Below are 72,089 nucleotides of genomic sequence, written 5' to 3'. Positions count from 1 at the left end.
CTTTGGTAACTTGAGTTCCTAAACTTTTTTTCCTTTTTCCTTCTTTCCTTCTTCTTCTTTTTGACCCACTTAAATGTAACTGTAAACCCCCAGTACAGTAGAGGGGAATTTTCTGTCTGTAAACAAGGTTGTTTTTCATCCATGCACATGTTCCGGCTGCATGAGCTGAGCAGCACCACACATACTCTAGTAAGGAGATGTCCATCCATCCATCCATCCATCCATTGTCTACCGCCCTATCCATTTAAGGGTCGCGGAGGGGCTGGAGCCAATCCCAGCTGACATTGGGCGAGAGGCGGGGTTCACCCTGGACAGGTCGCCAGCCTATCGCAGGGCCACATACAGAGACGGACAACCATTCACTCTTACACTCACACCTACGGTCAATCTAGAGTCTCCAATGAACCTGACCCCATTCTGCATGTCTCTGGACTGTGGGAGGAAGCCGGAGAACCCGGAGAGAATCCACGCACACACGGGGAGAACATGCAAACTCACAAGGCGAAAGTGTTAACCACTACACCACCATGCAGATGGTGATGTATTTTCTATAAATAAAAACCTTGCCAGGTGATTGGAGGATTCTGCTATCTGTATTTCACCACCTGTTACTGGGGGCGACAGGTGGTGATAGGTGGTCGCCAGAAGAGCGGAAAAAAATGTTTTCCATTGAATAAATACTCCAGTGCCATTTTCTCTTTTGCTCTTCTTTCAATGGAGCAACGTCCTGCTCTGATTAGACTGATGCTGTAGCAAGATCTCCACTGACCTCTTAGCTACAGTAATATTTAGAAGAACGTATTCACAGAAATGTAATATATTGTCCATAATTGTGTGTTCATATTTGAACTTTGAATGAGTTAAATACAGTAACATGAGGTGGACCCGACCTCCGTGTGAGTCGCCACGCTTGCTACGTCGCGTTGTGCTCCGTTCCGGTTCCACTGCGACTCGGGGGGTCAGAAAAAAATCAACACTCCGAGTTCCAAGCAGTTCCGAGTTATAATGGAACTTGGAATAAAAATACGCTTGCAGGAAGCGTTCCAGAACGTGGCGCATTCGCATTTAATTTCCAGCGCTGCTGGGAACCGGAAATGGAATTAGCGGTGCGCCACCATAAAACGTCCCCCGTCTGCTGCTCGGTTGGTTTGCGGTTTGCAACTATGCGGCCAGAAAAGTACAAAAAGTACACACCGGCGGTTTAAGGAACAGCCGCTCCTCGCTGTCGACGCACCAATAAGCCGCGCCCCCAGCCGCCAGTAGTCCCCGCCCCTCCATGGGAGTCTGGCAAGATGGATTCTCATTGGGGAGAAATCCAGATGCCTCACGTTATTTTTACTGTTCAATTTGAAATACAAGGTCGGACTGCCACAAAGATTAATTCGAAAGTCCTTAAGATGGCAGTAAGTGTATATATATATATATATATATATATGATATTCATTCATTTCTGAAAATGGCTCACTTGTTTCGCTGACTACAGGTAAAACCCTAACACCCACCTAGCTGTGCGTATTTTGAGTGTGTGTGTGTGTGGAAGGAATCCAGTGGGGCCTCCAAATGAGATCTGAAGGTCAGGGGAGTCCTGCGAACAGGGAGGCTGTTCCTAAGCCATACCCTTGGCACATCTCATGGGCCCGCCGGAAAAAAGTGCCCATACTGCATAACCGATCAGTTGACCCTGTCAGCTGTGCCTCGCAGTGACTGACACTGCACTCTGCGAAAAGCTGCAGACTTTTAACAGTGCTGACAAGACAAGGTTTTCCCCCCTCTCACTCAAGTTCCCCCCCCCCCCCCCCCTTTACCTCACTTAGCCTGGAGACCTCTCAGTCTTTCATGTTGTGATCGAGTGCAGGAGATATTAGTGCAGCCTGATGGATAAGGCCCCTTCAAACGAAGCCAACGCGGCAGCACGAAATAAACAGCAATTTTGATTAGCAGATAATAGAAATCTGACACGCGTTTTTCGCCGCCCGCGTAATAAAGAACCCCCTCCGGCGCCGTAGAAGCCACTTTACACAGATCCAATTCGAGGCAAGCACATGTACGGACACAGCAGGTTGGGCTGATTTGACATAATTTACTGTGTTGCGGGGCTGCGTACCTCCAAAGCCAGAGAATGGTTTTCCCTCTGTGTCTCTCCAGAGTCCCCCTTTTGTCTTTCTGCATCATGCCTCTGGGTCCCAACTGTATTCCTTTGAAAGAAACGCTGCTCACGGGTACATTTTTCTATTCATAAAAGGCTCAGAGATTCTCAGCGGAAAGAGATGAAATGCAACATGATGCATGAAAACAAATCTGTTTTTTTTTTCCCTTCAATTTTTTTGGATGCCATGAGAAATTTCAATGTGCGCCCGCTCCCCGCCCGCGTGCCAAAAACCATTACGTCCAGTTTCCTCTCGCCGTCCCTCTTGAGCGCAGCGGCACGAGGCCGCCCTGTGAGTGAGCGACTCCTCGAGTTTCACACTTACCCGTTAAATCACATCTTCTTGCTCGGAGCTTAGTACACTCATCTCTTGAACGTCAGCCATTTTCAACATTATATATCCTTATCTCGGTCGGCGGAGCCCACCAGGAAAAAGCTGGAGACTTCCTCTGCGGTCGGATGTACACTTCTCATTCACGCGGGCCGGATCATCTTTTAGCCCCCAAAAAAGTGATTGCATAATTTTATTTTATTTTGCAGTGTTACACAAAATACCAGCCCCCCCCTGTCCCTTCCCACAATTTGGGGCCTTACATCCCTTCAGCGTTTTGTTCCCTCAGCTCTTATAGCTTCAGTAATAAATTGTTCCAATATGGTGTCAGCGTGTGTCCCCGTGGTACATGAAAGGCACAAAAATACAGAATTTGACTGACAAACACGGCTGCGAGCAGAGAGTCCCTGTGTAGCGAAGCTGCCGCCTTCGTATCACATTCATATCTCATAATTGTTTTACTTTAACGGAGCAAATCAGAGGGCAGCAGCATTTGCTTCTTTAATTTTTTTTTTTTTTGTTATGCCTGAAGGAAGTGTCAAATGGAGGATTATCTGTGTTGTCATCCCAAATATTTAAAATAATTGTCCTGTAGCCATTATGCACAATGTTAACCATCTAACTTTTTGGGAAATTATATAAGAGCAATAGACTATATGTAGAGTTTGCATGTACTATGCATCCAGCTATATAAGTCATCCTCTCTTCTTATTGTGCTGCTCAGACTTTATTCAAATGATCATGCCGTATGACGATACATTTAAAGGGGCAGTAAGTGATTTTGGAGAAAGCTTGTTTCTCTCTCTTTGTTGTTGTTGTGATTTTACTTCCTGGGCCGGGCCACGAACCTGCGAGGCACTAACCACTAGGCCAAAAGGGTGGAGTCGCAGCTCCACCCGCTAGCACGCTTCTTCACGTGTCGGCAGGTGATGATTACAAACTGCCCTCGCATTGTTGTGTGGTGTGGTCCGCACCATTTATTTGACTTTGATTTACAGAGCCTGGCCTGCGCCAACAACCCGAACGGTAACTCAAGTGATCTGTCGAAGCATTTGGTGAAAGTGAAAGTGAAAGTTCCCTCTACTTCTGCTGGTCCGAGTCAAAGACCGGATCTGTTATTTTTAAAATACGTGTTGTTATTATTTGTCTTTTTCTGACATGAGAAAATCACCTTGCTCACTTGTTGTTTTTTGGGGGGGATAGTCTAGATGGTGAGAAAAAAAATCGTGATTCAGATCGTGGATTATGATTTTATCCCAAATGATCGCAGTATGATCGGACGGTCAGGAAATACTCCCTGATGTCTTTTTACAAAACCTGTTTTGCAGGAATCGCCTAGTGCTCCTTCAACTCTTAAAGTATGTTGTGATTCGGCGCCATACAAACTCCCAAAAAATGGTGTTGCTAAAAACCAAGGAGGAGGACAGGGAGCATAATGTCGGTCCTCCTCTTCGTGGCATTGGCAGCCCAAGTCCTAACAAACAGCAAGGTAAGATATCTGGGTCACATCATCAAGAAACAAGTAAACTGCACGCACAAGGCAACATGCAGGCACGCAAATGTCAAATGCATACAGATGATGATGATGATGATGATGATGATGATAAAATATCCCTCTTTAGATCAGACTGAACTGTACACAGCCCACTTGTGGTGTAGTCACACCAAAGTGATAATCTTTCAGGTGGCACATAATGATGCTTGTTGCAGTCATGCTCAGGCTTCCGGGGCGGAACGGGCAATTGGACGACCCTGAGCTCTCCATCATGAGGAGAACATGGCCTGCTGCAGTTCGTTTTGAGTCACCGCCGCGGATTCCTTCCTGTTGCTCTGAATTCTCCGAAGTGTGCCACGTGTGTGTTTATCCGGGGCTAAAAATAGACGAGGAGAAATGCAGTATTTACTCCTTATTTGAGGAACATTTGCTAAAAGCTACAGTGCCCAGCTGTTTAAGGAAATTATTTAACGTTTTAAAAATAAACTGGAGGCTGCGCTCCACGCGGAGCGCTGTGAAGTGGTATTAGACGGAATAATGCGGTTGGTTTCAGTCTTTTTTTAGTTCCTTTGCTGGTGATGAGAAGACTCTTAAAATTCAGACATGCTCTCTAGGACAATAGTACATTATGTTCTATGTGTTCATGTGTTGCCTGTCTGCTTATTCTAATTGCAATATATTTATAAAATGTATCTCCAGTTGTCAGCACATACAAATCTCCACATAGTCGAGCATAGACATGAAGAACAACACTGCACATTGGTCTTCTGGTCCAAAAGAGATAGAATATGCTTTATTACAACGTGGCAATAAAAAAAAAATTTAAAAATCGGACAGAGAAATGTTTATCCTAAAAGTAAATGCAGGTACATCAAGGTGAAGTGGCCGGAAGCATTGGGGCGCATGCAAGAACATTTTCGTACTCCCATCCTAATCGTTTCTGTTATGTTTGTCCGTAACGTGAGTTGGTACGAACATGCCACGTCGGATTCCTCCAACGCTTGTGTGCAAGTGTATAAATTACCTCCGTGAACATCATGCACGGGCAGCAAATTAGCGCCACTAATAACACCACATGAGGCCACGCTTCCTTCCCGCTCCGAGTGCTCATTCATGCAAACGACATCAAAGAGCGAAAAACAGGGAACTTTACGAGATCGGAGTCCCGCGTTCAGACATCCAGATATAAGAAGTCCTTTTTTAAACAGCGTCAGCAGTGGAATAAAGTGACGGACCGAAGTCAGTGCAGGAAAAAATGTGAGTCGCAACTGAAATAAATAAAAAAAAAAAAATTGCTCGTTATGAAAATTGCGTTGAAAAGTGGTCCTGCGGTGAAAGCGTCCGTCACTGACACGGACGGAGGAAAATACGAGCCATACCCGGTGCTATGTTGCACCGGCATGTTTTCATCAGCACACCTTCGCCCATTGCAATATCATACAATGCGCAGCACGGCAAAAAGTATTCGACGTGTCTTCTCTGGCGTGCGGAGCAGTTTTTACCTACCTCGCCTTCACGACGCCAACTGGGCCCGTGAGCCACGGCACCGTCCCGTCTGCGGGTCGACCACGGGTGTTTCGGCATAACCTCAATCGGTTGGACAGGTCCCGCCGGCCACCTCCGCCAGCGCCCTGCGCAGGGGCGCCTGCCAGCCGCAGTGTTTGTCCATCGCGCGGCGACGTGCCAACATGACTACATTTGGAGTTATCTTATAATTCCAATCGCAGAGTTAATCGGAAAAGTGTCAACTCGATCATGCGTTTTTTTGTTTATACAAGTCTGCTCTTATTCAAATTGAGCTTTTCACGAAGGCATTGGTAAACTGAATCTCTTTGAAGCAATTCTGAATAAATATTTCACGGCACTCCCGCGACAGGTCCGGGCCGCGCGCGGAATTTCTCGTTCACACCTGAAGGAAAAACTCAAAGCTCCGATCACCCCTGGGTCGACCAGTTCAGAGCAGCGCGAGCGCGGTTCCTACTCACGACATCACCGTCAGTTTAGTTATTTTAGAACCTCCGGTCGCAGTCTAACCACCCGGGACTTTGCTCACTCACTCCTGATCTCCGACGTATTGTTTTCTCGTGCTCTTTTCAAGGTGCCCATTAAACATACATTAGGTACACTGCACACCTTTGAATCTTTAATGAACAATCTGCTTCACACATTTTTTTTTTTTAATCTTTGTGCAAGCACGCTGTTTTTTTTTTTTTTCGCTGTCAATATCATTCCAGCAAACTTTTTCTCATCTACGCTCAATGTTCCCGTCCGCACACGTGAATGGCTACATCCACATACTCAGAGAATGAGGAACAGAGTAAAAGGTACACAACTATAATACAAAATAATTTTAAAAAACGCATGTGCCATCTGCATTTGCGTCGTAAAGGCCCGATGACGTTTGCATCATCGACTTTACAATCAAAACAAAAACACCCAGATAGTTTTTTAAGGGCATTTCAGTTTTTTTGTTTGACATTTTTGTTGCTCTTATGTTTTGTTTTTTGATTCATAGACTGTAAGACATCAGGTACTACAGAGCTGCAACAGTTATTCCATTAATTCATGAATGAATGGCCAACTATTTAGTAGTTTTTATGAAAAAGTTGAAGTCAGAATTGTCCGACTTTCAGCTTCTTAAATGCGAATATTTTCTGGTTTCTTTGTTCCTCTGTGACAGTGAACTGAATATCTTTGGCGTGTGGACAAAACAAAACATCATGTTGGGTTTTGGGAAACACGATCGACATTTTTCGTCACTCTACGGATCGAACAACTAATCGACTAATGGAGAAAATAATCAACGGATTAATTGAAAATGAGAATAATGGTTGGTTGCAGCCCTATGGTACTATAATTATGTATTATTGCTTAATTACAATACAACTATAATGATCGTCTTCCAGAACAAGTTGAACTACTGTACGCTATTCATTTTTTTAGTGGAGGGAGAAGTCACAGATTTTCCTCCCACGTTATGATGCACTGCACTCGGCCGCAGGATTTGGCAGCGGCAGTGGGGGGAACCAGGCCGTTAGGAATGGGGGTGGTGATTGATTGTGTTGTATCGGCCGCGTTGAATTACACCGCCATATAATAAACCTCGGCAAAAACAGTAGGGTTCCACCCCTCCAGAGTTGGAAGACTAAATACCCCTGACGAGGGGTGGGACTCAGTTCATGTTGGAGAACGTGTACAGTAAATCTACTGCACGGTCTCCCTGCTCAAGGGTGAACTACTAGAGAATTTCATATTCCCATGTTTGTTTTCACCGTAGTCTACACACTTATTAAATTGAAATGCCTGCGCCACAACGCCTCCTAGTCCTAATCCAGGTTGCAAACTTCAGATCAAGTCGATACAATTAATTGACACGTTCAAAAAGGGAGAGACGCTGACCAAAAAAGGTCAGCGGCGAGAACAAATTATGAGGGTGTTTGATTGATGCTGAAAGTCAAATAGAAAAACAACAGGCATGATCAAATAAAAACACCGAAAAATGAGAGAACACTTTCGTTGACGTGCGTTTCGCACCCTGAGCTCGTACGAACTGGCCTCGTCGGATTCCTCCGTGAACATGATGCATGGGCAGCAAATTAGCGCCCCAATAATACCATATAAGGCCACGCTTCCTGCCCCCCCCCCCCCGTCAGGAAAGTGTTCCTTCATGGAAACGACATCAAAGCGGGAAAAGAGGAACTTTACGAGATCGGAGATCGAAGTTCCTGCTTTCACACATCCAGAGATAAGTCATTCATAGCAGCATCAGCAGTGAAATGAAGTGATCTGTTTGGTGTCGTTCGCAAAACCTCAGATCAAGTCGAGACAATTTATTGACGTATTCAGAAAACGACAACACCAAAAAAGTCTTTAGAGAGAATTTAATTGATGATGAAAATCAAATAAAAAAAACAAAAGGCATGATCGAATACAAACACAGAAAAATATAAGAGGATAAAAGTAAATTAGGAAATAAAATGGCTTTATTAAATCATATAGTACACAAAAAGAAACTCCAAACTAAATTGCACAAACGACAAATACAATTGCAAAAGCCAGATGGCGGTCAGGTGTGATTTTGCCAAAGCATTCCACAATTTAGGGTCAAACTGAAAATGCTCAGTAACCTTTGTTTTATTTTCAACTATATGCGTCGAGTGTATAGAGCCTCTGTCTGGAGGTGGAATATGGGACGAGCAGTTCAGAGATGAAGCGCTTTTAAAAAAAACAACTAATAAAAGAATTGAAGAGAGGAGCGGCCAGCGGGGGGGGAGGGGGGGGGGTCCTCTCTGCTCGGAGTCTGGCATTTTCTGAACCACCTGCGGGCGAGACGGGCCTGAGTGACGGATTCTTACGCAGTGAGAATTGCAATAGTCCAGCTGAGAGGAAATAAAAATAAAAAAAAGAGTGATCTGCAGTCTCCAGATCTTTAACGGGCGGGAGCGCATTTGAGTGATCTGAGAGGGAAGAAGCCGGTGCGGACAGCTTGAGTGGATTTTGCTCATGAAATTTTTAAACCAGAATCAGAGATAGCGCAGAGTGGGGCCGAGGCCCCCCGGGGGGGGGGGCATTGATTGCGGTTTGCGGAGGTTGTCGATAGGGGCCGAAGATTAGGACCTCGGGGACCTCAACTGATTAGGACGTGGCTGAAGGACTCTCAGAAACCCTTTGAGAGAGGAGTATGAAATTATTGGTTTTAGGCTCCTTGGCGTTACAGACGCGTGCGCTGTTTTGAGTGTAACAGCCTGTAAAACGACGGAGAATAAAGCTGTGGTTCATTGGAGCGCTGCTCTTTCTGAATGTTACGTTGTGGAACTGTTGTGTCTCTAAATTACAATGCGAGCATCCAGTCGCTCTACTGGTGGGTAAGAAGATGTGCGAAAATGTGCCAATGCGTCCAACGTAACGTTCATTTTCACTTGGAAGTTTTACTTCCCTGGCCCCGGCAGCCAAAAGGAAAGAATAAACTGCCTGTTTTGTTTGGAGAAAAAAAGAAAAAAACCCAAACCTTGACACTTTGAAACATGAGTATTTGTGCTAGAATCGACTGCCTGCTACAAACCCACAGCAACTCACGCAGACAAATGCTGGGTTATTTTATCCACCCGGAGTTGAACCCGTCGGGCCTCTATTCAGGGTTATTTATAGGGAGGTGGGTAGTTGTTCTATAACCGAGCTGCTGGTTTTACAGTTGGATCTTCCCCGGTGACATATGACACATCACAGAGCGGTGCAGCCCCTCCCTTAAAATCCTCGTATCTACAAACCCGCCGTGTCCACTCGTCGGCCTTCGCTTTTGGGTTCTCTTCGACTTGAGGGGGCGTCGACTTCTCCGAAAAAATTCCCACTTTGTTCAAAAGTGCGTCGTTTTTATCGCAGGTATGATTGGCGCAAAAAAATCCTGGGTGCATTTTGTAATACATCAGTTCATCTAAGAGAAATAGTCATTCGTGTGTAGATGACCACATTGCTCAAGGCCCAGACTTATCTCTGACATGCTTCTGACATATGAACCTTTGATGGTAGACAAGGCCAGACTCTGACCACTTTCAAGTAAAAGCAAAAATCAGTTTTCCTTAATTTTTTAAAATATTCTATTGCTCCGTAAAGCACTTTGAACGGCCCTGGTGTATGAGATGTGTTATACAAATAAAGCTGCCTCGCCTTCTAATATATATTAGTGTGGCCTTAAAATGGCCGCCTGTGGCTCAGGAGGTAAAGCGGGTCGCCCACTTTACTGTATCAAACCATGAAATTTAGAATAACCTGTCAATGAGGTAGACATTAGTTAGTAGTCGCCAACATTTGGATAGAATATTAAACCCATCTTTCTTTTTAGAGTGTTGACGTTAGATGGTCAACCACAGTAAAAGTGGATGTTCGCTTTACATTAGCGCTAGCTCGGTACGGTCACTGAGCAGTGAGCATCTGAAACAGAGAGGTCTCTGCTGGGCACAAGCACATGTGGAACCGGTGATAAGCCATTCTTTAAGCAGCGTGTCTGTTGCGTTGACCGAAAAACATGAGCCGATGTGTTTTCTGGCCGAACTCCGTCAGATTCCAGTACGACAAACGGGTCTTACAGGCCCTGGGCTCACACGTATGTCCCACTGTGGCCAAACACCCTGAACTCCCTCGGAGAAAAAAACGAAGGAGACACACGGGTTCAACTTTAAAAACCCAGGAACTTCAAGCCTGGACCGTAGCATCAAGCGGACATGAGAGGAAGTCGAGAAAAACAGCTCGGCTTTCCTGGACTGTGCTGTGCAAAGCTGAAAGAGGCCGGAGCCTCCACATCGGAGCATCCAGGAAAACCCACACATGCAGACTAATGCTTACTGTTTGACCCTCACCACCCACTGGAACATGAGCTGGGAGCTATCAGAACCCCGCAACGCGGAGCTGATGATGTGCCAACAACAGGCGTCCGGGCCCGAGAGAAGCAGCACAAACGCGCGGAGGATGCACTCGAAGCTTGCGGGAAACCCACAACTGGACCTTTCCTTGGCGACGGAACAAGAATTAAAAAAACAACAGCACTGCTGTTACAAAATCGTGTTTGCAGAATCTGAGAAGCTCTGCACATGCAAACACAAGTACAGCAGTGTACTGTGTGCAAACCAATGCGTGGATGCGCACTGAATTAACACAGGGGGACGAAATCCTCAGGTCAAGGGTGCCGTGGAATTGTCCCACCTATCTACCTTTGCTTGGCCTCAGCGGAAGACGTCATGAGGTCAAGGAAAGGCGTAAAGGAAAGAACTCATAGGACCTAGGAAGAGCCGTCAGCGCTGCTCAGAGAATCCGACTCGACTTTCACTGAACTACGTCATCACGCGGCGGCGGATGTTGCCGATGCGTCTGCCGTGGTGAAACGACCAATTTCCGAAGATGGACTGCATAAAAACCCAGCGGCTCCATCAGCATTTATCAGTGCTTTACCACCATCAGATGTTTAATGCGTCATAGGCAACAGTAACTTAAATGATGACGCGCCTCTCTTCCGGGTCATATTCATAGTCTTCTACTTCAGATTGAATCGTTTGCGTTCGTGCACGGCGCGTCACGCTGCCGCAATGAACTGTAGGGCGTCTATAGCTCCTTTTCTTTCGCATAGGAAGGTCGAGTGCACCCTATGCTAAAGGAGATAGGAAAGGAAGCATTGAAGCTCCTTTCCTACGCGTTTAGAGAATCCGAACAAGCTCTTACCGTGGTTGCCGATGAAATACTTCCGGGGGAATTCAAGAGTCGGGAAACTTCCTAAGACTCGGTCGCTTCCTCACACCCGAAGGATGAAGTGACATTCCTCTGAGGACAACGGTGTGCATACATGGACGATATAGGACGGATGAGGAGGTCAACAGTATCGCTCCTCCCCGACCTACTGTGCCATGCCGTCCCTTTCGTCCCGTCACAGGAGATTTAACAGCCACGCACGCTTGGCCCTTATGTGCCAGGAGCACTAATGAACCGAGCGACATCCACGGCCTTGATAATACCTGCGACTCCTCGCCAGTCAGTCAGTCAGCCGAAGAGGCCGCTCTCGGATAGAGAGGTGAAACGTCTTCGAGTAAGTCCTGTCGCCCTCGATTTCAATTCTTCTTCTCAGAAAAGCCGCGACCTGGATGTCGGAGAATCTTAACAGGCATCTCTGCACAGTCATATTTGACCTTTTTTCGGATTACAAGGGGCTGCGGTGTTGAGCGTAATATTCCTCAAGATTTTTGGAGGGATTAACTACTGCCTCTTTATTCTCAAATTCTTCGTAAAGTTTTTTGTCTTTTGCCTTATTTTACCTTTCAGAAATCTGCATGACAGAAAACTATCCTGATCAGTTCAAGTGTTTCGAGTGTACTTGACAGTCACATGCAGGAAAGTAGAGCTGCAACAGTAAATAGATTAATCGAATAGTAATCAATTAATTGATTATTCGCCAACTTTTTCTATTAACGATTATACTAACTAACATTTGTTTTCATAATCTCAAAACCTGTTGATTATTTTCTTGATTAATCGATTAGTTGTTTGGTCCATAAGATGTCGTAAAATGGTGAAAAATGACAACCGTGCTTTCGTCAAACCCTGAGATGATGCCTGACTGTCACATGGGGGGAAAGAAACCAGAACATATTCACATTTAAGAAGCTGCAATCAGAGAATTTTGACTCTTTTTTTTCATAAAGACTACTTGAACCGATTAATCGATTATCAAAATAGTTGGCGATTAATTTAGTAGTCGATTACTAATCGATTAACTGATGCAGCTCTCATTTCAGCTTCTAAATATCTTTGGTGTGTGAAAAACTACACATCATCTTGGGGGTTTGGGAATCACCATCGACATTTTTCACCATTTTATGACATTTTATGGACCGAACAACTAATCGATTAATTAAGGAAAAAAAAAAAAAGACAGATTAATCGATAATAAAAAAATCTTTGCAGCCCTCCAGGAAAGTCCATGCTGTACAAAGGCAGCACCTTTTAATGTAATGCTTAAATGCTCTTGTCTTTCAATTGCTCTTTTGCCAAAGTTTGCATCCGTTCTACATAAAAAACCAACCTCGAAATTAATATCGCAAAGTATGGCGATCACTGTTGCATGGTTTTAATTATGTTCTTGCTTCAGGCCTTCATTACGACTTGAATTAGTTCACAGTGTAACGTAGGAGACGGGAAGTGATGAAGACCTTTATGGCCGCGTTACAGCTGTTGCACTTATTACAGCGCAGGCTCCGTGTTCAGCGTCAAGTCAAGTGCTCGTTAACTGGCTCAGACTGGTTGTATTAATGTAATATGTGGAGAAAAATGTCTGTTTAATTACCTCTATTCATATCCTGCACTTTAAGTCTGTAGAGGAAAGAGAGAAAATACCTTTATGAATGGAAATAACTGGTCACAGTGACAAAAAAAAAGAGACTAAGAATTGTCAGGGCTGAAAACAAACAAACAATCAGTTTTTGATAGATACCATTAAACAGCGTTAAACACATGAAATATGATCGAAATGCATGAAGATGTCAAATATAAAACAGCGTCTTATTGCTGAGCAGTAAAAACAGTGTGTCAGGTTGTTGTAGTTACACTGTGTGTGTGTGTGTGTGTGTGTGTGTGTGTGTGTGTGTGTGTGTGTGTGTGTGTTTTGTTGGAAGATAAATGTCTCATCAACGATTCCTTCCGACCTCATGATTTTCACCATATTTGATTTAATCTTTTGGTAAAATGGAAGAAACTGGACAAAGAACAAAGCCTCAGGAGATTTGTCTGTGTGCTGCTGTCGCAGATGTGGAGACGCGCTCGGCCGAGAACAGGAACAACTAACCTTTCCGACCACAGAGGAATTAAATATGAATTCCATTCTGTGCCTGTAGAAACCCGCGTGTCACCCACACTGGCTTCTCACAGGCCGAATCACGGGCGCCCGGTGCAAATGATGAAAATTGATTTTTACAAAAGTGGTTTCAGAGAATGATGTACAGTAACTATTTTAAACTTTTGTTCTCAAATGCGGCAGTACATGGTTGGTTGCGTTACCCCCATTTTTTTCTTTGTCTATCAAGATTCTGCTTCTTACAGCATCTCTGCAGTATCTATAGCAATTTAATCATTATCATTGTATTTTCCTGAAATGAACTGAGCCTTGAAAAGAAACAGTCAAACACTTGACTGAGTAAGTCATCTTAATTCATATAGCACCTTCCACCGACACCGGTCACGAGGTGCATCACAAGGGTAAGACATGATTCAATTCAAAACGTTGCCTACAATATCGAAAAGGCACTTTACCGAGTAACGTTACGGAGAAGACCAACCGTTCCCACAACAGTGGGGGAGAGAAAACCCCCCGTTTAACAGGAAGAAATCTCTAACAGAACCGGACTCGGTTGTGGGCGGAACGTCTGCCGCGACCGGTCTGGGTGAGAGGAGCGAGGTGGGCAGAAAGAGGGGGATAGAAGAAAGAGAGAGAAGGGAAGAGAGAGGGGTGTACAATGCACCAGTGTGTGAGTGTGTGTGTGTGTGTGTGGACCAATGGAGATGAACAAGGCACGCCTTTCAATAACGCCCCCACACACACACACACACTCGCTTCTCATGACTCAAGCATAAGTGGCGGAAATGAGCCGAGTATGTGCCAGTGACCAGCTGGCTAAGTGATATAGAATATTAAAGAAATTAGTAGCTCAATTAATATAGGTGGCTGTAAATAAAAGATGGACGATGCATCTCCACTTCCTCCCATTGTACAAAAAAAAAAAAAAACACGAAGCCAAAACATCCAGGATACGGGTGCAGCCTTCTTACGCCGGTGACGTCATTTGGAGCCCGAGTCGACACGTTAGCGATCGTGGTGTGGAGGGTTGCGAGACAGGTGTTCCGGCCGATTCACGCACCCGACCAATCGTGGGCCACGTCTCGGCTGTCGATCGTAATGTTCCGACCCGTTAGCAACAAATATCTGGGAAAATGCGCAAAGTACACATCGCTGTTGTAAGAACAACCTGGAATGACATCAACCATCTTTGGGGAAATAAAATAACTATACTTAGTTTTTGTCATTGTGGCCCATGTCCCATCTGCCAACATGGAGGTGGTTTATGACCTTTACTGCCACCAGGGGGCGAATTACATGTTTTGGTATTAGTTTTAAAAGCAATACAGCGTTTTGTACGCAGGCATGTAAAGCCAATGATTGTCACATGTACATTTGGGTACAATTGCAAAGCTTCTGTCAAAAAAAAAGAAAAAATGTCCGTGCCCCACAAAAATTCAAGCAAACAAATATGGACTATTAGTTTTTGAACAGGGGGGCGGCACAGTTTTTCCCCCCAAGGTGAATCAGCCTGACGCTCAGCTTTGCATGTGCACCTGGCAGGGAGCAAGAGCACTAAGAAGGAAAAGGGAGATGTAATTTGTATGTATACAAATGTCAAAAAGTCAAGGCATGTAATCCTTTCAAGAGGTGACGGGGTCTTCGGTTGGAGCCTGGCGTGACTCCAGACGCCCGACGCAAGAAAAGTGCTTACTCCAAATCCTGGAGGTGAGTTCTGATCCCATTTACCACTTCGCTCGCGCTCCCTCTCCTGTGCACTCTCTTCCTCCCCCTAGACGTCTCTCCGGCGTTGAAGGCACTGTTTTGGATATCAGTACATATGGATTTACAGTAGTAGTGTACATGTATCCTGAGTGCCATTGTTCCATTGTTCCCCAATGCCTGCAGGATACTTTTTATAAGCATGTTTTCCACAGATGCATGGGGACTAGGGAGGCGTAAGACGATGTCTGACGGAGGAGTCATATCAATACAAATCCCCTCACCATTTCCCCAATGATGCATTTCCTACTAGCCTGTGTCGGAGCGTTTTAAAAAGCATGAAGCTGTCAGAGGAGAAAAAAACCCCACCTCAGGGTTAATACCAGCCCTGTTAAACATTAACAGCCTACAGTATGTTCATTGTCACAAGCAATTAATTTGTAATTATCTACTGTTAAGTACAATGTAGTGAGTGAACTTCCTTTGTGTTCGGGCTGACCCCATTCGGGACAGGCGAGTTGGGGGTGGGCGTGGTCAAGGTGGCAATGAACGGGGAAATACAAAGACCAGCGTTCAAATCGTTTTTCATCCATTGATTCAGCTGCCTGTCATCGGGGAACCAAACGAGTGGCTGTGTTGTATGCGTAGGCCAGTTCATGAATTTTCATCACAACCTCGACGTTAAAATACTCGAAATGCAATTTCTCTGTTTTCATTAACTGTCACAAAAATCAACAATAAAACGACTGCGCTTTAACCGTCTCAGTCGTCTGATTCATTGAGCCTGTCCATAGCGTCCAACGCCAAATACTGAATTCTGAAATGATTTTCTATGAAAGTAATGAAAGGTGTGATTGACGTGTGTCAATCATTATCCATAACATCAGTAGAGCTGCAACAGTCGATTGATGAATCGATTAGTAATCGACGACTAAATTAATCGCCAACTATTTTGATAATCGATTAATCGGTTCAAGTAGTTTCATGGGGAAAAAAAGTCCAAATTCTATAATTTCAGGTTCTTTAATGTGAATATTTCCTGGCTTCTTTGTTCCTCTATGACACTTAACTGAATATATAACATTTTATGGACCACAACACTAATCGATTAATCGAGAAAATAATCGCCAGATTAATTTTTTGTGAAATGAATCGTTGCAGCCCTAAACATCTGTAACAAAAAACATTTTCATTATCCCGTCTTTTCTTTCATTTCATGCGCCCATATCTGTCCCTGTCCCTGCGACTGCAACTCCCGCCATCCCCACTAGGAAACAAAAAATGGTTTAATCTCCCTTCGTTAGTTTTTCAAATTCAACATTTGCCCTCGCAGTAGCTGTTCATTAATTCTTGGCAACGACTGTACTTTTCTTTTCTCTTTTTTTTTTCTTGAAAACAACAGCCATAATTCGTGTAGGGTGTGGATCGCCGTGACCGAAGGCAGCGCTGGCTGCGAGGTGACACCCAAAAGTGTTTTCACGACGGTCGAGATTAAAAGGCTCCAACCAATCCACATTCTGGTTTAGTCTGATTTGCGGGACAATCGTGACGGGGATCGGTAATTGCTGCTTGTAATTCGAGACTGTCCCGGGTTTTTTCAGGACGTCCGGTCGCCTTCCATGTGTTGTGCACTCTACAACTCTTAAACATAATTCATAATTTGTGTGCAATCAGCAGAAATTGTGATTATACACCAATTTTGTGTTTTCCCCGATTCCAGAAGGAGCCCGACATGTTGTATCATCATGTCTCTTCAGTAGACGATGGCTTTTTTCCGTGTGTTTTTTTTTTGTTTTTTTTTAATGTTCCCTGAAAGTCCTCCTACACGCCCGGATGGGAAGGCACGGGGTGAGGGAAGGGGCAGCCAGTCGATTTTAATATGCAACCTCTCTGCCAGGTGCCATTAAATCCCACGCGCTCGTCCTTCAAGCTGAGAGATCACAAAAAAATGATGAATTATTTAAGTTCGACTCGAGTTAGCCCCACTTACGAATCTCTCATGAATCTCTGTCAAAACGAAGAGCGCAGGGATGTGGCACTCTCTGCTTTATGGATACGAGAAGACACGTGCTTTCCATGTGTTTTTAGATTAACCAAGTTGAATCGAGGAACATTTAATTCACTGCTCAGAATCGCCGCGGTGTCCGTCGTCGTGCTCAAATTGTAGTTTGAAAGAAAAAGTGCTTTTTATTCCTCAACTCAAAATATTTGTAAAAGAGGTCAAAGTGGCCCTCTTTTTTTATTAGTCGTTCACAATTTGGATTTCTTCTTTTTAAAACCTTTTAACCTTTTGGCAGTTTCCCTCATATTTGTAAAGCATTTTCAACGTCATGTTTTTGGTCAAACATCCTTGATGATAACTGTACAAACGGTTGAAAACTTCTGTCAGACATCGATCCCCGGAACCACTCGTCTGTCCTCTTCCACTTATGGCAACTGTTGCTAGGCAACAACCCATGGCAACATTAGAAAAACTACTATTTTCATCAGAATCTGGATCAGAAAAAACCTTTGTTGACCCGCGCAGGGAAGTTTGGTTTTGTCTTACAATTGCTCAACAGTTAGTTAGGAAAAAGGAGCAAACGAGAATTGGATGCAAAATGGGAACGTGCCCCAGGAGAGGGGCCAGTCTGTCGGTTTCAGCCGCGTAAAATGTTTAATAGTGAGCGAACAGGTTATTAGATATAAGTTTTACTCCGGAATAAAGTTGGATTTCAATTGGAAGTCCAGGCGAGAACATTTGTAACTCCAATGTAACCGTAACAGTAATCTATTACACTGCGGGAAATGTACGGTAATCTTTATCTTCCAATGTATTATTGTGTTCATCTGACAGTTACTGTACAGTTACTGTACAGGAGAACAATGCTACTGTACAAGGGACAGCGGATAAAAACCCTTTGACGCAGCACCCGGAGCTCATGCTTAAATTTGACACGAGCCGTTTGAAGTTATCAACGTAATTAACCTGAATGACTGATTCAATGCGTGACTCTGGATAAAAGCTGACTTAGCCACGTTCCTTAACAAACCCAGGAACCCTGCGAAGATATATATATATATATACTTTTCATATCATCTCGTCTCGACTTCTGTGATCCCCCCCCAGTTGCCCGTCCCCGTCCGCTGGGACATGGCTGCAGATCGCGACGCGTCACGCGATCCAGACTGTCACACACTATCCGGCGGATTCCCCTTTTAACGATCAACGCGGCTGGACCATTTCTCAAATGTTGAGTGCGCTCTGACATTCTCACACCGCGGCCCTCCTGGACATTTCTTTTGAAATTCCTGGCGTAGGTCCATATTCAGCAAAGGTGACTGGGCTTTTTTTTTTTCTATCAGACCGACTCTGAAAAGTCCTGCCAGAGGAGCTGAGAAAAACACGTTTAAAAATCCGCCCTCGTCTTTTTTTAATCATTTCTTTCTTTGTTAGCTTTTATTTTTTCTTCCTTTCCTTTCTTCAGTCCTTGCCCTCTTTTAATTTTTAATCCCACTCCTTTTTTAAAAGTAAATTTGTTTTGTGCAGTTTCTCCGTTGAGTGACACAGTGTGGATAACATTGAACAGTGCCTCCAGCAAGTGTTCGTCCCGCCTGAACGCAGACCACTGTTGCCGTTGAATGGTCTTCTATGCCCAAGAAGGGTTTTTTCTATTGGAGTGAAATGAAGTGGAAGTGTCAAAGTGATAAGACCTGGTCCATTTCACTAAATGCTATGGAAAGGAGCTTCAGAGCTTCTTTTCTAATCTCCTTGAGCTGGACCGTCCTTTACCGAAGAGGTGATGCTTTCCCACAATCCCTTGGGGCTGCAGCATTTTCGTTTCACCAGGGCAGAGCGACGTAAATGTAGAAACAACCACAGCCTCTTTTTGACTACATGATTAAAAACTTACACCACAGGCTGAACTCCAAATCCATGAATATAGAGCTCCTCTCTTTCAAATTTATTCAGTTTGAAAGGGATCATGAAAACCTACTAAATTAAAATGGAGGTCTTCGTAAATGTATTAAAAAACAAAAAAGTCAAAAGTGGCCATGCCACGGAACTCCATTCCTATGTCTGAATATAATTTTCTCGGGCCCATGCGAATTAAATCATATTTTGATATAATAGTTATTTTATTGCCTTATCATTCTCTGCATGCATATTCAGTTTTTTATTTTTAACAGTATATATTTATTTTTTACTTCATATGGGACATTGTCGTTCAAAGGGGCAGTGAGCGATTTCAAACCAATACACCTTTTGTAAAAATCAACCAGCATTTCCTCGCGGTCCGCTAGCTGTCGGTTCTGTGTGCGCATCGAAAATAAAATCCGGGTTTTCGGCTGAGCCGTGGCTCTTTGAATCTAAAACCAAATAAATGCTGCGGACCGCACCACACAACACGGCCAGTGCAGTTTGTTAACATCGCTCGTCGACACCATAGGAGACGTGCTGGCCAGTGGCGCTGCTACTCCGCGGTTTGGGCCTGTTGGTTAGTTTGTCCGGCCTTCCATACCAGATATTGCGTACTGCCCCTTTAAGAGACGTGCTCGCGACAGATGCTACAACTCAGGGATTTTAGCCCTGTGGTCAGCGTATCGGTCTCCCATACCCGAGCCCGACAAGTACAGTCAAAAACATCAAGAAGAGCGGCGAGAGAAACAAGCTTTCTCTACACTCGCGTACTGCCCCTTTAAATGTTCCCATTGTACGAACTGAAAAAAAGAACCCCAGTGTTAAGTCAGTCAGATTCTCTTTGCACTGCGGTTTTCTTTCCCCAAGTCCTCATGAGTACACGTTTCCGTGACCCCATGACGTCTTTGGTTAGAAAAGTTATTATAATTTTATTTTTTTTAATCAATCGAGATGGTGATTCATTTATTCGTTGACCGCAGCCCTCGTCTGTGGTCAGGGAGGACTGTAGGTCAACCTTCTCTATCGTTCTGTCGCCAACCCATTGGTTTGCAGGTTACCAGACTCATTGTCTGGAATTCATTCAAGCATGCATGATTATACTGTACGTATGATTATGTACGCCAAATTCATACATAATGACATTGACAGTCGGGAGGATCTGGGTGGGGGCCGCCGCCGCTCCACTCGAGGCTCGCAGCGGTGCCAGAGTGATGCAGCAGTCTGTCATTTGAGCGGCGGAACAGTCGGCCGCCAGCTCATCAAAGCAGAGGGAAAGGGCAGCGAACATCGTTGCCACTGCCAACCGTCTGTGCCAGCGCAGGTAACCACCTGTTTGGCATGAGACACTTGTGGTGCGTCTGAGCTCGCAGCAGCAGCAGCAGCAGCAGCAGTCTCACTCCTCCGTCAGCTGTGTGACACCACGACCATGAAGCATTTACGCTGCAAACAACGATCATCATGTTCATCGTTCACATTACTGGTTAATCGTCGAGTAAACCAAATGTCAGACTTGCTCGTAAATGCGCCGCCACAACTCACCAGGGCCCCAAAAGTGATGACCTCAGATCGGGTTTGATTTGTCCGACGGCTCCGGGCCAAAACTCCCAAAAATACGAAGTTCAAAATTGATATCAAACGCACAAAAAAAAAAAAAAAAAAGCTGCAAAGTCACAGTTAAGCGTCTCGGGCCAGAGGATATGTTGACGTTCCTTTTTGGCTGATGGTCAATCGCGCAGCCATCTCGGCGCTAACACCTACGTACACAGCTGTTAAATCTGCTCCCTCCTCTGCAGCTTTTTTTTCCCCCCAATACGTCAAACTAGCACTTTTATGGCTGTGTCATTGCCGCTTGAACCGGCGCCAGGGCTGCAACACCAGCACAATGAGACTTACCAAAGTCATAAAATATAAAAGGGCTACTCGACGCGTTGTGTTGTCTGCCGCTCGACAGTCTGACTCGTCTGCAAAACTCGCGAGGTCCCGTCAGCGTTTGTCCTCCGCCGAATGAGTCGGACTTGTTTCGTGCTACGCGCTTCCTCGCGCCCAAAAGAAGAAGAGTGATAGCTCAGTGTCACATCTTGAAGTCAAATTTAGAATAGACCGAACGGCAGTGATATCAGGAAAAGGCAACAAGGAACGAAGATGGATGTGGAGAGTACACGCATAGAACAATATATATGTATGTTATGAAATAGAATAATATTTCCTTCCCTGTCTTTGGCATTGAATTTGTGCTTTAAAAAAAGTCCTAAATAAATGTGTTTTTCCGTTTCTAGTAAATAAAGTACAACACCTCGTATGACACTGATGACGCCAACGTGATCAAATCACGTGACTGGTTCATGGCGTCGCAGCATAAAAACGAAGCTGCTGTAGGGAAGACTAGGGCCGCAACTAACGATTATTTTCATTATCGATGAATCTGTCGATTATTTTACTCGATTAATCGATTCGTTGTTTGGTCCATAAAATGGTAAAAATTACCATTGTTTCCCAAAACCCCAAGATGATGTTTTGTTCTGTCCACACACCAAAGATACTTAGTTTAACTGTCACAGAGGAGCAAAGAAACCAGAAGATATTCACATCTAAGAAGCTGAAATCAGAGTAGTATTTAATCTCTTAAATACTACTGCAACAGTTAATCGATCACTAATCGATTACTAATCGATTAACTGTTGCAGCTCTAGTGTAGACAACTTTAGTCAAATTAGCTGGCTGGAAACTCTATGCTAGATTTTGCTTATGGCCATACCCGATTTTTATTGTAAATTTATTCCAATTTGGGAACTTTCCACACCCTGGAAATTCAAATCTACCAAAAAATCTCTTTCTCTAATTACGCACATCAAGTTTTTGGATACTTTACACCTGGTTTTCATTTTTAAAAAGGTACATATGACTTGATTCAATTTCTGTTTTACACCGGTATGTTCACGTTTGCAAACAGTTTTTTCGTTTTCAACCTTGAAAATACTACTTTGAGCATGTTGGTATTTTCTATTTTTCTTTTTTTTATTGTGTCGTAAAAGCAAACACATCTCATTGGATTTTGCGTTTAGAGGGGTTAAGGTCTGAAATGTTGTGCTGAAGGAAAAAAAGATGCCAGAAATTGGCATGTTTTTCATAAGCAAAATCAAAAGCAGTCAAAAACGAGCCTGTCTGCTGGTGGTTTTTGTAATAACAACCAAACAGACTACCAGAGATTAAGCAAATCAGATGTCTTCTTCCGCCCCAGAGGGCAACGTTGGCTGACATCTCTCTCACTCTCTCTCGCTCTCATATATAAACATATTTAAGATTTTCTGCCCACATGAGTCGAACAGGCACGCTGAGCGAGTATCACTTTCAGGCAGCAACCGCATGCCTCCGCCGCCGCCGCTGCTGCCAGTTTGCTCAAATCCACTTTTGGCTCATTTTGCCGCAGCGCCGCTTCATCTTGCTGTACAGTAGGTGGGACTCGAGCACTTGATTGACAGCGCTCGCTGTCAAGACGCCATGCCGCCATTTGTTCTGCACCATAATTTGCCGTTCCAAAGTGGGCAACTGTCATATCACCCCATCATATCTGCGATCATAGACCACACATATGCATTATTGAGGTCTCTGGGTTGACTCTATATCCTTCAGCAGCATGTGTGATAGCAGAAAAACATCCAGCTCCTATTCAGCAAGACTATTAAAATGTAGCTTAAAAAAACTGTACCTGTCAGAAATTTTTTGCAGCAACCATTTGCTTCTATCTGATATTGTTATGAATTATCCATTAACCAGCACATGAATCAAGCAAAATAAAACAAGCATCTGGTAAAACACTCACACACACACACACACTTTTCTATCTTTGTGAGGACACACATTACCTCAAGCTGCCTCCACACAGACGCAGTGACGTCAGCCTCCTGCTGTTCTACCCAGACAGCACAGAATTTTTCCTGTTGGTGTGAACGCGTCTGACTCGGACAATCTACTGCTGCGTTCTTCAAATGTAGAAGGCAGACTCTGGAAAATGTCCATAGTACATATCTGAAAATTGCTTTAATGAATTCCCTCAGGCCCTTACCCCAACCTTTAGCATCACAACATCATACTTAACCCCTGTCCTTACCTTCACATCAACCGTTAACTAATTCAAAACCTCAAAACCAAACCATTAACCCTTGAACAGCCCTTAGAAGGTGTCAGAAAGGGATCAAAAGCCGATATGTCATCTATCCACCCATGTGTCTTATGAGGGTCGCAAAGGAGCTGGAGCTAAGGCCAGCTGATATTGGGCAAGAGGCCGGGTACAGACTGGATGGGTCTCCAGTCCATTGCCATTGACTGAAATGAAAAGAGATAAACAACCATTCACACGTATGGGCAATTTAGAATCTCCGGTTAACCATCAAGCTGCATGTCTTTGGAGTGTGGGAAGAAACCCATGCAGACATGGGAAGAATATGTATGGCCAAAATATCCTCGCATTCCCAAAATGGCCCTACTATGTAAGGTCTAAAAGTCCTTATCAAATCTAAATCCTCATCCTAAGCCGACACCTAAACCCTTAAACTAAAACTTAACCCTTACATAGCTCTTTGAAGGTGTCAGACCGGCCAATATGTTCTCAATCTGTAAAATACGTCAGTCAAACTGGTCCTAACAAAGATAAAAGTATACAGTAAGTAGACACGCACACTACTCGACACGTAGCCACACGTACAGACTGAGCACCGAGGCCACATGGATCTCATCCTCCATGAAAGACTTGGCTCCTCCTCTTATCCAGTCTGTGCAGACAAATGTCTGCAGCTACTTTAGGCATAACAGCTGCCAAAAATTGTTGAAGCTGCCAAACTGTACCGAGAGGCAACCATCAGCCCTTTGGAAAACAACCTTGGCCTACATTTCTTTCACGTCGACTGGTGATAGGATGGAGGCCACGTTCGCGTCTGAACACAGACGTTATACAAACTAATACATTTGAAGCCGGTTCTTATCTTATTAAAACAGGCGGCATTGCTATTGCTAAAAGCAATAAGTGAAACCATTCCACTAAATGAAGATTCCTCTTTGGCGGCAAAGCATTATCTTACATCTTTTTATGTTTATTTGATTATATATCAATCCCAGTAAAAAGGTCAGTGTATTGCATTTTCTCCCCTGAAATGGGATGCCGTTGTAAAAGAGATGAGCATTTTAAAGCATGCGTAAAAAAATGCTAACGTGTAAGGCTCCTGCCTCATCCACTAGTATTTCTCTTCAATCAATATTTGTTGAACATTTCTGCTTCATCCGTTATTGTGAGATTGTTGTGGTGAGGAAGTAGGGCTGCAACAAGCCTCCAAGCCTGATTACGGCCAAGACGTTGCTCTCAACGTGGATTTCGTCTCAGAGAATTGGCACAGCACAGAAGTTCCCCCTTTCAGTCCCCTGTTCACGCTCCTGGTTGGCAGCCTGACCTTCTCTGTGTGTGCACTTCATATGTGTAACAGGTGTTATTAGATGCTTGATTATAGACAACAGCAGTCAAGTGGGAAACCATCTGTTCCGCAGGTCGCCGGTGGTCCGTTTAACCTGGCTGTCTCATCGCGGGGGGTAGACTCTTTGAACGGAGCTTTTTCTTAAAGGAGACGTTTGCACCTGGTTCGGGTTACATGACCAAATGTTTTAAACAAAACGTAATATATTTTTAACCTTAGAGTCAGGAGAAGCAAGTGTGATGTACGCCAGGCTGTTGCGTATTAGTTCCGGAACCTCAACATTTTGGATTTCCAAGAGAGCCGTAAGCAACGCACGCAGAACTACATGCTTCCGGACGCACTTGGACAGACCTACAACCAGTGACAGCTAAGAATCACGTGACGTCTGTTCAGCGACCCTGTGACGATGATTCCACAAGGTCTGGGAACGAGTGTTGCCATTTTTGCGGGAGAAATTTGAAAAATATTGGGTACTTTCAGTCAAATGCTCGTTCATCAGCAGCAGCATTGGTTTTTGTGCCGCTTCTCATGGTATAAAACCCGCCCATTATACGATAATGGGTTGTGAATGGACCAGCAAGATTTCTGCCGGTGGGAAATCACCTCCCAGTGGAGGGGATCCAGAAGTCGTCTGGCACAGCAAATAAAATGAGCTCCCAGAGTTCGTCTGGCATCCCGGGCTAGTTGTAGAGCACTCAACTACAATATCATGAATTCTGCCTCTCTTCTCTATGGAACCATTAGAGAAAGGTTCAAGTGAAATAACCATTTGCTGCTTTAAAGTAACACAATGCAGGTTGTTTTTTTGAAACCTTAAAATAACAGTTTCAAGATCATTTGGACGGGACACAAACTTACAATGACATCGGTCATTGCCACAGTGCTCCCGGTACGCCTGCATCTGTATCGTCCATGACACTTGCGAAATTCGCTTTACGGCATACGTCACACGACAACAACCAGAGCTGGAGCTAGCAGGTAGCCAGCTAGTGACCGGCGGTCACCCCGGAACAGACTCTGACTGAAGCCGGGCCGAGCAGGACGTATTTGCCGGAGGGTTTGGGGTCGTTGGCGTTCCGTTTCGAAAGAAAGGCAGATGCTTTTTGAGGACAATGTTCCTGTGTGAAGCAGGTCTGCGGTACTGAAAGCAGGGATTTTGGAACGCCTTCGTCCGCTCTTCAGCCAGGTGATGGGGCTCTCCTGCAGCAGATGTAGACGCCTAACTGCACTGGGCCGGTGGCCGCCGTGCCTCAGATTCTGATTGAAGCTGGCAGCCCTAAACAGCATGCGAACGGCACTCGCCCTCCGGTCAATGAGTGCAAATATGGCTCACTCAGCTGGGCTTCTGCCCCAATAACGTTCAGCGAGCTCCGCTTCTCGGAGACACCCGCGCCCGCTCATACCCCTGTCAGTTCTACTTTCAATAGTAAACACATCTCCTCACAGGTGCAATCATTCACTCCCATTTTCTCTACCTCCCTCACCCCCCTCCCCCCGGCACACGGCGTCATTCACTGCAGTATTTCAGCAAAACTAAAACCCCATCATCCTTTTTGTTGTGTTCGTTTTCATCTCCAATGTCACAACAAATAAAACAATGCCGTAATGTTTGCGTAAAATCCTGTGACATTACTCTACATTCTCAAGTCAACATTGTTCTTTGGCTTCTGAGGTTCCCCCATTTTCTTTTTCCGTCTGCCTGTTGACAAAGGCACGTTTACCGCTGCGCATGGGGGAGGCTCACACCGCAACGTCTATTCGCGACAATGAAATTCACCTCCCACCTGTAGGGGTGTCCCTGAGTGTAGCCGAGAGCAATTCTCACATTGCTTTAAGAGCTGAGCCCCTGATAAAGGCGTTGTACTGTTCAGGCAAGTACACAGAGCGTCAGATGGAAGAACTTTCCATGATTCACTCTTTATAGACTTGTACAATCCAGCCTCAACTTAAGCCTTCAAACTGGACTGTATTTCATATAATTCATCTGAGTTATGTAGCATCGTAGCGTCGTTGATGGAACGCAGTCCTACTGCCATGTCCGTTTGACAGTGGCCTTATGGCACACGCTCAGAAGAGAACAGTGATGCTCGTTTGCTAAACGTGCTGCAATTTATTTGGTGCAAAGTGAACACTCTGAACACTCGAGACATCGGTATCAACCAGTAGTAAAGTTGTTGCTGTAAATAATGTTTGTTTGTTCTTTCAGAAAAAACATTGCCGGGTGCCTTTCAATGAGCTTTGGAACAGCCGGTAATGATGTCGCATTCAAAATCATTGTAACATTAGAATAAAACAAATACCTACAAATCCATTATTCAATTGGGAATTGTTGGGATGTCAATATTGGATTTTCACTTAATTATTACCGTGGCCAAAATAATTCACAATAAACATAGAAAGTATAATATTAATAATAAATGAGTCAATTAAATTCTTAAATTTGGAACTTTGGTTCAATGTTTTATCTCATTTTAATTAAAACTCAAATTAATTAGGCTTTAACTATTCCAAAAATACTACTAATAAAGTAAAATACAGATTACGATTCCCTTATTGATTTAAGAGGTGCTGGGTTGATCTACATGATATTATAGTATGAGTATTATTACCTTAATATCAATATTTGTCTTTCTTTTTTAAAATGATGAATATCGCAATAGCTATAGTGTATTGCATATTTTGGTCGATTTGTCTAAATACGGAAGGCTTTCTTTAATCAAAACATTATTATTGATTATGATTAATTAATTTAATCAGCCTTCGAGCGGGCCGGTAAATAGAACAGGCTGATGTTCACAAACGCACATTAAAGAAAGCCTGAATGAGTGATTGTACCGAGTGACAATGGCTTGTGGAACATTGGTCCGAACCACAATGCAGTGTAACGGTATTGAATGAACCATAAGTGGACTTATGTATAACTACTGTACAGTATTGGAGATTTTTATATTGACCCGTTTCCCCGTATAGTGTCACTCTCGAGTTGTTCTGCTGTGTGCTCTTTGTCTGAAAGCCCCCGTTTTCCTCTTCAGTCCACCGCTGCTCTGTGCTTGTGCATGTAAGAAAAATATAAATCGACGAGAACTGAGGATAACGCTCAAGCAAATAACCGTATTGTTTGATTTCCAGGTTTGGTGGGTTTTTTGTTCCCCCTCATTATATACAAGATGATCATCGCTCTATATGCCGCCGCCGCACATAATGTACCACACGCGGCGGCGTCACCGACACAGAGGAGCAGCCTCGATTATTCCATTTTTTTTTCATCCTTTCTTCCTCCTCCTTCTCAGATGACGTCAAGTTCTTCTGAAGAGAATGAAAAGAAACGAACCCACACCGATCCCACCGAAAAAAAATAAATGATTCACTGCTTGTGAGGGGAAGAAAACAACACGTCAATCTCCCACATGTAGCGTACGTTCTCTGAATGCCCGGGAATAAATGAGATTACTGCTCAGCTTCTGGGTTGGTCTCGGCATCGTTGCACGGAGCCCGAGTGCGTCACCTCCTGGATACATCGATCGGTGGGGGATTTGAGTAAATGATCTCTTTGTTAGGACGGACATTATAGCATTCTGGACTGACCCAGTACACACACACACACACACACACACACACAAGTGGGTTTCTAAACAAAGCCTGAACCAATTGCCTTGGACCATTTCGCCGGGCGGCCATCAAGCACTTTGTGAATGAAATGGAGCAAATCCCAAAGGAAATGTGACTGAACCATTTTGTGCCATTTGACTAGTGGGGATGTCATAATGATAAGCACGCAGTCCCTTCACCGACTTATTGTAGTCATTGTAGTTTTTTTTCTCCTTTCACAATGCATGGTAGTCTCCAGCTGAGATTCAGTTTAATTGATTTAATATTAACCCTGCATGGAAGTGAAAGCGAGGGTATAGAGTCTGCTATCAGACGTGTGTTTCTACGACTGCGACAGTGTTCTCCAGAGGTCTGTGAGGTCCTTTGTTCGTCGCATTGAGTCGGCGGAGAGGGAGCAGGAATAGCCCATTGTGCCATTGGTTATGGCATTCTCCGATTCGCGCGCGTTAATCAAATGTTTCCGTCAGACGGATGGAGCGATTCGAATGAGATAAAGAAATCCGACTTCCCATGTATAATACAGAAGGATCACTCCTTCCCCCTCCGCTCACAGATCCACTTCCCTCCTCCTGACCTCATAAGAAGAAAGTGCGCCACAGTACATTTCCTTGCAGCACATTCTTCTCACTTCAGCATTCCGGTCGCTGCTTAGTAATCCCTTTTGTCTGAATGTTTCTATAAATGTTTTCATGTGCAAATGGGGGCGACGGTGGCAAAAATGGTGACATCGGCCGTGAATAATGCATTTTCGTGAAAATCTACTGGGGGAAAGAGAGAAAAAGAATTGCAATTTTTTTTATTTGTATTCATGTACAGTATGAACTACAATCTCAGGTATCAATAATTCAACATCATCCTCAGAGAAATTAGTTGGACTCCTCACAAGCACAAGTCTCTCGTTGTTGTTGGTTTTTTTACCTTGTTTTTTTTTTTGTTTAGCTTTTTTCCTCTTTTTTTAACAATTGAAGCACATGTAAAATTATGATCTGAAGAATTTTTTTTTTCTATTATGTTTTTGAAAATATTTTTTTTTTGTAGAAACTTCATCATGTGATGATTATTCTCTCCAAAAATGAGAGAGAATATTCCCCTCATACAGTAACCCCCCCCCCCCCGTACATAGACAGTTGGCAGAATAACACACAAGAATTGGATCACCTTGGCTTCGGGGGGTTTTTGCACAAAAAAATCAAGCTCACTCTGCTGGTATTCCATGTCCAACATTCTGCACGTCAGTCTTAATTTCAATCTGGCATTCAAATATCTCTTCACGTGAAGCCATCCTACCCAAGAAAATACCAAATCAGAGATATTCCATTCATTCTGAGTAACTCACAAGCCTCATCCCCAAATATATATGTGTGTATATATATATATATATATAAAAAAAAAGAAACCTCAACCTTTTTTTTTTTTTTTCCACTGAAGCCAGCGTCAACATTTAATCATCAAGCCACCAAAAGCATTGAAAAGGATTTGAGCATTGGAAAAGAAAACGGTGAAGAAGGGAAAGAACGGTTCAACCCCTTGACTGTCTACTGTTCTCGTCCTTCACAGCAGATGATGAACGAGTTTGTTTCTCGGCCGTTCCGGCTCCATTGGCGGTTTCATCCGTCTCCACATCAACGGACGTGACCGGTCGTGAGATGTAGATTTTGTATTTTTTTTTCGCTCCCCGCCCATCTTTTTTTTTGCCTGGTTTCGCCGTGCCTCCGTTATTGTTAAAGTGTTCCAATGGATTTCGGGAGGACGACTGATCAGAGGCGCGTGATATTGTGACGGGGCTTTCTATTGCGCTCGTACGCCGGGCTGCGGCGGCTGGCTGTCTTCACCGAGATGAAAATCGATAAGGAGGAGTTCCAAATGCTGGACGGTTCAATTGTTCCATTTTTGTCACATCATGCAGTGATTTATTTCATTTCAATAACTGAAACCGGGCATCGGTTGTGGCACTTTTTGCTGGTAATTAGTCGCTAGTGGGGAAATTAGCTTGTAATAAATATGCTTGTTGCGCAGAGACCAAAGAGAAAGGCATATCCACCTCGTCTTACTTCCTGCACAAGGTCACGGTTTCCTTGGCAACAGTCTGATGGCTAGTTTTTGCCTTCCTATTCCTTATCTATTTTTCACTCCTCTGTGCTCATATCGGCAATATCTCTGTTTGAAGACCCCTCATGACCGCCGTGCGTCTGCACCCCGCCGCCCCCACGCCACTGTTCTCCACTTTTTCATCCCTACCTCCCACTTCCTTAAGCCTTCCCCCCTTTGAAAGACTAAATGAAAAAAGCAGAGCGCAAACGGACTACGGGAGAGACAATGTTTTGATGGTCTATAAATGATGCAACATCAAAGTCTGTGTGTGTTTTTTCCTCCGACAAAAATGAGAGCGAGCAGGGGTCGCTTCAATATCAAAGGCCTCTACCCCCTGTTAGATGTTGAGCACAGGGAGAGTGGAAAAGTCTCATGCTGTTTTGTTATCAGCCGTCCTCTGTTAGTCTGCAAATGAACTGCTGATACAGATTAATGAGCTATAACCCATCTCCTCTTATTTTTTTTATTTTGCAGGTTCCTCGCTGCTTCGCTGACTGCGGTAGCCCTGTCTGTGTTAGTCTGACAGGGTCACACTACATTACAAAGCAGCCTCATTTGCCTCTTTATCTGTCCTAACAGATGGACTATCAGCGCCCAGGCTTGTGTGACCCTGGGGCGATGGCAAGGTAACGCGACACTGAGTGGACGTAGATCATCGCTGCGCTAAGAAGGGAGGCTCGCAGACCGCAGCCTTCTGCTCCCATTTCATTCTACCCGGGCAACATTCTGCGGTCGCGCGGCACACGCCGACGGACAAGGCGAGACAAACGAGACACGGCGAGCAGGTGAGGAACGTGCCTGAGCGAGGCGACGGAGAGAGACCATCAAAGAAGCACGGTGGCGACATGGAGGAGAAGCGAGCGGGAGGGGAAGCCGAACAAGGGTAGATGGGGAAGATGGAGAGTTCGCGGATTCAAAAAAAAAAAAATGAATAAAAGAATAGAGGAGGAGAAGAATGAAAGAAGTAATAAACGTAGAAGCGTAAAGAAAATGTAGGAGGAGGAGTGGGAGCGAGAACTTGATCTTAATTAAAGTGAAGGATGTATGTCTGTTGTTTAGGAGCCACGGGGGAAATGCACATTTACTCATTTGGCTGCTCCGCTCCTCAGGCATGCTGGCTTCACTGTGATACCAACCACAGCCGCGTCATTAAAAGATCCCATTTTTGTGTTGAGTGACAGCTAGAAAAATAAAGGCAACGCAAATAAACCCAATTTTATGTTTCGTCTAGTAAAACTCGGGCAAACTGGAGGAGATTTACTCAACGACAAGCAAACGAATGGCTCTAAATAATAACGCGATGCCTTTTATACAAAATGAATTATTAAGTTTGATGAAATGATTAAATCAATGGCACTATTCATTTTAGTATGACATGAATTTCTATGGTGGGTTTCACATGAGATGTATTTGACAAATTCCACATTCACTCTTGGTGAACCATTCTTTCCCTTGTGCAGTATTACACAGAGAGAGAGATAGAGAAATAAAATGAGCTAAAAAGCTATCACAAATTGTTTTTCTTCATTTAGTCACTAGACATGTTTTTAATAAATAATCTTTGTTTTTGTAAAGACACTTGTTCAAGTATCCTATGTTGTCCCTTTGCCAAATGCTGATTTACCGCTATTATTGACATCAACTCAGTCAAGTCAATGTTGTTTTCTTTTGTCTTCGTGTTTTGGTCCATTGTACTTGTATGAAACTGCTGATACTGGATATTTAGTCAAATACAACATCAGATCTGGGTCTCTTGTACATTGTCTTTTGAGCAGGCTTGAATCAGTAAAGGTTCCTGTGTGACGGAGCTGTGTATGGTGCTGAGCATGGGAGCGTGGTGGTAAGTGCTCTTGTAGGTGTTGTAGTGGTTGTAGTGCTCCAGGGGGGGCAGCGATAGGTGTCTCTCCATGGCAGCAACCCCTGCCAGCTCTTCTTCAACAGTAATGACCTCCATAGAGGAGGCAGGGCCATCAGGATCCTGCTGGTTATGCTGTTTCCTCATCTTGTAGAAAATGACCAGCAGAACAGCAGCCATAAGTGTGATGGCCACGAAGCAGCCGATGATAATCTTGGTGGTTTTCATCACTTCATCCAGGCCATTGAGGGCCCCCTCGCCATCCAGATCAAGAACTGGAATGGTGTAAGTCCGCTCTGTGGTCCTCGTTGAAACAGGAGTACCTTTTGTTGTCGAGGAAGACACCCATCCAAACGGGGGAAGTGGCGTTTGGCTATCATCCCCTGGGGTCTCTATGGTCTCCACGGTGACTGTGGTAAAATAGGTCACGCCACTGTTTTCCACGGAAGTAACGTTAAGCACTGCAGAGGCAGAAATGTTGCCTGCCGTGTTGCTCACCATACAGGTGTAAGTCCCAGTGTCCTGCATTGTGACACTAGTAAAGTTGAGCGTCCCGTCGTTGAGCACAGACAAACGCACCTTGTAAGCCCCATGTGTCACCAATGAGCCATTTGGTGTAAACCAGCTGATGGATGTCAACGAGCTTGTACGACATTTAAGCTCTGCAGCCATGCCTTCTGTCACATTCAAGTCACTGGGTGGCTCCACGATCACAGGGACATCACACTGGAAGTAGCTGTGGTCCAGTTCCCCAATGTAGCGACCTTTAAAAACTGAGGGAGAATGGCAACGGGCGCAGCAGCTGGTATTGGCAGGTACAGTTTCCTTCAGCCACCAGCTGAGCCACAAGATATCACAGTTGCAGTTCCAGGGGTTGTGATGGAGGTGGACCCGCTCCAGGCGATGCAAAGGAGTGAAAAGGTCATGTGGTAGAAATGTAAGGTTGTTGTGAGCCAGGTTGAGCTCCACCATTGACTGAAGGTCATCAAAGGAATTCCTCTCGATAGTTTGGATCTGGGCATGCATCATCCACAGCTTCTGGAGGTTCGCTAATCCGGTAAATGAGCTGGGCTTGACAACAGCGAGCTGGTTTCCTGACATTTCCAGTTCTTCAAGCCTGACCAAAGGTATGATGTTGGGAATCTCCTTAAGGTTGCACATACCCAGGTTCAGGTAGCGCAGGTTGCTCAAGTCCTTGAAAGCTCCGTCAGAAATGTAGGACAGACGTTTGAGCTCACCTAGATCTAGCCTTCGGAGCGAGGGGACCCGGTTGAAGGCATATGATGGTATACTTTCAATGGGGTTGTTCCGTAGCCACAACTCCTTCAGCTTGGACAAGTACTCGAATGCTCCATTGGGGATTGTCGTGAGCCGATTATCAAAGAGCTCTAAGGTGTTGAGACTGGCCAGCCCGTTGAAGGCGCCAATTTCAATGTTGCGAATGTGGTTCTTGCTTAGCTGCAGGATCTCCAGATGGCGCAGATGCTTAAAACTGTCCACCTTGATGACCTGGATGAGGTTGTCCTGGAGGTTCAGGTAGCGAGTGTTGGTGGAAATGCCATCTGGGACATCCCGTAGACTGCGGCGGGTGCATATGACTTTGCTGAACTGGTTACTGCATGAGCAGACCGAAGGACAGGTCTGAGCACGAACCAGCCCAGCCACCACCAGGATCTGAAGGGCCAGAAGCAGCACAAAGAGGGGGTTGGACAGCGCCCCCTTCAGCCTACGACCTCTCATTGTCTGGCGCTGGAGGGAGGAGATCATTGTGTTCAGCATTCATAGTTCATCTGCTTTTTGTGTTCTCTGCAACAAGAAGAAAGAAGAAAAGAATCATATTTAGTAACCACAAAGTAGTTGCTGTACTGAGTTACATTTATCTTTGGCTCACTATAGGATCCTTTTTAATGCTTAATTGATCCCTTGGCAGATTTTTAACTGACAACAAAAACATTTGCTATTTTCAGATGTGAGCACTTGCTGCTTAGTTATATGCAATTGTAAAATTCATATATTTGGGATTTGGACTGTTAGTCATATGAAACAAACTATTGTGAGATATAACTTGGAGCTCAATAAACAGATAATTGATAATGAAAATAATCTCTGGCAGCCCCAAGCTATTTGTATAGTACAATGTGTGTGGAACGAAAAAAGAAGCAAGATGAATTCAAAGGTTCATTAATTGTCAGTATTGCCCATCTGTGGAATATAACAAGCTTTTTGTTAGCTCTCTAACCCTGGATTGCCCCAGATTTCTAGACTTCACAGAAGCTGATACATCTACACTGGAGACCGAAAATGAAAAAAGAGAACTTAGAATCTGTCTCCCATTCGGGGCAGAAACCGTGAATTTCTTGTAAGCCCTTTACTCATTGAAATCCTAAGCCTGGAATTATTTAATACACAAAGCCTTAGTCATGAAAATTTTAAAGGAAGTGGCACCGTCTCTTGATGTCACTGGCACTCAGTCGTTTTAGGACAAGACAAGTCGCTGACACCAAAATCATGGCAGTCGGTTAACACGGGTCCACACTGTCTGAGTGCAAGTGAGGAAACTTTCAATCAATGCAGAAAAGCAATGCAACCTGTGAAATGCATGCACTGGCAAACCAAGACGAAATGCAATCGAAACAACGCTAACTCGCCAATCACTGCAATACACAACAATATGTAATAAGTCATTGATCAATGTTATTCGATGATTAAACAACGAGGGTTCCTTCAATAGCCTATTTATTGACTTTTAAAATATTTTATCTGCGATTTATTTTGTGTGCTTTCTAAATTGGTATGTTTCTTTCATTCACGGCCTCGTGATGAATGCTTTTCCTTTTTTAAAATCCGTATTGCAGAGCTGTTTTCATTACGGTCCAATTCATCATCACAGAATCCCTGACAAATAGTGGGAATCAAGGGTGTGAAGAGGTCTGTTATTGTCCTTGAATAACTAAAGCCGAATTTATTATCTGGCAAATCAAGTGACTAACAAGAAACTCATTACTCTGTTATCTCTGATCAGATTAAATGCGATTAGATTAGTCCATTCAGCCAAAGTGTCTAGGAATATGCCTGAGAGTGCTGAAGATAAAATTTCCAGGACATTCGTACACACACACACACACACACACACACACACACACACACACACACACACACAGACAGTACAGCCTATACCACCCACTTTCCACACAGCAGCGGTGTTGATGCGTTGCTATCACCCCTTATTATCTTCTGCCTGCACGGATGGTAACCTACACATAAATCAATACATGTTATATGCTAAACATATCATATATGCAGCGGAGTTATAAAATGTGACAGCATTGTGTCAAGCTGTACTATTAAGTTCTTCAGTGCAGTTAATGCCTTTGCCGAGAGCAAAGCACTCTTTGCCTTTTGCATGGCACAAAAAAAAAAACCATTATCCCTCCCTGCTTGGTGCTTAGATTTAAGCGTTCTCCTTTCAGCTCCTCCAACTCTTAGCTATCTGTTAATTATCTCCTCCCGTCAAACCCACGAGCAACAAGAAATGAGTGTATAATGACAGGTGATTTCTAAGGCTGTAAAAATTGTTAACCGAGGTGGAAATGTTCTCCGGTGAAGATGAATGGCTGAACCCTAATCAGATGAAACGGGTCCACGCGTGGCTTTGGTTTTGCACCCGCCACGCTGCCACCACGCCGGTAGAGAGGCGGCACGGAGAGAGAGAGAGAGAGAGAGAGACGGCCGACTGCTGGGGAATCTGATCGAACGAGGCCTCCCGCTGGCGGAAGCTCGTTTCGTCTGGCTGGAATTACAACGGGCCCCGTGGTGCCACCTGGGAGCGAGAGATTTCGGACATGACAGTCGCTAATAGGACTCATCAGCTGTCAGTGCTTCTCCAATGCGCTGGAATGCTTTGGGGAAAATAGTACACTTCCTCATGGAATCATTTGAATGCGAATGCCATTCATCAGCGCAGAATGCCTCATTACATAAAAAGGGGATGGCGCGTACGTGTCTGAAGGGGGAAAAAACACAAATCTCTTCAAACATCCTCCTTCCCTTTGTTGGTGCAACGCCGCGTGGATTAATTTCATCCAGGCAAAGCTCAACATGTATTCAGAGCCACTGTAAGCAGTAGCTGCGTACATCTAAAATCCTGCCAGCAACATCAAAAAAAACACACACACACACACACCCACCCACCCTTTACTTCTCTGCTTGTGGAATTATGTCTGACAACCACTGTGATTTGCCAAATTCATTTTGCAATAATGAGTTTGTTGGGAGAGTGCTGCTGTCACGTATGTCCCAATCTGGTGGCACCATAGCAAGAACAACGTGACGTCTATAAGCTATATTTCCGAAAACATGAGAGCGCTTCAATTGCGATGTCAGATAATTAGAGTGTCTCACGACTTTCTGCTCCAACTATGGCGAAACTACTTGGACAACTCGCGTCCGACACCCTCACACACCGGGGAACCGATTGTGTTTCATCTGGTGATGGTATGAATGTGAGGAGAAATGTGTTAAAAACTGCTCCGGGCAAGTTAAATTGAGTAAGATAATACATTTATGAATATGAAATTTAGCAAGAAATGCTGCATTATTGAACAACTTGCGATGCCGTCGCATTTGGATTTTGATATTTGTCTCGGCTCGTTGGCATATTTAGCGTCCCCCTTCGGAGTTCTGACGGGAGTTTGTTTCACGTACAAAGAAGAATTATTCCAAGCAAGTGACAAAACATATAAACGTCTCAGTTTGCACTTTCACTCTCGGGCCAAAAATAAGACACATGTTCCGCAGTAAATGGGCAATTCTCACGTGAGACACAAGGTTCAAACACGGACAGTGTCACAGTTGAACACTCTTTTTTTCATTTTATCAATTGGAAAAAACACAAAATGCTTATTCCCCTCGTAATTTATTGTGGCCGTTGCATTTAAAAAAAAGGCATTCAAGTAAATTAAGTCCGATTTTCTTTTTTTCTTTTCAGACATTTTCCAGTCACAGCCATTTTGCAGTCAATCCAGTGAGTGTGAAATTGATGGAGTGGCTAGAAGAGGAAGTGATATGAAATCTGACAGTCTCACATCATGACAAGAAGAAGCCTGTGGCCGCTCAGAAGGCTGTCTGCTGAACTAAATGTCATCGCGCCAATTCATTCCGCGCATTACTGAGTCTTAGCGTTTGCCGCGTGTCCTGATTCTAACCTTGTTTGTGCTGATGTTGTAGCCTGCGTCGAACCAGACCCCGCGTACAACGTGCCCATAGGAGATACAGATGGATCCCAAGTAGTAACAAGCATACATTACAACCTTATATAGTGAGTATTGGGTTGAAAACAGTGCGGCTACGATTATGGATATGGGTTTTCTTTTAGTTCCAACAGATGCCAGGAAAAGACCAAAAAGCAAGTTTTGCTTGTGGATCTGTGGCACTTATGTCAAAGCCTATTTATTCCAATTGAGGATGTAAATCTTCATGACTGCAAATCAATTGTCATTGTTTTTTTTCCGGAACTTTACAGCGTTGTGTGTTGTTGCTGCTCCAACAATAACGGATTTGTTGGGAGCTACAAGGAAAATACGTTAAAATCCATTGCTAGTTTGGTCTTTTGTAGAATTTATTCCTTCTTTTCATTCGGTGAAATGGCCAAAACCAATTAATGAGCAGTTGCTTTGCCAAAGGATTTCCAGTTTTCATAGTCAATCATTTTTCTCTCCAGATTTTCAAAATTCAAAGCACGACAGTGATATTTACATCATATATTGGTCAGATAAAAGATCTGGGAAACTATGTTGGGTATTCTTCACCACTTTGGTCAAACCAACATATTTTGAAGTGACCAGCTGTCATAACATGCAAAACATGTCGGTGTTAAAGCAAATGACACTCATGTGCTCTGCCGACCAATAATCGCATGATTTGTTAAGTTGCCCATTACACTTGAATGAATTATTACTATTATTTAAATTCCAACACAATGTAGAAAATCGACCTCTTTGCTGCAGTGCTTTTGTGCGCGTGTGCCTGCTTGCACACATAATTCTCTATTTCCTTTTTTTGATTTGCACTGGGGGCCATTAAAACCAGCGGCCCGCCACTGTTCGATCTGACACGCAGAATGAAGAGTGCTTCATCCCTCCTCTTCTGCTTCACCTGGAAAAAAAATTAAAATGAATGCAGCCCCCCCCCGGCCCCCCCGGCCCCCACCTTCGCTTCAATACTCACAGTGCCGGTGTTGGGTAAATAAATCTAAGAGGCTGTTGGGTGCTGCTGACTTATCAGCAGAACCGTTTTCTTTTAACAAACAGAAACGATGGCTCTTTTGTTGAGTTTCAGAACTGCAAGAACCAAGTGTATTCTCCGGAATATTTTTCATTCCCTGGGGATTGTGTTATCCGACAACTATATATATATATGTGTGTGTGTGTGTGTGTGTGTGTGTGTGTGTGTGTGTGTGTGTGTGTGTGTGTGTGTGTGTGTGTGTGTGTGTGTGTAATTTCCTTTTAGAATTGGCACTGGCTTGCTTGCTGCAGCCAATTTTAGTGTCATAGAAATAGGGCAAGTTCCGTTTTTTTTCTTTTTTTAGAATACAGGATTTACTGCAGCTGTCACATGCATCATAATGCTTGGTATATTGCCATGTTTAAAGAGGTTGAGGTGTAATCACATCATTTCCTCTAACTGCAGTGAAAACACCTGATATGTATTCATATATATGTATTTCTAATCGGCCATTGTGAGCCGGTTCCGTTGGGCCAGTGGTTGTAGATTTTGTTGTAGGTGTCATACAGGTTATATTTAGTGTTTTGAACAGGTTGTTTTCATTAATGCACGCTCTGTGAGAGGAACTACATCCCACTGCTGCGGTTTTTCTGAAGCTCGGATCACAGCATGGTGAACGGACACTTTTCAAGTCTACTCGACCACTTAGAGTGCTTTACACTACAAGCCACATTTACATATTCATGCTTTTACCGTGTGATGATATATCTGAGTTGATTTGAGGTTTGTTTCTTTTCCCAAGAACACCTCGATATGCGGACGGGAGGAGCCACAGATAGAGCCGTTCGATAAGAGGACATTAGCCCCCCCCCCATAAAAGAAAGAAAATGATGCAAACCACACTGCTGCTTATTCCTTTAGCAACACCCCTGTGCTGGGAACATTACTTAGTGCTGTGCCCAGAAAGGAATGGAGAGATCATTATTGCGGCCTCGGAACCAAACGGTGTCTGCGCCTTTCAATCTGATCATTCAAAGTACAACTGACAGCAGCCGCAATATTTCATTTTTTTCAGCGGAGTCAAGGTAACAACATCCTGATTGCACAGGAGATACAATACAATGCGCGATACATTCTGTGACGCCTCGCCGAAGGGTGATTGTAGAGTCGCTGCAACTGCAGCAGAAACAACATGAAGAAGAAAAAAAATGAAGAAATAAACGTGTACGCTACGCTACGGTGTTTTTATCTCGCCTGCAATAACGTTCTCGTCTCGGCTGCACGGTACATGATGCTGTAATGACGGGAGGGACACCGAGCGCAGTTGCTCACAGTTGGTGGCGAAAGCCAAAATGTGCTAAAATAGTATTTACTACATGTTAAGCGATTGTTGGTCCTTCTGTAGTGGTCACTAGGACAAATGAAATAGACATTTCTGAATTCACTTGCATGAATCCATTGGTTCCCCTTCAATTTTCAAGCTCCAGTAATTGATCTTTGGGCCTGATTCAACCAATCGGCAAATAAGCCAGCTCCTAATTTCTGAACAATGATCTGATACAGGCTAAAAAGCTTTATGGAGCTACAGAGTCGGTTGACAACTCTGAGTAATCCAACTATGAATGGGAGGAATCTGTCAGTATTTAGATTTTCTTGACAGCCGCAGGTTCTGGTCTATGATCAGCAGGAACTGCACCTGACCGTATCTCCTTTGAGGTCGTCTCGTCATGCAGTGATACTCCAGTACTTCTGGCTCACTTGAAGCGCTCCCTGGTCCCTAATTTAATCATGTCAAGCACTGCCACACGTGCCTCCTCCGCCGTGCTAAAGCGGCGTTCTTTGGGCTTGAATTTCATTCCAGGGAAAAAGGGGAAGGAAGACGCGTAGGGTCCGACAAGGTGGAGAGCCCCATTGGCGTCGCTGTGGCCAGAGGACGCGCTGCTCCCATTGGACCGCAGTTTCGGATGTTTCCGCCGGATGTCCCTCCCTCAAACTGACCCCCGGGCTGATGAGTTCATACTGCACAACCCCCATGCGAATGTCAAGCAGCAGAATGATGAGCACGCTCTTCGGATGCGCCGCTGACCTGACGCGCCGTCTTGGGACATGGGGTCGACGGGGCCGCTTGGTCTCCGGGTCACGGCCCGCAAGGCCCAGCTCCCACCGCCGGCGATAATCCTCGACATGGGTTTGACACAGAGGCTGATCTGTGCTGCGGCGCCAGGTCGGTGGTGGAATCCCACACGCCCGCCCGGTCGCGGAAAAAAACCCCCCGACTTCCCTCGATTTCACGACGAACCGCTCAGAGAGCTTGTGTCTAAAACACGGTAACAACATTAACAGCGAGTGGAGTTTTAGTTTTTTCCGTTTTCTCAACAATCGCTGGACGAAATGAACTTCACACGTCACCTGTCAACACTCGGCACCTGCGCAGTTCGGTCGGATGGGTCGTCGAGATTCCTCCATTTAGTAGGATATAAAAAGGATCACATGAGGGCTTGTGCTCCGAAATACAACACAGCCGACGGATGGATCAAAAATATAGTATAAATAGAAAACCAATCTATTTCCCACACTCGCTTATCCCATGCAGGTTTCGCGGGAGGCTACGGCTTGCGCGTCTTCCTCCGACCAACGAATGAGGAACAGACGGCGATCGTGGGCCTGGGTGTCTTCGTCGGTTTTTAAGGCGAGAGGAGAGCAGCTGACGACGTGACCCGAGCTTAACATCTGCCGTCCCCTCAGGGCGGGAGCGCTCTCCCAGATGGCATCGTCACATCATCGAAAATCATCATGATTTCTGATGAGCACGCTCATTTTCTCCGCTCTGCGATGGGACGTGATTAAATCAGAAATAAAGGCAAATTCGAGAGCAATCAAACCGCCATCTGGAATCATGGTCAGACAGACGATTATTCGCAGAATGCAAAAATGCAAAAGGCAATGGTACAAAGTGATATCTTAATCAATTCTTTGTTCTGTGATGAGAAATGTCATATTATTTTCACCCATCCAGACACTTGGCCTCACAGAGGGATGAGCGTAGTCCTGCCTAGTGATAGCCTTATTATTATAATTTGTTTGTAAAATTGCTCTGAAATTGCTATGGCACTGCCCTAAATATCTCTAAGACAATATTGTAGACCTCCTTAATGACTTTTGGTCTGACTAAAGGCTGGTTTTGAAATGATAAAAAAACAAACTACAGTCTGAAAGGTGTGTTATATTGCAGGCATGTACACGTCTGTGAATTCTGTAAATGGGGATTATAAAGAACCACGGTGAGTAGGAGTTGGTCTTGAACAGGTATATACGAGTGCAGCTCTTTTTCAAGGATTTGCACATTAAGTACCTCCAGTGTGTTCTGCTCCTAAAGAGCATCACATTATAGAACTACAAGTCCCTGTACGACACGGGGGGGGGGGGGGAGAGCGATAAGGTAAAGAGACACCATTCCAAGTGAAAAATTCAATTCCTGTTCACGTATTTGCCTTATGCTTCCTCCATTATGATAATTGCACAGGCTAAATAATCTGCAGGGACCTCCGTGTTCAAATGCTCTCTGCCAAGGCAGTGTCTGGTCTCTGCAAAGGGATTAAGACAGGATGCCCTGGGTGGCAGGCTGGCTGAATGCGAGGGACGCTCTTGGTATTCGTGTCACTCGCGAAGCCCCAACAATCTGCTCCCAAGACTGTTCCCTAAAAAAGAAAAAGAGACGTGCAGGATCAGCCAACTGTAGTTGGAAGGGCAGCGGTGGCCGGGTCAAGGCTGACTGGACTAACTGGAAACATGGCCCGGGGAAGTATGTTAGCATGACTCAGGCGGTGGGTACAGTCTTGGTAATTGGTTCTAACGATACGGACTGATGCTCCCCTGCTGCAAAACATTTTTCCGTGATCACAAAACTGGAAACGCATCCCCCTCCACAACGCAGTGCACAAAAGCAGGTGGCAGCCTGGGTTGAGGCAGGTGAGCACACAGAGCCGGCAGCGGAGGCAGAATAATGAGCTGCCCAGACGCTGTAAGCTGCCGTCGTACGGTGGCGAAACAGATCACTGCTTTAGCCGACGGATTTGCCGAAGTTGGGGGCGTAGGGGTGGGCGATCTTACAACGTGCACAAACTTAATTTGACGTATGATCTGCTTTTTCAGAGGACTCGTGCAAATCGGAGGTAAAGTTCTGCTCTGGCAAAATTCGGATACTTGAATCAATCTCACCCGAGTCTTGGTACTGAAAACTGCGCGTTCATTCATCGCAACCAACAGATATTCATTTTTAATGGATAGCGTACCGGCGCCATTGCGGCATTTTACAGGCCGATGCATTTGGGATATATGTGGCATTTTTTATGTTGCCAGGCTAGCTTCTGTTTTGAAGTATGTCTATAGCAAGTCTCTCACAGATAATCAGCCATGAAAGTCTTTGTTTGGTACAGTTTAACCTGCAGGAGTCTGTGTCGACGGCTGCAAAAGAGGAAATTAAATTGTCGACGAGTAAAAACCAGCTCTGAGCGCCTCCTGGCGCATAAATGAACCAGAGAGAAGTAATCCAGACTATAGAATACAGGGGGCGCGACCATTTTGTATTCCTCTAGATTGCATAATGTAACAGCTTCAGCAAATCACACGGATACTTGTTCCATCTCTAAGTTCATAATAAAATGGAACTGCTATTTTGAAATGAGTTTGGCATCATTCATGTTTGGGTACAAAGTGAAAAACTGAAAACAATAGTATGGGTGTAACTAGCCTAGATGGTGAGAAAAAGATCGTGGACCGTGATTCTATCACGCAACACTGTCATATGATCTTTTGGTCAGATCGCCCACCACTAGTTGGACAGCAAAAACAATCCATAATGAACTAATGACACTTTTTTGAAAGATCAGTTATTAAATATTGAATCAAAAGGGTTCCACATTGCAGTGATGCCTGTGTCACATTTTATGCTTCATCAGTGCAACTTGGCTCTTTCCAAATGTGTTGATAACATAATGAATGTGATTCCTCAGGTTCAGACGCTGTAGAAAGTGGGCCAGGGAGTTGTCTTTTAATAACAGGCACATGCCGAATTCTTTTCGCGGCCAGGCGCGCGCACACACACACACACACACACAAAAAAAACTGTTCCCGTTTGCAATTTTGTAGGAACAATTGAGATTCCTACCTCACTGTGGCACATCACTGGTGCGGCGGCATTCCACGTTAATACCCCCAAGAGGCCAAAATACTGTTATTCATTGTTCGCCTTGAGAAAGACAACAGTGTTGTATTAAAAAAAAATGGCACAATAGGAATGTGGCTTCAATGGCCAGTGTTGGCAGGTTGCCGCTCCCTGCAAAATGCGGAGTGCTCGAAGGGATTAGCTCACTGGAGTGTCGTCTGTTCAGTCACAGCTATTTTGCCAATGAATTCCGGCCATTCTAGTTTGCAAATTGACTGAACAGGAGAAGTTGGAGGCAGTTCTCTCTGGAGCTTTGTTAATGTTGGGGGGGGGGGGGGGTGTGACAGAATACAGACAACAGATGGCACCATACGCCGCGCAGTCTTTTGTTCTTTTAAGATTACTCCCCAGCAGTGCGCCACTGTTTCTCTCCGGAAATCGCTCCTCTGGATTGTGCCCTGCGTCTATCAGTGTGTGAGGAGTCATTCATCACGTCCCTTAAAGAAACTGCAGCGCCGAGACCTCGATGTGTCGCACATCGCCCAATGCTGACGCACAGCGGGTATGTAGGTATGTGTCGACGCAAACCCCGACGCCAATGACACATGATAACCCAGCGATATCTTGTAAAAGGGCGGGTGATGGTTCTTTTTTTTTTTTTTAAAGCTCTGATGCTATTAATGGTGTGGTATTTTAAAGAATGCAAAAGTTATGCTTTTGCCGTGCGTATATTTTAGTGGTGGGCGGTATTGCCAATATATTCAATGTATCGCGGCTTGTTGCACCTGAGATGTGCAAAATGAGTATATTGCGCATTCCGCGACCTCAAATTGTATATCGCGATACACGCTATGTATCGCGATATACAATTTGAGGTCGCGGATATAACCAATATATATTGCGATATTATGTATTGGCCATATCGCTCAGCCCTAGTATATATATTGATGTATATATTTTCTTATTTTCTTTAAGGTCAGTAACATAAAATATGAATTAATAAATCAGTAGTAGACCCCAACAAACACACGAAATCAGTACCTCAAAACAAGTATAGCAGGACCAAAAGCTGTAGTTTTAAGATATCATATCAAAGCTACAAATGACAATTTTAGTGCCACACAGTCAACTTGACTCACGATAAACGTTGCCAACAGAATAAGATGCTCCTCGCTGACTCGACCTTCCCTGACACGGCGCCCCCTGACTGAAGGCATTAATATGAAATGGTGAGCAGAACAGCTTTTTCGAAATGTAAAAGTGGGCAGACACTGTTTTGACGCTGTACAGTGATGGATCACCGGGGCCGGCGCGTCCAGTTGGGTTCAGATCTGTATCCACTCAGAGGTCGCTCTCAGAATCATGTTTGGAGTTTTTTTTTTTAAAAGCGGACAAGATGAAACGGCTGCCGTGCGGTTAATGGACTTCAGGACGGCAGACGGCATCCATGTCTTCCATAAAGAGGCATACAGCGCAGCGAGCACCTGCGAGACTATAAGTAAGCTGTTTACGCCCAATTACCTTTATGCACACATCAACAAAGAGCCTTAAATTACCGCACTGGAAAAACTACAATGCGCCGAGGAAAATGAATATGTCCTTATGCTTCGTCAACGAGCATAAGGAGGATATATTATTTAATATCCTGAAACTGAAACAAAAACCCTCAAATATATTTATTGTTCTTTACTGTGCAGTAAGAGCAATTACTGCGACAAAGATGGAACTCATAATTAGCGCCTTTTACTGTGAAATGAGGACACACACACACACACACACACACACACACGCGCATGCATGCTCATACAAGAGCTACACATACATACAGTATAGGCCCTGCATATCTTGGCCAGAGATTAAATTCAAGCTAAGCCCAAACTGCTTAACTGCCTCGAATGAAGCGATAAGGACGTGATACTTCTATTGATCCCCGCAGTGGAGCTCTCTCCTCACTCGGCTCCCTGCGGGGGGGGCGGGGAGGTCACGGTGTCGGGTCGTCTTCGCCCCAGAGCGCCCCTGGAGCCGGCAACGAGTCGGTGGGGAATTGGCCGCTCCGCTCGAGGGGCAGGACAAGAAAACGGCCGAGGACGGCTACAATTGGGGAGAGGGGCCGTCTTCAAATCTCTTCTGCTTACGTCTGCAAAAGTAATCCCCAGCAGAAGGACGCACCGCTTCCAGTGGTGGGGGGGGGGGGGGGTAGAGGGGTTGTTTTTTTTTTGCGGAGAGCACCGTTGGGTCGTCCCACTTGGAAAGGCCAATTTCACGCCTAGAGCGAAACGGACAACGTGTGATTGTCGGCGATGCTTCTCCAAGTGTATCACCTGCCCGCGCGTCGTGTTGTATGATGTAGCATACACGGCGCTGATATTGCTGATTAGTATGAATATGTTTCAACGTGTTGTCTATAACTTGTCAAAACGGCGAGCCTCCATACATTCCCGTCGTAGAGCAACCGGTCCGTCCCGCCGCGACGGGTGTACAGCTGGGAAATTGAATTCCCCTCGACCAGATTACTATAATTATCTACCTCGACGATGGCGGGTGAGCGGAGGATTAAGGTCTGTTTAAAAATAACCACCCTTCAATATATTTGGACTCGATAAATGAGCGCTGAAGAGCAGACGTTTTTTCTCTATGGTGTGATATTTCTTTTTTCTTCCTTCCTCCTTCCTCCTCTCCCCCTTTTTTTCTCTTTTCTCCCTGTTAACCTGCTTTGATAATTTAGCGGCCTGTGCGCGGCGCTCGGTGGGGGACCGTCGGAAATCAAAGCTGGAGGAAAATGCAATTATTCAAACGGCAGTCGACGGTTCCCCGTGAAAGACGGATGTACACACAGTCCTTCTTGAAAAAAAATAAAAAAGAAACTCTAATAAGAGGATCACAAATCATCACCACGGGGCCACGCTATTGTTCCGCTCGCGCAAGGTCATTTGGAATGCTTGGCGATTTATTGTAACGTCGCGGCAGCAAACATTATGTACCTATTTAACTTTGCATTCGCCGCCGCCGCCGCCGCTCATTTCCTCTTATTTTGATAGTGGCGCAGGAAGTGTTATTCCGCTTTTATTATCTGCCGAGCCAGCTGCTGCGCACACGATGTTGCGGGTTGTGCTAGGTGCAGGGAACGCGCTGGTTCTCTCGCTGCTGATGGCAGATTGATTGTTTGTAGCCAGCGTCGACAGCCCACAGTAGGTAGTCCGTCTTGTTTTTCTTTCATTATTCGTTCATCGTGTGAAGTCTCAGCCGGCATGCTAATAAGCTCTTTGGGGTTGGTGCTGTGCCAACATTTGTGCCCCTCCTCCCCTTTTCAGACAGAGTGTGTTTTCCCGTCAGTTTGTCCTTTGTTTGTCCTTTGCCCGGTTTTGGGGGTTTTTAATGTTCGCTTTGTTACCTGCTTTGTGAGTCACGTTTCATTTTATTCCTTGGCATTCCGCATGCAAATGATCATGCGCCACAGCTAAACTTTAATGTACAACACAGTAAATCACCAACGAGCGCGATCTGCGCTCGGCAGATGTTGAACGAGCCTCCCTCCGTTCTTCGAAATCCTAATAAATGTTTAAAAAAAAACCAACAACTTCACTGACCATTTCAAAAGATGAGTATGAATTAATCATGATGTTGTGGGGGCAACAACTTTTACCACAACTCCAGAGTCTTTTTGAGTCCCTGAAATACGATTATTTAAAAAAAATCCATAACTTGCCTTTGCAATACTTAATTTGCTTAACATAATTATTTAGCTTTACAAAGTTAACACACATAACTGTGGGCGTGCAACTCCACAGGGTGATGAGAACGATGAGACAAGACGCTACACTAATTCAACCTTTACAAATCATGCCGCAGCCGTTCGTTTTTTTCCGCTGCATTGTCAAAGTTCAATGCCGTCGAGTCCAAACATCTTGTGTTTTCCCCGCTTGAACCGCTGGCTTTAATCCCGAGTCGACATTTACGCCGCGGTTATCTTCACAAAAATTCACACGTTTACATTAAATCCTGGCTGCCCCGAGGCGGAGCTGTCCAGCCGCTGCGGTGCTGATTATTGCTCATCTGGCTGTTGCTTGTTTTTCCTTCGCCTCTCACGACTGTTCGATCCAAGGATGTATCTCACTTGGAACAAAGCCATGTATTTGCATTTTGCAGCGTTGAATATTTAAATACATTTTTTTTGCTAAAGCTAACAGCCAAAGTTCCCACTTGCAGCACGGGCGTGTGCCGACTTTAACACAAAGCAGAGCTGCAGAACAACACCCCCAACAAAGCCCCATCCCGATGCATGATGCAGCTGTTTTAATACACCATGGGTATTGTGAAATTTCAATGAATATGAAACATCAAGGTGGTGTAATAAAGTCCAGTTAACACGACTCAGTGGGACACGGTCCACAATCACCTGCTGCCACCGCATTTACAAATTAAATGCAAACCGGAAACATCACTTTATTGAAAATAATGCTGTTCTGAGATCAGATAATATAATATATATATCGCTTCCACTTCAGTGTTGTTTAATTTATGTTCATTTTCAGCTTTAACGGGTCAAGCACTGGCTGCCCTCTGCCATGCCACAAATAAACTGAATATAATATATCCTCGTGCATGATATGTTATACCTATTCACAGTGGGAGTTATGGATGGATTGTGCCTTTCCATGATAGCTACAGGTTTGTACACATGCAAAACAAATTTAACAGTTTAATTAATTATTAAAATTAATTAACAATTATTGAATGAGACAATCAACAGAACATCAGTAATCCTTCATTTCAGGGGAAGCCAACTCCACTTTTGCATCTATGAAGAACGTGTCAACGCTGATGTCCTTCATTCAGCACAGTCGCTCCTAAAACTCCAAAGACCAAGTTCATTGTGAGTAAAATTATTTTTCTGTATCGGAGAGAAACAGGTGAATGTGTGTGTCAGTCTATTCATGACCTGAGTGAAAGAGATATAAAAATCTATTAAAATTAATGTCATGTGGCGACCCTTTTCTTATAATATAGTGGCATCGCATTTTTTAAGATAATCTGAGACTTTTCAATTATTCAGTAAAAATAGGATATTTGTGTCAACCCATAATGTAACATTTTAACTTAATCTGAAAATCACCAAATGTGTGTTTCTTTTGATCAATGCCTGAAAATGAATGCAATAACTCAGGGGCAGCAGAAACAACTTGAAATGAAAATCAGGCCTGACACATTTATCACCTTTTTAGGTTGATGGAGGGGATTTATTGGACATCTGTTAAATTATACATGCAGCAGATGCGGAGCAGCCTTGGCCTTCGTTTGGATCTGAAGAAGCTGATGAATATAAATTACAATGTTTTGCTCCGTTTTTGGTCTCCACCGACACCAGAAACAGATCTGGCTGCTGAGGTCTGATTAACTAGCTAGTTGCTAACTTTTTCTTTGCTCCTGAAAACAACTGGTGGACGCTGAAGAGGACTGGAGTTTGACTAAGATGGTTAAGCTGAGGGGCCGGGAAAAAAAAAGTTGCATTCTTCAGAGTCGGTGCGGGTGAAAGGGAGAGATCAACACCACGAGCGACATCTATTCACTTTACATACATTGTCGTTTACATAAATCTCATGATTGCTCATTTCAGTAATGCTGATTATGGCAGCTTGAAATCATTACAAACATTTGAAAATGTATCCGTCGGTGTTACACTGTCGGTAAATCCGTCCATCCATGTTCTGCATCGCCTGGATTCTGTCCACTGGGCAAAAACCCTCCAGTCTATCAGAGCTCTACAGGGAACGGCGGTTGCTGAACACCGTCCTGTGCCTTTGCCTCTCCCCCCCCCTTCTTTGCTCTGAATAAAATGTCTTATGGTATCGATTCAACTCGCGGTTTACTGGCGGATTTTATGAAATGTCAATGGAGAGTGAATAAAGTTCAGAAAGTTCTGTTCAGAGAACAAGGCTCCTCCTCGGACTCGTGGGGAGGAAAAAGGGCCGGTGCTCCGATCGCCACTTCGAAAATCTTACTGAATGTGCATTATTTCTCCATTATATATATATCTCGGGGGCTCTCATGGGACATAACAGGAGACCGTCGGTGTGGGGATGAATACTGTAGTGTCTTTTTGTCAATAGATGCACTGTGAGTAGCTCACATTATCTTACGCCGGAGGGCCAAATTAGGGGCTTCCTGTTGACCCCTCACCTCAACTTTTGACCCCTTTAAGTTCTACATCTCTTCATAGCCTTTCTTAATTCAAACCAGATGTTCCTGCTCAAGCCAACGATGGACCTATAAAGGTAACCCCCAAGAAGAGTCGGGAGGGTTGTCCTTTTGGCCGGACACTCTCCAAGTTCTGCAGTGCCTGTAATCGATGCTGGTCTTTTTGTAATAAACCTGTATATACAATCGAGACGGTGTCGGCGGACTTCTCTTCAATACATCTTCACATCATCGCTGCTTAGTATACAACAATACTCAAGGGCGAGGTACGAAAAGCGAGCGGCCGCGCTCAGGCGAACTCAGTCGCACCGACGGGCCACTTTAGGGCCGTGGGTGCGGGCGTCTCCGCTTCACCTCAACTACGCCTCTTTGTGCCGTGGGAGGAAAGTGGAGCACACGGAAGGGACGGAGATGGATGCGTTGCAAAAAAAAAAATCCAACACAGGAGCGGGAGAGTTTGCACGTCTGGCATTTTTCCTAGCTGGCCATGCAGGATGAAATGCACAAGCCTCTTGTTGTATATTTCAGTCTCCTTCCATATATTTATAGGTGTGTAGATGTAGGGCTATGAGAGTTGCGCACAAGTTGTCTGCTTGGTTCACTCGCAGCTCCGCGACACCTTTTAAGATCCTCCCGCTTCTCCCCGCCCGTCTTTTTCCCTCGAAAGCGCCTTTTCTCCCTCGACCCCAACTCCCCCGAGAAAGCCACTATCTGTCTCCATCTGTCCCGGAACCCCTTCTCGGCCCCCCTCTCATTCTCCACTATCATCACTAAATAATTCCTCGCAGAGGAAAATCTAATCAAATCCGAGTGAGCGAGAGAGAGAAGGAAAAGCGGAAATATAGGGAGAAATTGTGTGTGTGTGTGTGTGTGTGTGTGTGTGTGAATCCGACTTGGAGGTGGGGTGGGTGATGGGTTGGGGGGTCGGAAAGAGACGGAATCAGAAAGCAACATTGGCGGTGTGTGTGAGGGGGTTGCAGAGCGCGGGAGCTGCCACTGCATTAGCAGTCAGAGCACTTAGTGTGAGGAATCCATTCATTATTCATTAGCTAATTCACCATGTATAGTAATTAAAATCAGAGCCGGCTCCAAAATGGAAAGAACCACGATAGACTGGTTTTTTTTTCTATGTGGGAAATTTTTGAGAGGGCTGTTTTTTTTCTCGCCAGTACTCATCCTTCAAGGCTTCTTTTATAAGTATATCGAGGTTTTTTTTCTAAGGCCTTCAGAGTGGCCGCAACTGTCCGTCGGCTCTCCCCCCGGCGCAGGAGGAAGCACACGGGATGACGTCCGTCTGACTTGAGAGCGCGTCCAAAGTGCAGCGATATGCAAATGTGCGACATGACCCCGGTGGATAAGAGAAGAGAACAAGTGGCCGTCCATTGTGCAGTATATCCGAGGAGAGCGCTGATCGGCATCGTCAATGTCAACGTACGGATTTAATAACTGAAGCGCATGTAACTAATTGTCCATGTATATATTTCTACATACAATATTATACAATATGCACATGTGTTTTACAGCATTTGCTGTATACACCCAGACGATGTGTCATGCACACGCAGGTTTATTTGATCCTGAAAGCACCACGAGACCGAAATACTGTCACGTCAATTAATGGCAAACTTAAAATTAGGCTTTGCTGATCCTCCCCCCTGCTCGGTCTGCGGGGAAAAACAGAAGAGAGTTGCTTTTTAAAAAGTTTTTTTTTAGCTATATTTGAAGTGCTAAAGGGTTGCCGTGTGTGTGTGTGTGTGTGTGTGTCTGTGATGTACCTGTTTACTCCAACCAAAAGACTAATTGTCTCTCTGGCAGGTGTTTCAGATCAATGGCTGTAACCTCCTGCTTCTTATTTCATTATTATCTGTTACTGCAGTTAATCTTCCCTCCCGTGTGTGTGTGTGTGTGTGTGTGTGTGTGTGTGTGTGCGTGTGTGTGCGTGCGTGCGCGTGAGTGTGTGCGTCAGACATTATTCATGCTCCTCGTAAATGAAAGGAGACTGATTGCTTATGAGAACGAATCCAGAATCCATCCAGTACGGAGCTGGAGCATAAAGACTCAATCATCGGAACCATCTGCACACGTTCACGTGAATCCATAACTTCATTGCCTTTTTAACACAAAGCCAAAGTCAATAACACACCAACAAAAAAAAAACCTCAAGTATCAATTAACAATAGATGACACACACACACACACACACACAGTAGCCATTCCATGCATGTCCGTGTGTGTCGTGACAACTTTTTTATATTCGCTGTTCTCGCCACCGTCCTGTGTCTCGTGGTGAAAAAATTCAAACTGATGCTCGTGAGTTTTTTTCTCCTTGGGAGCAGCGAGAGCAGCTTCTTTGGAAACGAAGTGAAGACGACCTGCGAGGCTGTTAGCGCGAGCTAACGGAACAAAAGGGATCGCACCTGCGGAGAATGAAATTACACAGGCCCATTTAAAAATTGGGAAAACCGCGGAAATAACTATGCAAGACAGAAGTAAAATCGAAAGATGAAAAGCACTTAAGGATGAAGGGGAAACAAAAACGATCTGGTCTCCTTTTTATGTCTTTGGGACATGGCAACGATCATTTATCAGAGCGTTTTGTCAAATGACAAATGGAGGAGAAGATCTCATCAGATTGAGACGCGCAAAGTGACTTTCGTGTCAACAGAGAGCTGACGCTTTCGCTGCGTCACATCTTTTGCCGATTTAGCATCAATGACGGACCTATTGTTACAAATAGTTCACTTATATAGGAACAACTAACAGCAATTTGCGCGCCGTGTGGATCCGCATCACTGAACGGTCACGATCGCAGTGAGTTGTCACGTCTTTTCCCAACTGTTTCTTGCAGGGGCGTAGCGGACGTGGCGTTCACGGGGGGGACATGTCCCCTGCAGTTCCCTGATCGGTCCCCTCTGTCCCGACAGTTTTCCGACCTCTAATGATTCGGAGTTCGTTTTTCCACAGTGTCTTGAACACACCGTGAGTTTCTTCAAATCAAAACTGTGCAAGTTAAAGCTACACAGTGTGTAATATTCAGAAGAAAGTATTCACAGAAATTGAATATATTGTCCATCATTATGTGTTCATATATGTTTGATCACCTGCAACGAAGAACCAAAGTTTTTTCGTCAATTCTCTATTAGTCAAATACAGTTGCATGACGTGGGCCCGACCGCCGTGTGAGTCGCCATGTTTGCTACGCTGGTCGAATACGGTCGTTGCACAAAACGTGATACGGGAAATGGAATCAGTGGTGCGCCACCATAAAGTGTCCCCCGTCGGCCGCTCGGCTGGTCGCGGTTTGCAACTTTGCCACCGCATGCCGCCAGAAAATTTGACAACGTGAGCTAAATGATGTCAAATCATCGCTAATAGGAATGATGTGTCACTGAACTTTTCATGTTCAATGTGTCCCTTTTTGTTTGCATGGCGTTCAATCATCTGGCCGCTTAGCCCGTGTCGATGCTTGATGCGTCATTCCGAGTCAACTCAACCAGAGGTCACGGTGGGTTGATCTTTAGATTTTTTTAATAATCTAATTTAGTTTTAAAGAACTGGCGTTCGGTCCCCAGGTGGCTGCATTCCGGCTGACGCTGCAGAAGATGACCTGTTCCCTGGTAGTCAGGTGTAATTGTGGTTGTTTGGTTTGCTTCCTCAGCTGCTGAGAAGAGGCGCGATCAATTAAGAGAGGATCCTCACTCCAACAATCTGCCCCCCTCACATCTGAAATGGTGGCTACGCCCCTGCCTCCTCGTCTTCAACGCCGTTGCCGTCTACCTGAAGAGAAACAGCGGAGCTCTTGTTTGAGTTCCTTCTTCTCTTCCACTCTAATTCTCTTTACAGATTAATCTTCATCTTGCGTCTAATGGTACAATAATAGAGAAGGTCAGGACAAAATCAAACAAGGGGGTTGGGACCCTGTTGGCAAGCTCGTGGCAAATCCGATGATCAGAGACTCTCCTACGCATGATGCAGCAGTTTCTGTCGGGTCGTCTCAATGAATTGACTCGGAGGATTTATCTTTTCAATTATCATTTTTAAAACGGCTTCTCAACGTTTAATTTACAGCAATAGTCATGCCGACGGCAAGTCCCCCTGTGCTGCTCACACCCCAAGCAGCTGTAGCGGATTATCAGAAATAGTTCGCAGATCTTAATCGACTAATCATTGAAGCTTTATTTGAGGCCTTCGACTGGAACCTCTGCATCAAAGTACTGCGGCTTTTGTTTTAATAACTGGTGTTACCCCGTTATTTGTACTTGGCACGCATTGTTAAATGCTGGATTACTCGTTGTGCGCGACAGAGCTCCATCCGTAAATCATTCACGGCGGGGGGGGGGGGGGGGGGGGGGGGGGGGGGGGGGGGGGGGTTTCACTCATTGGCTGCTTTTCAACAGCCAATCAGTGTTCCGGGGTTTTGTCGCCGCTCATGTTCTGGGTTCACGGACACTTTTATCCTTCGCGCTCACGTCCGAAGACAAGAGTTGTTTCTTCAATGAACACATCCGGTCTGGCGTCGCCGCTTTAAGTGGATGAAAGCGACTGGCGGATGAGCGAACGCGAGGAGGAGGAGGAGGAGGGGAAAGCGACAGATGTTGGCTGAAGTCACTGTTGCTGCTCTCTCTGTTGCTGCTCTCTCCCGCTGCCCCGGTGTAAAAAGTGGGTGTTGATCCCCTGAATACAGACGGCATTACACGAGCAATCCTCTAAACGGCTGAGGCGCGCTAACATGCTGCTGTGTCTGGAATGGCATGCCGCGTCTATCGGCGAGCGCCTTCGCCCAATGCCAAACACCTTTTCGTTAATGGCACAGCCGAGATCCTTATTTTTAGGACACGGTTCAGATTCCCCCCCCCCCCCCTTTTTACTGACATTTGGCTCTGAAGTGAATGTGTTGCATTTGCTTTTTTTCTATCTGCGGCGATGTGAGGGAAGCGGGCATGAGCAGCAAAAACGAAATTGGAGCAACTCTTTGAAGCTGCCTGAAGGTAGCCTGCACGGAGGAATCAGTGCCTAATGAAAAATATTGCTTGAATGCACAATCATCTCAATAAAATTGAGTTTTGGCGTGGCGGCGCTCCTCCGGTTCCCCCCTCCCTCGTGCCCTGGTGGTAGATTGGCCTGAACTTATGACAATTAACCTTGAACGCCGTCGAGGAAGGAGCCCCGAAGATTTCCAATAATTAAATTAGCCCTTCCTGTTGCACATCTCAAAGTCCACCGCCACATTCTCTGCCTCCCCAGGCGCCGGCTGGCCCAGGTCTTTTGTTGTGCAAATTCCTATTCAATGCATTGTGCCTTCCAATTCATAATCGGGGTTAATGCACAGAAAACTGACCATTAATATGCAACCGCCGGTGCGATATAATAAGTTTGACATGCTTGGTGGGCCGTTCGCCATTGTTACACTGTGTAATCCAGCAATGGGCAGCCGCACGATATAGACACATACATGTTTCTATGATTATTCATCTGTGCAGCTTGACATGCAAAAATCAGATGTTGCGAAGAGCGATTGGGACCTGCGGTGGTGTGAAGGAAAATCAATTCAGCTGGAGTTTACCAATACGGACGTACGCACTGAAAGGTTATCCAGGGCAACAGAGCCGGCGTTTGGACCATACGGCCGACGCGAAAGCCAGATTACGTCTCAGTTCTTCGCGGGCAAGATTTAAGTCTGAGTGGACAACCACTGTGACCGACCGAACAGAAGACGGACGCATGGGAGGAGGAAGCCGCAACGACTGATCTGCAGCCTTCAGCTGGGACAAACGGACCATTGATGTCCTATCACTCGTCGTCCTTCTATGATCTATAAGTTTCTATAGATGTGTCAAAACAGACGGGGGGGGGGGGGGTTAGGAAGTTAAATCTTTAATTAATGCAGATTAGGCGCATTGATTGTCAATTTTTGACGACTGATCAATTGAACAGGACACGCGTCGGATCAGTCAGTGAATTCTGCATTAACAAAAAGAAAGTGACTCACTTCCGAAGCTGGGTTGGAGTCCAGTTGGCAGTTTTTAAATTGGATCAGGTTCCTGCGCTGGCAAAATACCTAGAGTTGTTAAGATCATAATCTCTTATTATGCCTCTCCTTCTAATTGCTGTGGTGGCGGCTTCTTATTGTCAACTGGCGCTGACTGCTGCTGTCGCTGGTTAAAAGTAACAAACTAGAGCTGCAACAGTTAATTGATTAATCGGCTCGTAACCGATTACCAAATGAGACGCCAACTATTTTGATAATCGATTAAACGGTTCAAGTTCTTTGATTTCGTCTTGTTCAGTGCGAATATTCTCTGGCATTTTTGCTCCTCTGTGACAGTCAACTAAATATCTTTGGTATTTATCATTTTTCACCATTTGAAGACATTTTCTGGACCAAAATGACTAAACGATTAATTGAGAAAATAATCGACAGATTAATCGATAATGAAAATAAGCGTTAGTTGCAGCCCTATAACAAACACTAGTCACAGAAGCGAACAGAGTGGTGACTCTTCCGCTCACACTATGTCCACTTAAGATTATCGACTTTTAATCTGAAATAAGGAGCGAGCTCCTGGAAATGAAGGTGAACGTAAACAAGAGGCTGCATCTGTTATGTCAACATTACATTCATTTTGCTGATCCTTTTTTCCAAAGCGACTTACAATACAATAATCAGTTACATATCAAACCCCCGACCTCCTGTACCAAAGTAACCAGCTGAGCCGTTCAAGCTACGACACATCACAGACATATTAAATCAAGTCAAATCAGCGTCTGTTGCTCAGGTTGCAGCTACAGGACGATTCAGATTCCCTCCAATCGATCAACCCCCGGCCATAGAAAGTCGCAAACTTTGTGAATCACTCTGATGGATGTGAAGTAAACTAGCAACTATACCAATCTCAGCGGGGAGATTCCTCCTTTTGATTGACTTCAACTATTCGAGCATCGGCCATTGGAGAGGGCAGTGCCGTGAGGAACGACTCTCTGGGTTTGGAAGGGGACCTCGGCTCACAACGTGGGATTTAAAAAGCAGTAAGTTACGGGGCCAACGTTCGATCGCAGGGCCTCGTCGCTGCGACGTGCCGGGGGGTCCCCCCCGACCCCTCAGCTGGATGTAGAAACACATTTTGACGGACACGTTCAGAGGAAGAGCGGCAGTGGGTTTTGTTTTTCTGTGTCTTATCTGTCAGCCCGGTGAGTGGCATGTTCATTCATCCAGGTCGAGGAGTGTGGGAAGGGTCCGTGTTGATGTCTGGGTGAAGCAGGGAGCCGCCAATCACTCACTGGGCAACCCACTCGACAAAACACTTGTCTCGAGCTAATGCCTATTGATCACCACGAGCACGGGCCACGCCGGCAAACGGCTCCAAAACCAACTATTGTGCTGCAGCGACACAAAAACAAAAAGACCCACATTGGTGCAGCACAAAAAAAACCCAATAAAAAATCGATTCCCAAAGTCTGCATCCAGCCAACATCGTACATCACACTGATCGGACCAGATTCATTTTGGCTCTCCGTTGGGCGTATATCAAATTTTAAAAAAAAAAGGTCTTTGTGCGCTTAACGTGTAAAAAATTGGCAATTAAAGCATGAAATTAAAATAATGAAGGTATGAAATCGTATTTAGTGCCCTCACTGTGTCATTTATCAAGGCCCTTTTCCAAATATGAAGTCATGACACTAAAAATAAATCATTGTGTCTGATCAATCTAATTCGCCATCAATTACAGGCAAAGGTTTTTTTCCCGACCACTGCGACCGCGCGACCTTGACTTTTTGGGGACGAGCTTCTTGAATAGATGGAGTCCCAGTGTGGTGTGCGACGCCCCGGTCACCTTAATGGGCACAGTCTGACTCAAATCCCACATCATCACAGTAAGTGAACCGAACGCACTGCAATCAGAGAAAAAAACGGCCGTGGCTTTCCCCCCATTTGGCTGATGGAAGCGAGGCGGAGGTTTTTAATTTGATTGTTAACCCAAGTCAAACGTAATCCTCGGCGAGCACTGAGGAGGCTGCACTCGCCATGTTATCATTATATAGTGTGTCTGAGACAGCATTGTGTCGGGTAGACGCACACGTGCTGTATTATTTGAATTTTTTCGGACCTCATAGTAAAACCTCTCGCTCTACAATCTGCGCCTCCTCCCGTTCTTACGTCTAATATGTCTTCATCCACGCCCCGCGTCCACGCGTCATAAAGTCATGGCTCGTTTGAAGGTTAACAAGGGTCGTCTTTCATCCCACATACTGTTAACACACACACACACACACACACGTGTACAGGTGCCTCGTGGGGCCTCCTTGCAGCGCTGCACTTTTCCTCCGGATATGCTCAAACAGAATATACGAGCCGAGGGGTTTCTGCACGAGCGCCAGACTCGCCTCCTCGATTTTGGGTCATAAACGCGGCCCCTGCCCGAGGACTGCAGGGCCTTTTTAAAAAAAGGGGGGGGGGGAGCTCAGCTTGATTGGACAGCACTTCTGCTTCTCCGTCCCGACTGCTAGCAGGCCAGCTGATCAGAGAGGCAGAACAGAGCCGGCCTCTTACCAGCCAGTCGGCCCTCGGCCTCTCGTGTAGTAAAGCGTGTCCTGTCGCCCCTCGTTTTTCACTGAGGCCAGTCAGCGGGTGCGAGCTGCAGAGCAAGGACAGGAGGACTTGCCGAATTCTGTGCCGCGATAGAGGACAAAGAAAACGTCTGCGGGCGACACATTTTGCGTCGGCGGCTCGTCGGGATCAGCGGCGGGAGGAAGAACGAGATCCGCAGGTCGCGCGCCGGGACTCAGTCAAGAACCGGAAGACGTTCGGGAGGATCTTCCGAGGCCCTGTATGCATTCTCCATACGGCCTCGCTCGCACTGGTATTTTTTGAACGTCTAATTTCTTCATGAATATTACATCGTGCACCATTTGGCTCATGAATATGAAACGGGCGGAACCACGGCCCCCCCCCCCCCCCCTCCGATCAACGGTCGACACACACACGCGCCGCCCGTCGCCGGCGCTCTAGCTCGGCGGCAGCGTCGTCTCTCCCCGCCGCGTTCGGAAAGGAAAATGGCATAAACAGCGCGCTCGCCGTGGAAACCACACGTGAAACGCGATGCACCGGCCGTCCCTGCCCATGCCCACGTCCATGTCGTTGGTGTTTTTTTTTTTTCATGCCTTAAGCCGCGCGGGCTCTGCTCCAACAACGCCATATGCCCCTTAGCCTCGCTGCTCTGCTCTACATTAAAATGATTCACGGATGCATCGTCTGCCTGTCGTCGGGGGAACGGGAGACAAAACGCACACAACTGGGAGAGACACTGGTTTTTTGACGACGCAGCGGACAGAGACAACGTCGCGCCAGTCGCCGGTGACCGGGGACATCGCCAGGAGTGCCCCGTCGCGTTCCGTCCCAGAGGCCCCGACGGCGACGTGGTTCCATTCCGCTCGTTTTTAGTTTTTTCCACCCAAACCGCAAAAAAAATTCAATTTGCTTTCATTTCTGACGAAGAGAAGGCGTCGAATTTTCTTTTTTTTTTAAATTTCCGCGTCTGAAAGCAGAAAAATGTTTGGCATCCTTGACTGAAATTATTACCTCCGATTGTCAGAAAATGGTTTCTTTTCTGGGGTTTTTCATCCGCTTCACTGTGCCGAATGAGATTGGCCGAGTTTGAATCACCGCCGCAAAACAATCAGTTATTTGTCGATGATCGACACATACGTGCGATAACACACGCCTCTTGGTTGTGAGGGACTTCGGGCTTCTCTTTGTCCAGACAAACAACTTGAGGACGTCAGGAAATTAGACCAAACAATGAATTGATTCTATGTGGTAGAACGAAAAATAATAATAACTGTGCGCTGCAGCGACTTCGCTGTGATCTGTTCGGAATGAACGAGCCATTTCGAGGGGATGAGTTTTCCAATTTTCCAGGAGGTAGCGCGCTCTTCCTCGGTCGGGACGAACTCTCTCCCTCTCAAGAAAAAGCAGTTTTTTCTCACTCGCGGTGTTGAATTGAACAACGGAACACCAAGAAAAACGTGTCTCTCTCCTTCTCTCTTCACTGCCTGAAGGAGTTGACGTTCAGGAGGCACAGAGTTTTCACGGTCGCGTTTTCATTCTCGGCGGCAGGAAGGTTCTTGGACCCGGGCGAACACGAGCGGGTCGGCGGGTCGGCCCCCGAGCAGCCGCCGCCGTCTCCAACACTATTACTGTTAGTGGGTTTCATTACCAAAGGTGTGAATTACATAAAGACTTGCTTTACATAAAGCTTTGGCGCTGCGTCCTCGAAGAACCTGGCGAGGAAAGACGCCACGACCGAGAGACGTTGTCCCGTCTCCGACGATCGAAGAGCTCGGCAACTCGGGCCGCGGCCAAAATGCTTATTTTTCATTATTGATAAATCCGCCGGTGAAATTTTGCTTTCCTTGACTAACTAGGTGACGTCCTTAAAAGGCCACACATATTTACACATAGAGAAACGATCCCAAACACGATCCGAGGAGCAGCGGGTAGCAGTTGAAATTTTCAGCAAATGAATTGTACAGGTGTCTGCATCTGCCACCATGTGAAATGTAGACCATAGGAAATCTTGTTTGTAGTCAACGAAGCCTTTAAAAATGGCATTAAAATCGACAGCTGTGTGGTCTTTATCACGAATAACATTCCATTTGATCTGGACAGATGGATTTTATTTCTATCCCGCAACTAATAACATCCGTAAAGTTTCCCCGGGCCTGTAAATCGCATAATTGGCATGTAGTACATAATACCTACTACATATTACTACATGAGTAATAATTAGGCCTGTCGCGATAATTACGTTATTGACCCACTGTACGATACGCACATATGAACTCAATCATTTGTATTGACCTCAACAATAGCCACTGTGTCCACAGAAGAACAGAAGAACGGGTTCGCTGCCTCTGTCCTCATCCGTTCTCGTCGTATGAATAATCGATTACTGGTCTGGTCGATAAAATGTCAGAAAACATGGATTTCTTAGTGTTTCTCTGAAGGCACCGTGTCTTCAAATTGCTTGTGCTGTCTGGATCTCAACGCGAGTCCAAGGACCTCGCGCGGCACAGCGACCGGTAGCTCACACGACTCGTGTGACGATAATATCATCTCCGCGACGATATATCGCTCAACAAAAAAAGTAGTTATCGTGACAGGCCTGGTAATAAATGAGACGTTTGCTTTAAATCATTTTTTTTTAAAAAAACAAATTGTGTTTAGTTCCAATCAAGCCCATTCAAATAATTTGTTGCTTGGATCCATTCGCTGACCCGCGGGGGAAAAAAGCCAATTGGCCGCTGCGTGAAATGACTGTGTCAGCCGGCAACGTGAACAAAGCCGCTTTAGCCGTCGTCAGCTACATCTACCTCAGCATGTTGTAGGTGAGCTACGGCTCCGACGTGCTGCTGCTGCTGCTGTTGTCGTTGGGGGGGGGGGGGCGGTAAGAAGAAGAAGAAAAGAATCACTTCAACAGCAGAGTTGCGTTCACGGTGGAGGAACCGTCTCTTCCCTCCAGCCCACATTCTTCCTCCACACTAGATACGGTGACGGCGTGTTATGGGAAGCGTGTGACGTTGACGTTGAAGCCGGCCCGCGGCGCCGCAGGCACCGAGATGCACCTGCGTCGTGCAGTCGGAGCTGCGGCAGAAAAATGGATCGGGCGCAGATCCCGGAAGGACGTTACTCCGTTGCGCGCCGCAAAGTAAACGCGTTTGGGACATAGGCGTCTCCGGTGACTCAAAGCAGTTGCAGGACGCAGAAGAAGAACAAACGCGCCGCAAGACGTCATGCAGGCAGCCGAGCTGCACCGGGTCCTCAGCCGAGGCCTAATGCGCTCTTTTCCTCGCGACGTATCAAAGTGACTTTGTTACTATCGAGGATGCGAGGGCGGCGAGAACAGCATCACAGGAGCTCTTTTTTTCTCTCTTTCCCTTTTTTTTTTCCCCCTTTTGGATACCAAAGGACAAAATGCTTCTTTTCTTCTTTTTTTTGGGGGGGCGGCAAACAATAATGTATCAGTTCACGGCAACGAGGGGACGAGATGTTCTAACGGTCCAGGAAACACTGCAAGCAGAAGAGAAGTCTTAAGAAAAAATCTAAAAATACAATTGTAGCAGAGGCGACGCTCAGTCACATGCTAAAGAGGCTCGTCAGCGCTACAACGTCCCCTTGTCCGTTTAGTAGTGTTTGACTTGGCGCCAGTTGCTGGGGTTTCATCTTTTGCCAATTAAGCCAATCGAGAGTATTCCAGCTACTTGAATCCGCGCCGGGTGCCAAAGCATTAATGAACAAGATATTAATGTTATCCTTACACGGAATTCCGGTAACTCTCCCGTCGGCGCGGCATGAATCGCCGTCTGTTCCTCGCCAGTTCGCAACATGAAAAGTCCGTGAGCAACGTTAAAGATGCTTCCATCACACGGGCATCTGAGCTAAATGAACTGGCACGAGATAAAGCAGGGAGAAGAAAAAAAAGCATATTAACATGTGGAGGATTTGATGAATGGGGGAACGTTGGAAAGACGGGGGCAAGGGGAGGGTGGGCGGCATTGAACGAGATATGGACTCATCATGACAGTCATCACTTCGGCTATTATCCCTAATTCTCCGAGGGAATATCTCCGTGAGGCGGAGTCAATTTGAGGGCTGATAAGCAGACAATGAGATTCGCCCGGGCTTCCAGGCGAAGACCTTCCAAGGGCTCGCTTTTTTTTTTTCACCTGCGCTGGGTTCGAACTTGACACATGGAATGTCAGACCGCTCACGTGTCTCTCTCTCTCTCTGGTGGGTGTCGGATCAGGGCGGCACAATGTGGTCGGACGACTATTATTGTGGACAATATCGCGATAACGATATAATAGACGCATGCCCTCAGTGGAAACCTCGCAAACTGCATTTGGATAGTTCGCCGGTTGCAACTGGTACCTAGATAACTCCTTTTTCGAAGACTAAGAAGTCCATATTTTCTGATATTTTACTGACCAAACCAGTAATTGATTAATCATACGACCAGAACAGATGAGAAGATAAGAAGCGGCGAGACTGTGGTTGACATGTATTCTTATGTCAGAAAACACGCTTACCACATTATTGACGTCGACAAAAATGTCACTTTATCGTACGACAAGTCGATAACGTGAATATCTTGACAGGCCTACTAGTACCTCCTGTCCATTTTCTGAAATCCCCTCGTTGCTCGCGATAAACATGGACACTAGGGCTGCAACCAACGGTTATTTTCATCATCGAATCAATCTGTGGATTATCTTCTCGTTTAATCGATAAGTTGTTGTGTCCATAAAATGCCTAAACCCCAAGACGACGTCTTGTTCTGTCCACACACCAAAGATATTCGGCTCACTGTCATAGAGGAGCGAAGAAAGCCAGAAAATATTCACATTTAGGAAGCTAAGAAAAGGATTAATCGATTATCAAAATAGTCGTTCGTTCATTTAGTAGTCGATGACTAATCGATTACTCGATAACAGCTGCAGCTCTAATGGGCAACATGTCTCTTATGTTGCCAAGTGGGTCAAATCTTCTTGTCATAGGCCTTAATGCTTCCAAACACTAGAAAGCGCCCCCCCCCCCCCCTCCTTTTGCTCGTTGCCTTTCATTTCCAGCCGGTCTTTCTACCGGACGGTCATGTGACCACGCGCCGCACACGCTCCACTGCCGAAAGGAGAAACTGACGGGTCATCGCGTTGCTCAGGGGCCGTGGAGGACGAGCAGACGGCGCGCACAGAGGATGAGGCTGTCACGATGCGCGTCTGCGTGTGGCAGATTGCGGTTGCAGTTAGATTAATTGCGCAGCGCTGCTATGGATTCTCTGCTGCGCTTGTTGAAGCGACACTCGTGCTGCGCAAACGTGTTTGTGGCCGGCCCACAATAGACCCATCGTGATGCAAACTGCCCTTTGCAGTGTAAAGGCTGGATTCTCTCTTTTTTTTTTCTCTCTCTCTCTCTCTCTCTCTCTCTCTCTTTGCCTTCTGTGAATCTCTGATTCGCAAACCACAAAAAGTCAAAGGGAGAAACCGGAGCGTCTGACATCAGGACATCCTCCAGGAAAGTCTCTATGGTGCAGTGAACTGAGAGAGTTTCAGAGGCAGGAGCCAAACGGTGGAATCCAGTACGATTTGTAGGGCTACTAAGGTCTGCCAGTCCACCACTTTGGCCCCAGACTAATATTATCTCAACAACTACAGGATGGGCTGATATGAACTGTCGTGCAGACATTATCATCCAGTCATCAATCTCCAAGATTCTCTTCAGTTCCACAATGAAGTTTGCATTGGAGGCTTTTTCAGACAAGTCTTGACAATGACAAGTTTCGCTAAGAAAATTTGAGGATGAACCCCGAACACCCATAATTCCACCCGAAATGCCGATGTTCTCAGTTTGCCAGTAAAATATTTCTACATCTTCAAGATACATGCAGTCGCAATGTTGAAATCTATGGTTTTCAGCGAAATGTCTTTAAGCTGTTGAATGATGAATTCCAATGAAATTTGTGTTTCACAACGTTCCCCTCATGTGCGAATTATAAAAACTTTGGTCATCATTCAAGTTTTTATCTCAAAACAAAACTGCAAAAACTATAATTAACCCACAACAGTCTCAACTTTGTGTTTACTGTCGATTATGAAACGCTAGCAGGCGAACACGTTGAGCCAAGGAGTTGAACATAGTGAGCGTTCCACCTGCTCAACATGTTGACTTTAACATTCGGCACATAGCGACACCGTGCCTGTAAGTTCTGTTAGCAGCTGTTAGCATGGCTCTAGAACCAGAACCAGCAGATAGCATCTTTATTCTACGCCGGACGTGGCAATTGTTTGTCCTACCACACTATTGAGCGAGTTGGTTGCCCGTGTGTGTGTGTGTGTGTGTGTGTGTATGTGCAGATGAAGACCTTGAGATCGGATGTTTCATTCTTCTGCATGCCGTTAAATTTCTAGTTCCACTATTTGGTTTTTTTTCCATCAAACGTCCGGCAGCATCCACACTCAAACTCCCAAGCAGATTCCAACTGCAGCTAGTTCTCAACTTCCAGCGATGACACGACCCCCTGGTCGCACTCGCAAACTGTTCATGCTCGGAGGAATTATTAGGAACTGCCAGCTTTAATCTACTTTAATAGATTTTTGTGTCCAACTGTGGCTTCTCTCTGCACTGCGCATGTGTGTTTGTCTGCTCACATGGTAGTTTGCTTTCCTATCCAGATTTTTTCAAATGCCATCCAAAGATTTCTATAAAACACATTTTCCTCTTGAGATTAATCTTAACTTGAATTTAATCTGGACTCAACCCAAATTGCTCAATGTGTTAGCTTTGTTTCTCACGTCAGGCTCAATTTGCTGCACCTCTCAGGAAGCTTCATCGATAAGAAAGTAATGTGAACGTTGGACCACTTACTAGACATTCTCAACCTCTAAACCATAAGAAAGGGTAGTTTCTGTTTCTATTCATTTCTGGACCGAATTCCTGAAGGTGAAGGAGTTCCTCACCAATACTCCAAACGCTCAGTCCCTGAAGGATGAAAAAGAGAGCACTTTTCTTTTAAAGGTTTGTAGCTTTCTCCTTCGCAGAGGATGATAGATTTTATTTTTTGGGCATTTTACAGCACGGATTCCAACAGCGAGAGAAAACTTTCAGAGTCCCTCCTGCAGCTAAATATACTTCTCCGCTGTCCATCCATATTCGCAGCGTCTCACAGGCCCTCGCTATAGCACCGCATTTTGGCAAACGCCTGACTGTTTGGAACACTATACTATACAGATGGACTGGGGAGATATGGATAATACTTCTATATGGACATTTTCTGACACGTTCATTTCAGCCCCTCTGTCTCTCCGGGTTGTCACAGCTGTGAATCCAAGCTGCCGCCCGCCCGCGAAGGGACAGGGGACATGTTTCAAATGTAGATATTTTGTAACACACAACACAAAGGCGGACATTCCAGCAGGTAAAGCTCAAGTTTCTTTCCCCCCACATAAATTACACCCCAGTACGAGTTGTTTTTGTGATTTGGAAGTGCGGAAATGTGCCCAGAAATCCAATTTTCTTCCATGTTTAGGCCACACACAAAATTTGAGAGACCATACTTGAACTTTAGGACTTGTAAACCCTAACCCGAGACCAATGAGCAAAAAGCCAAGCTTCAACCTGGATGTCTCGGTATCTTTCATACTTATTCTATTCTATTCATTGATGGTATTGATCGCTGAATTGTTTCCACTCTTTTTGTCGGTGAAATAGAGATGAGAGCAGATGAAACATCCAACTGGTTAATTGTCCGACTGTGAACTCGACTGCTTTCATCCAAAATGAAACCAGCCGTCAAAAGTGCATCCCCCCCTGCGCGTACTCGCCAATAATAATTCACATGACGCACGGCCTCCGTGTGCTGTCGTGTAAGCTGAAATCAACTGTTGTCTATTCTTATTCCTCCAATCTGAAGAAAAAACTTTCTGAAATGGTACAAGAAGAAGAAGAAGAAGAAGAAGAAGAAGAAGAAGAAGAAGAAAAAACAGCAGAGCATCAGTAGAGAAGGCATGATTGCCTTGAGGGCATTGTTTGCTGTGATTATGCATTCTTCAGTGCAGTGGGCGGAACTCGGCTGCGCCTCGCATCACAGCTCCGCCGCGGCTATAATCGCGCAGGGGAAAAAATGTTGACCTGAGATTTTTGAGCCAAACTGCATGCGTGTAGGTCGTTGGGACTCCGTGCAGGGAAAGGATGGCATTTGAGGGGAAGTGGCCGCGTGGTTGAACCGCGGCACCCGCAGCCCGAACATACCCTTTCTAACAGAGGCTCTGATTGGAGCTGATGGCTGGTGGCTGCTGCGGCTGCAGGCCACTGCAGACACATGGTGCACGGCACAGATGGCGAAATACGGCGCCGACGGCTGCAGTCAAAACAGTCAATGAGTCATTATGACATTGGTGCCATAAGTTATGATTTTCCACAGGCGTCAACACTGTTGCTCTACGCAAGGGCCCCACTGAGCTATAACGAACGGCAGCGGATCTACAGTGCAGACACACGCAGACCCAGCCCCCTTCACGTTAATATTTGTCGATTTCTTCTTCTAGAAACGCAGGCTTCGTGAGTGACACAGAGCGGGGCTCGCTGAATAATCCTCTTTGTGGTGCGCGAAAAGGCACAACGTAAGCTGCTACAGTGTGAATACTAAGTCTCTCCAGCCTGGCAATGCGTCGGACTCCTTCACACCCGAGCAGCCCGAGCCCGTTCAGACGGGCGCCCCCGTCTCCCCGACTTGACACCAACACGTGTTTTGCTGGAGGTGCGACGGTAAAGATACACACCGCCATCCATCAGAGTGGAGCCGGGCTGCAAGTCGGTCTAATCTCAGGCTGCATCCCACTTTGCTTATTTATGTCACGCGGAACGCGCGCGCGGCACAGACATGCACACAATCCTTCTGTATTAGTTAAGATAAAAAATTTTAAAAAGCGCAAAGCCCTGAGGGACCTCGGGCCATAAATTATCACCGCTCCCCCAACACCAATCCTCATATCACACGGCGGAAGCATGCAAGGAGGCCCCGGCGACAATATGAATTGATGAAACAACACGACAGTGCCCCCGCGTAAGAAAAAGCCAATCCCTCAAACACGCCGACTGCCCCCATCAGTCGCCAAAAGTGCAATGGAGAAGATAGTGGTATGGAAATGAATCAGCATATTCACTGTTGACAGGTTGAAACCCAAAGCTTTTTAACGAGAATGGGTATTAATCTAATCCCAGTTCATCGTGTCAGCAAATAAAGACATGCTGTAGTTTTTAACAAACGCCGTCAATACACAAAGAATTGTTTAGGTTACACAGCCACTTACTCAATAAAGGGAAACGCTTAGACTCAGAAAAAAAATATTTTGTTGTTTGAATGAGGGATTCCTGTCTTGATTTAGTTTTATTTTTACATTTTTTAATAATTTAAAATAATAATTTATCCCTTCAAATGCCGGCAGACGCTCATCGCGTTTTCCCAGTGCCCAAGGTGACGCCTTTAAAATTGTCATCTCCCCCCGAAACGCAGAGGTAGTAAATATGTAATGATGTGAAACAAGAGAGAAAAAGCAGCAAATCCAACATCTCGGAGGTTGTCAATTAATCATTTATCGACAAATTGTTTCGGCACTGAGTGAATCTTTCATGCCTCTCAGCTTAAGTCAGTACAACCGTCGTAGCCCGACGCCGAACACACTTGGATTTGTAAGTACAACAACCGAGGAACCACATTTTCTTGTCTTGACGATGTCACACTGAAATCATAATGAGACTTGGTTGCAGCAACCGGTGGCCTAGTTTTTCTTTTTTTTTTGTGGTTGTGACCAACAACCAAAAGAGAAGTACATGAATTATGAATCCTGGTTTGACTGACAGGACGCTCGACGTCTAAAATAAAGGAATTTGAATTCCACACAGATGTTGTAACTGGACCTCAAAGGTGACATATTATGCAAAAATCTCTTTTTCAGTGTTTGTGCACATAGATGTGTGTATCTGTGGAGCCTGCACGGCCCACAAACTGTGTGAAAAGACCACTCTGTCGTGTTTTTGTGAGCTGGCTAAGCCCTACAGCCTGGCTATGAACAACCGGTTCAGATTTCTCTCTGCTTGTGATGTCACAGCTGGAATCTTTTGGGGGTGACCAACTCCTCTGGTGAATGGGGGCCTGACATTTCCTGCACATTTTGAAATCTGTTGACCAATTGCTGCAGACTGGACCCAGCTGGCCAATCAGAGCAGACTGGGGCGGGGGGTTATCGGGAGGGGGCGGGACTTAAAGAAATCCAGGCATTTTGGACAGAGGGTGAAAAGAGGAGCTGCAGGAGTGGGCCGTGTGAGAACACTGATGCCTTTTCTGAACATTAGAGCCTGTTAACCTTTTCAAGTGGTTCACCCACATTAAAAGTATGAACCTGAATATGAGCATAATATGTCACCTTTAAAGCAATTAACATTGTACTCCATGTTAAAACTCTTGGCAGACTCCCTTGCCTGCTAATTTTGGCAGCTGTCCCTCAAAGAACAAATCTCTGACTCTTTTTATAGACGGCTGATTATCGAAGTATATTAAGCCCGATCTTCAGCGATGTACATTGTTTGACTTACAGCCGGCGAGCGTGCCTGAAGGGACGATGACGCCGCGAAGATATATTGAGACGGCGTAGCCACCTGCGAGGAACAGATGCATGTAGTGTTTACCTTGACTCTGATGTTTGCTGATGCGAGAAAAAGAAGAAAAAAAAGATAGTCAAGGCGCCATGAATCAACTCACAACAAATGTGTGTGTGAGGTGTGAGGAGGCGGCTTGTCACCAGACATTTACGGCGACGTACCGCGATGCATCGCGTAAAAAAAAGCCCCTACAGTGCATAAACTGACTGTTTTACAGAAAAGCACTGGCTTACTGAGGGGCAAAAAAACAAAAGGAACCTCAGACGGTTCACCCTGTCCTGAACCAGAGGTTGACTGCATGTGTGTGTGTGTGTGTGTGTGTGTGTGTGTCACGCATGAAAAGTAATCTATTCGCCCAAGTGCCTCCATCCCACAGTGACGGCTTCTGTCAGGGCTGTTCTGCTGAGTGGTCCTGGCACGATCTGACATCCACCCGCTCCCTCGGCGGGCAGGTGAACGCCAAAAAGAAAATACCCTGCGCCTGTCAGAACGATCACGTTTCGCATATATACGCTCTCGGTGTCTCCGGCCGCGGTGACAGAGGAGCGTTACAAAGGTGACAAATCCAAAACCGCGGGGCCGTGACGGGGAGGTCGTCCCCCCCCCCAGAATCGTGGTGACCACCCTGGCAGCGGTAACGGTCACCGGTCTCGGCCAAAGCTGAGCCCATGGGCTGGCGGTTGTTCCTGAAACAATGTTCCCGACCACCTTTAAAGTTCAAGCAGCTGGGGGGGGGGGGGGGGGGGGGGGGGGATTTAATAATGCTAACGGCACTTTGCTCTGTTGAGTTTTTTGTCAGCTCGGGTGGTTCAAAGTGGCCCGATGCCCTGAGACACTTAACGGTGTGTGGCCTTAATCTCACACGGTTACTAGGAAATGACGGTGCACCGGAGTCACAGTCTGTGGAACTGAATGCAATGTCGTTCGCAAAACCCAAATTCTTGACTGTACAAAGCCCGGCCGAAACAGGAAGTCAATGCCGTGCATCTTTTTACTACAAGCTGTGCGACTCGTCGGCGACGCCGCCGGTGGTGCGTCGAGCTGTACCGAGCGAAATGGCAATGCAGCATTTGCAAGAAATGATTCCATTCACAGTCTCAAACCATCACACACCAGCTCCATCTCCGATCAAAACAGGCCATAGGTGAAATGTGGATGGGATGGGGGCGGGGGGGGGGGGGGGGGGCCACCCACGACAGACCCCATTCTTAAACACTCAGACTGTGTCCTTCATTTTACGGGGCAGGCCGTAAAAAATCACCACGGGAAGTGTACACTCGAGGACAAACCGGTCCCGGGGTTTAAGTGGAATGCTTCTTGTGCTGCAGCAGCTCGAGCAATTTCAGATGTGACGGCTGCTCCGAATGCAGCCCCCCCCCCCCCACCCCCCCCTTCTCCCAACCAACACACCAAGTATTTCCTTTTTTTCTTTTCTTTTTAGCATCAGGGCATTTTCAGCACCTCCCGCCTGCCGGACAGCTCCTGCTCCAATGCACATGTTTTTTTAATTTTAATTTTCAAATGCTGTTCCGTGGCTGCTACAGCTGCAGGAGTTGACAGTTTAGAAATGTTAAAGAAAAAACTCCCAAAAAACTGAACTGGATAATCTTCGCTCAGGCTGTGCTATGAGGAGGCGTGACAACCTCGTTTCTGCCGGAGGTGCATCACCCATGGGTGCCTGTGCTCCTGCTGGGGTTTTTTTGAAGACATACTGGGTCAACACGCAGAAGCACATACATATATATATATATACATATATATATATATATATATATGTATATATAGAAAGAGAAAGAGAGAGAGGGAGGGTGTGCACGAGGTTGGACATGAGCAGATTCTATGGAATGAGAGCTCGAAGCTTTTGCTTCGCCCTCGATCCAACTCATCGCGTCCTTCCTGTGGGCCAGTCTGCCCACCTGGCCGAGCCGGGCGCTCTCTTTTTGCCTTTTCTTGCTGCAAACGTGTTATGCTGAGAAATACCTGAACTGAATTTGAATTACCATATGACGTAGCCCCCCCCCCCCCCCTTTCTCTCTCCTTCCTCTAGCAGTAATGTCCTACTGGTAACAGGGACTAAAACAGACCCACACAGCCTCTGTAGCAGGCGCTCAAACACACAATTTGTTGCACCAGCTAACCCCCCAACCCCCCCAACCACCACCACCGACCACACACACACACACACACACACACACACATCCTCAACCTCTCTCCTGTCCCCATCAATCTTAATCTCCATCTCTCTTTGCAGCTCTCTGTCTCTCCCTCACACACACACACACACACACACACACACACTCTCGAAAGACATAACCTACCTATTGAGGTGAAACAGGACACGTCTGAAAAAAGTATCTTTGGTTCCATGCAAGCCTATCTGAGCACACAAGCACAGATCAACGGGCTAAATGGCGATGAGTAATGGGAACACGCACACACGCACACACACACACACACACACACACACAACCAGCATGTCACACACCGAGCATCCTCGAGCGGGTCTGAATCCAATTTTGGGAAAGAAAGAGAGAGAGAAAGAAAAACACACTTACGCATTTTTTTCGAATAAATGGAATCGGGGGCATGTGGGAGCCGTGCGGGAGGAATCGGCAGGGCCCCGGTTCCCCCGGCTTTTTTTCTTCTTCTTCTTCTTCTTCTTCTTCTTCTTCAAGATTTGCAGTGCGACCGAGTCCGCAAAATCTCCATGTGAAAAGGGGGGGGGGGGGGGGGGGGGGGGGGAGCCCGGCTGCTGCGGTCCGCGTCTCCACGGCCCCTTCTCTCCCGATCACAAGTGGAGACGCTCGCCTGCGTAAAATGCCGAACACTCGGAAAGAGTTGCGCGGACGCGCGCCGCGGCCACCATCCCCTCGGATGCTGCGTGGCTCCGGACGACCGGCGCCCTGGACCCGGAGATATTCCTCTAGTCTGGACCGAGGCGGAGGGAGAATCCTGCAGAGTTTCTGATGGGGGGGGGGGGGGGGGGGGGCAAGTCTGTATAGGCCCTTTCCTCCCACCAGCACCACCAGCACCCCCTTCCTCCTCCTCCTCCTCCTCCTCTTCCAAAACCAGTCACAGTCCAAAAATTGACTCCCACCGGTGGCTCCCTCTTCCCAAATGGCCGAATCACATTTGACCCATTAAAAAAGAAAAGAGACAAAAGGAAGGGGAACCAAAGTGGATCCGATTCTCCTGGACGTGCCGAGCGTGGCGGTTAAAGAGTCATATGGGGTCTCTCCGACGCGAGTGTGTGATCGGTGGGATGGACTGAGGTGACAATTAGCGGTTGCCTATTTGCAGCACTGCTGTTAAGGTCAGCAGAAAACACACACACACACACACACACACACACACACACACACACAGATAAAATAAA

General features: G+C 45.6%; 1 protein-coding gene across 1 annotated transcript; it reads right to left on the bottom strand.

Annotated features, from left to right (window-relative positions):
• Positions 1–28,757: 28,757 nt before the first annotated feature.
• lrrc4cb (leucine rich repeat containing 4C, genome duplicate b) lies at positions 28,758–71,435 on the bottom strand. The gene is made up of 2 exons (XM_035629278.2): positions 71,269–71,435; positions 28,758–33,728 (listed from the first exon to the last, which is right to left on the bottom strand). The coding sequence occupies exon 2, from the start codon at positions 33,699–33,701 to the stop codon at positions 31,806–31,808; it is 1,896 nt and encodes a 631-aa protein (XP_035485171.1). The 5' UTR covers positions 33,702–33,728; positions 71,269–71,435; the 3' UTR covers positions 28,758–31,805.
• Between the last annotated feature and the right edge of the window lie 654 nt (positions 71,436–72,089).

This window comes from Scophthalmus maximus, chromosome 4, assembly GCF_022379125.1.
Source record: "Scophthalmus maximus strain ysfricsl-2021 chromosome 4, ASM2237912v1, whole genome shotgun sequence".
NCBI classification, from domain to species: domain Eukaryota; kingdom Metazoa; phylum Chordata; class Actinopteri; order Pleuronectiformes; family Scophthalmidae; genus Scophthalmus; species Scophthalmus maximus.
The sequence above is the reverse complement of the archived record's forward strand: the minus strand, read 5'-3'. Positions and strand labels throughout refer to the sequence as shown.

What these genes read in the sequence shown, in the direction of transcription:
- lrrc4cb (XM_035629278.2), bottom strand. Translation starts at nt 33,701, where the DNA reads ATGCTGAACACAATGATCTCCTCCCTCCAGCGCCAGACAATGAGAGGT.